The 70,929-nt window shown below is 49.5% G+C and overlaps 1 protein-coding gene across 2 annotated transcripts; it reads right to left on the bottom strand.

Moving 5' to 3' along the window:
- Positions 1 to 11,891: 11,891 nt before the first annotated feature.
- Positions 11,892 to 42,300, bottom strand: LOC119712299 (corticotropin-releasing factor receptor 1). Of its 2 annotated transcripts, none has more exons than XM_038163329.1 (13): positions 42,124 to 42,300; positions 33,987 to 34,071; positions 24,339 to 24,458; positions 23,114 to 23,199; positions 22,040 to 22,143; positions 21,573 to 21,693; positions 20,968 to 21,121; positions 20,648 to 20,708; positions 19,225 to 19,297; positions 18,071 to 18,156; positions 16,546 to 16,681; positions 16,313 to 16,354; positions 11,892 to 15,657 (listed from the first exon to the last, which is right to left on the bottom strand). In XM_038163329.1, exons 1-13 carry the CDS (start codon positions 42,163 to 42,165, stop codon positions 15,517 to 15,519), a joined length of 1,251 nt encoding a protein of 416 aa, XP_038019257.1. In that variant the 5' UTR covers positions 42,166 to 42,300; the 3' UTR covers positions 11,892 to 15,516. The 2 variants fall into 2 exon arrangements, with proteins under 2 accessions (XP_038019257.1, XP_038019256.1); XM_038163328.1 differs by having other exon boundaries at positions 22,040 to 22,146.
- Positions 42,301 to 70,929: the final 28,629 nt, after the last annotated feature.

The following is a 70,929-nucleotide window of genomic DNA, read 5'->3' on the forward strand; positions in this document are numbered from 1 at the left end:
CAGGCTGCAATTCTGGGGAACAAGCCACAAAGAAGGCAAAATCCCAGTCCTTCAAGCCGCGCTTTCCCGCAACTGGAAGAGGTGTGCCTGTGTACCCTGTAAGTCCTGAAGGTGATAACGATCCACCCCCCACCTTTTGGTGAGAGTCAGTTCTGTTCCTCCTAATTTCATAACAGTAAACCCCGTCTGCGGATGGCTAGACGATTCCCTCTCTTGCGGATGGCAAGAAGGCATCCCTCCCCCGACTGGTGGGAGTCATTTCTGCTGCCTGCTGATAAAAAGTACCCCCGCGGCACTCCGCAAAATTTCCTCCAGCATTACTCTCTCTGGAGCCAAAAGTTTCAAGGCCTTGTTTTCTTTCCCTGTTGCTAAATGATAAAGATGTCCATTAATCTCCCTGAGTTGTTCCTGGGAATATGCTTCCCCCGTGTTCTTAATTTTGACTGTTCTCACCAAAAGCTGAATCAATGCGAGGTCGGTCCGGAGATGGTCCTGGTCCCTGTCCAGCAGTTTTCCAGGCGAGGAATTCCAGATGCGCATTTCTGGTTTTCTTCCTCTCCGGGCTGCTCCCGAGGCAATTTGTCTTGGTGGAGGTCACAATATTTTGTGTGGGCCTCCCTGGTCCTCTCTGGAGCTTCGGAGTGTGCCTTCCTCCCATATTGGGGTTGGAGGTCGTCTGATGGTTTTATATCTTTGCTTCAGTCGTGCCCACCCAGGGATGCCAGATGTGGGGTTTCACCCCCGGATTGGGATGACCCCGAAAGATGGAAAAGTCCCTCCTCCAACCCGTGCCTTCGAAGAAAGACTCAGTAGTCTTCTGTTGTCTCTTCTCAAGGTTGTTTATTGTTGGTTATCTACAAGATTCTTCTCCCTGAACTGCTGTGGCCCGTTCAGCAGCTCAGACAAAGGCACTCTGCCTTCCCAGGAGGCTGGTGCTATCTTTTATATCATATATTACATACTACATGTTTATGCTTTTTCTCCAATACCTACTATCTATATTGAATGGTGACTTTCTACTCTAAACCAATCTGTGAGTGCCAACATCACCAAAGACATGGAGGCTAGGAAGGAGAAAGAAAGAGGACAGGACACACCCAAGTCCCTCCATCTTAGAACCCCTGACCCCCATGTACAAAACTTGGACCCCTGCGTACAAGGCTTAAAACCCTACAGCACTCAGAAATCCTACCCTTTACTTCGTGACTACTTCTACTACAATATCTAAACTTGTGTGTGTGTGGCTTGTAATTCTTCATACAGAGTTAGTAATTTGCTCCATGGGCTAAGATTGAAACCCCAAGAGTGTCTTTGGCTGCATGCCAGGGTCTCAGAGCCCCCTGCCAGCGGCTCTGGCCATCCAGGACACCCAGAGGGATGTTCTGGATTCCGACAGGAGGGAAGTGAAAAATCCTGTTTATTGAATAGACACAGTGCCCGCAGGAGACATGGAAAAAATATTGAATAGTGTTGAACCTCCTCGCTGCAGAGAACGCTGGTGGATTCAGAGTTCTTTCTTTAGCTGGCTTCCCCCGAGGTCTGGAGCTGGAATGTGGTGTCCCGCAGTGCCCTGCCAGTCTGCAGAGTCAGGCTTGTGTTGGGGTTTTTCACTAATGAGACAGGACTGCTAGGATATGTTCCTTGAGCTTTATTGCTGTGAGAAACAACTGCTCACTTACAAAATTTAAAGGGTTTATTAAACCCTAACAAAAATACAACAAAAGGACTAAATAAGGAAAAACAGGCCTGGAAGCTGTCACAGCTGCCTACCATGTGGCCGGCTCAACTTCAAGATGGATGCTTGGCCTTTTATGCTCCTGTGGGTTGCATCAGCCAACCCTGGCCCCTCCTAAAGTCTTTCAGTCAACTCTTCTTTGCCGTCTATCGGTGGAATCTGCTTTCTTGGAAGTTGATTGGAGGTCAGGTGTTGCTATGTCGCACCCCCTAAGCACCAAGCTTTTCCATTCCCAACTGCCCCATGGAAGGGACATGTGCCCACTTTCTTTCTACCTGACCTGGACAACCCAGGCTGTCTGGTGGGAACAATTCAGGTGGGGAAAAGGGAACTATGGGGACAACAGAGGACATGTAAACTGCAATAACATAACTATACATCAATAAAGCTTCTCTTAATATTCACACAATAGTTATCTCTTAATTGCGAGAGCCAATCATCTCATTGTCTATCTATAACAGCTGCAACATCAGCCTCATTACATTGTTGAGACGATTGGAAGATGGCAAAAGCTCATGTTCTGCCAGCAGCAGCCAAAGATTTCTTTGTTACAGAGCATTAAAAAACTTTCTAGCCAACGACATATTGCTAAAGCGCACAGACAATTGTTTTAGCCAATCACTAAAAGCACACATATACTTGCTTCACACAGCGGTTGCTGGTCTGCTTTCTATTAACAATACACAATACTTCATTATTAAGCTTAAAACCTTCTACTATCTTGCTAAGCATATTTTTCTGCAGTCTTAAGGTCTATCTTAGCCAAGCCTAAAACTCAAGCTATTATTTCATGTCCTTGCTTGTACACTATTGTAACTTTTCTACTTTCAGACCTTGCAGCTGCAGCTAGCTCTAAGTTTTCTGTTCTTTCTGTTTCTAAGGCCTGCTTTTACAGGTTTCTGGAATTATTCTTACCTTTACTATTTCCCACAAGGCTCCCACCTATGGGCTGGTTTTCGGACCGGAGCTAAGCTGAACAGTTCCAGAAGAAGCCACAGAAGTCATCAGAGGATTACAGTATGAAGTCCTGGAAAATGTCTTGCCTCAGCTAAGAAGAAGAAGCTAGCTTAAAGCAAAGTAACTCCCTCTCTGCAGCAAGGCCGAGGAGAGTATGAGAGCTCGAACACAAACTGTGCCAGCTCCCTCCCGCTTCCAGACCTAGCTTAAAGTTACAGGACCCATTTCTGGGCATAAAGCAGATGGTAGGGGAATACAGTATTGTCATAAAATCATCTCAAGACAACAAACCTCCCAGGGGCAGCTGATCCTGGTGCCCCGGCAGGACCCTCGGAAGCAGCAAGATGGAAGGGCGGGAATCAACAAATATCCCGGGGTGGTGGATGAGATGTATCAGAACCTCTGCAGCTGTAGCTGGAACTGTGAGGGGAGTGTCCCAGGGCGTGCAGGGCTACAGTGCAGCAGAAAGCCTGCAGCAGTGGCAAAGCAACGGAAGGGCTGGGCAGTGGCAGCCCGGCTCCCGAACATGGCAGAGGGGTTCCCTAGAACGGGAAAGGGGCTCAGGGATCCCGGGGTTTCCCCTGAGACACTCCAGCAGATCGTGATCCTGTGTTTGGTGAGGTGACACGGCCGCTGCTCATGGTAGAAGAAAGGCAGCAGGAGACAGAATCTCGCAATGGTAACGACTTCTCCTCCCCACAGCGACCGCAGGCTCTCTCCCCTCTGAATGCCGAGGGCACAGGATGCCCAGCGGCTGTGCCTAGCCCCTTTCTCCCCAGCCCAATTCTCGGTAACTTTGCCCTTCCGAGAGAAACTCTTCAGCTCCCACAGTAAAGCCAGCTGCACTGCTGCCCCTTCTCCGTAGTTACTTCTTTTGTCTCTCTTAAGTACCAATCGTTATTGTTTCTTAGCAACAAAAATGGGAGAAAATTCCCTGAGAAAACAAAAGGATGAAATCCTAAACTCCAGCCCATGGTGTCCCTTCCCATGACAGGGGTAATGGAACTGGGTGGTCCCTTCCAACCCAGTACCATTCTGGGATTCTATGACTTCTTCCTCCACCATTTGAATCCCAGGTATGTTTTTCACTTGTGCAGCTGGGTACCTCCAGACTGTGGCTTCTGTGGCCAAATTTGCCAAATCAGTGTGACACTGCACCATCTTCTTGCAGCAAAAACTGGGAAAGTGGTGTTGTCTCTTCATGCCCCGAACATTGCAATGAGGACAGCCACTGACTCTGCACCCCCTGTGCCCTGAGAGCGCTGCCCGCACCCCTTCTGCAGTTGCAGCCCTGTGCTGCCTGTGGGGGATTGCTGAGGTGATAAAGGCTGCTGCAGCTGCTTCCTGAGCCATTAAGATTCCTCTCACACTGCGCAATCGCCCTCTCCAAGTGTGGGGAGAGCCCAGCGGGGCTTTTCTCCACCGCTGCTTCGCAGCTCTGCCCGCAGTGGTGCAGAGCTGCTGGCTTAGGCTCTGCTGGGGGAAGGTTCTGTTATAGGTAAAAACCAGATTAGGCCGAATCTATAATTTGCGAAAGCCAAATTAAAAGTTAACAAAAAGAAATAGATTTTATTTCGCATGTCAGATCACAATATATGCCTGCCACGAATCAAAGGAACAGGGCCGAGCCCGGGACTGGACTCTGGGTGAACGCAGTTCTGACCCCCTTCTGCATCAGATCTGGTGAGTTCACAAAGTCCATTCTTGTGAGTCCAGGTTTTATACTATTTTTCTTGCCCGGAGCCAAGTTTCTTTTGTTCCTTTCTCTGCGAATATTCATGCGGTCCTCATCTGCTGTCCGGTGTTAAAAGAATCCTATATTTCAAGCAGACAGAGCAGGGTCTGGAGAGCCACTCAAATATTCATGTAGTTCCTTGTCCTCCATCCCTGCAGAATCCGGTGTCCTTCTTGGACAAAGCTACCTTGGAATACACAACACGCGTCTGTCCGGGAACAGATACATGTAAAATAAGGGTTACGGGAACTGGGGATTCACATGATTCACATGCTAGTCGGGAACTGGGGATTCCCATGATTCACATGCTAGTCGGATTACTGGAACTGCGCTGCCTTCTGTTATCTATGGTCTTTATTGGCCAATGATGGCTTGGGCGCTCCAAGACTGGCTCAGAATTTCCGTAGGACCTATTCCCCCTTCACTTGCTAATTCGGATTTCTATTCAGTGAACACCTGTGGATGCTACATTCTGATGAGGTAACCGGTTTCCCAACTCCTGTGAAAGATTTCTAAAGGTCTGGGAACTTTTTTTGTATTGAACTCTAAAGTGTGATTGAACATATATTTATATATATATATATATTTCCCGAGGTACAAATATATTTATTCAAGGACAAATTTTAATACATTTATTACAGTTGCAAAGAACAATGTGTGTTTCATTTCCAGTGGTACAGATTGTTAAAAATAGGTTAGAAACTGTTGTAAAATAGTTGATAATTGTTAAGCAGGTACTGTTAGTTTGTTGTTATATTGTAAAAGGGGTTAAAAGGGTAGTTATAAGAAATCTGGTACTCCAGGTACCATAACACACCTCAGTAAAGTGCACCACCCCCCAGGCAAAACGAGCCAGCCTGGACAGAACTGTAAGGGCCAATCAAGTGCCCTAAACCTTCATGCAAATGAAGGATCCAAAAAGAAACCAATCCAAAAGGACATAAAACAGGATAAAAAGGGGCTTCTGACCCAGGGAAGCTGTGCCACTCCATCTGGGACATCTGGGACATCTGGGACATCGCTGCTGAAGAAGCCCCAGTGCCGGCGCTGCAGCAGCCTCGACAGGAATGTTCCTGCTCGGCCCGCAGGCCCCCTTGCTTTAGGCCTTTCGTTTTCTTGTAATAAATGCTGAAATCACTTTACTACCGGGAGCTTGCTCTCGTTTTTAACACAGATGATTATCTGCCTCCTGCTCATGGTTTGTTATAAGACATCCCAACCTTTATTGTGCCACATGCCCTGGGAAGAGATTTGTCCAGTCCCTCCATCTATGCACCTTTGCCTCCAGAAGATTTTAGCCTACCTGTTAAACAGGCTCTCCAATTAACTGAAAAATTTTACCTCTAAATCCAGTTTTTGCCTCCTTCCCAGACATATTTTACTTTCTAAAAGACTATGGTCCTGAACAGTGTCAAGGTCAAAGTTAAGGGTATTTCAAGGACTGCTCTGCTTTGATGGGCTGTAACAAGAGACGGCCCCTGAGTGCCTTGCCCCTTGTTAGTGCAGTGCCATGGTTAGGGAAACGGGTTTAAACTCATCCCAAACCCTGCAAGGGTGACTGAACTGCTTGAGGCTGGATTTTGATGCCAGGACACCCAGCTGCATCCTGCCCCTGCTCTGCTGCCCTCGCTGTGCCACTGCCACTGTAGTTCGTCACACGAGCAAGTTGAGAAGCATTAATTACCCTCCAGCAAGGAGCAGAAGGCCACAGAGCCTGCAGGGGAAGGCACCTGCATGTCCTTCCTGCTTAGCACTGGGCTGTGACACCCTTTGGGAAGAGGAGCTGTGATTGAGGCCGTGAGAAATTCCAGCTCAGTTTCCATGTGCCAAAGGCAGGGAGCAGGGGAGTCTGAGGGATGGGTGTTAGCAAGTGGCTGTGAAGTGCAGGGAGCGTGGGGCCAGCCATGAGAAATAGGAAAAACAGTCCATGCAGCACCTGAGCAGCCCCTTAGCAGGGTCAGTGCATTCTCCAGCTCCTGCTTGCTCCTTCCAGGCAGGAATAACCACTTCCTCCCCTCTTGCCAGGCATACTGTGTCCCTAGGGTGGACCCATAGTCTTTAGTCATACCCAGGGTGGCCCAGGAGAAGGGCAAGACCCCCCCAGATGAATAATGGCAGACCTCTTCACCATGGGTGATCTGGACATACAGTCAGACACCTCTGCCACCTGAACACACCTCCCCACCATACAAGAGGCTTAATCTGCCTCAGAAAGAATCAGATGAATCTTGAAGGGGCTATTCCTGTTGAGGTTTAGAAGCAGATATGGCTGTGATACGCAGAAAGACTCTAAAACTCAAACTGAGTTATAAAGTAGGTATGTATTTTTGGCTGGATGCATGCGGGATACCTCCACAAAGGCGTGCCCATCTACTTGGTGTCAGCGTTCTTTTTTATCCTCTAAAATGTTACATACACATTAGGTTTTGCAGTACATTTATGCATATTCATTTCCTGGCTCCACCTTGTCCAGCTTTGTTTGCTAATTTTCTTATCAGTCCCTTGTGCCTGCATATTTGTCTCTGGTGGTTGTCTTGGGGGTTGCAGGGGGATGAAGTAAGTAGTCTTCATGAGAGTTGACCTTCTCACCCCGTCTTCTTGCGCATGCTTACTGATCCTTTGGTCACAGTCCAAACTGTGAAGATGGTTGGATCTGGTTCGGGGGTCCAGAGGAGCCTTGTTACCATGGTAACTTTGTCCTGTTTTGATGAACATCATTCTTCCCTTATCACACATCCTATATTCTTCCATGTTGCTCTCGCACATATACCCTGTCCCCAGCATATACCCTGTTTTCCCTTAACAGGCAGTTAGCACAGTAAAATGCAGCAAATATTAAACAATGTTTTATCTAAATATCTATTTCTAATCAATACCCCTCTAATTCCTAACCCCATGTCTCAGCTGAGTGCCACTCTGTGTCCACCACTGCTCACCCGGTGCTGCAGCTCGGGCACTGGGAGAGCCCTGTGGCTGCCAACTGAACGTTCCTGGGAGCAGCAGGATGCTTGCAGGAACAGCTGCTCTTTGCAGGGATGGACAGCTCTGCGTGGAGCACGGTGTCACTGTAGAGCAATTACCTCCCGTTTATATCTGTTAGGTGTGTGATTAGTGTCCCATTAATGCAATTATCACCGTGACATTAGCAAAAGTATGTGATTGGCACTGAGGCAGCTGCAGTTCAGCTGCTGAGCACCACATGGCGCCTGTTTCGGGGGGTTTATCTGAGCTCCGTGAAAGGAGACAGCTCGTAGCCCCCTCCCCAAGCACTGGACAGGCTGATTTCTATATGAAGCCCTGGCTATGCACCCCCACCTGCTCCTTGCTTATTTTAGCTGCAATAGAAAGCAATTTCCCACCTTCCGTTCTTGCTTCAAACTCCCAGAGCTGTTTCAGGGAGCTGACGAGGGGTGTCCCAGCTGCTTCCCAGAGCTGCAGGATGCAGAGCTGGGGTTTATCCTTTTAGGAGGTCAGAGGACCAAATCTGACCTTGGCTGGACACAGGTCCTTTTCTAAGCCTTGTATTCTCCTTGTGACTGTCCATGTGGTCACTGCCAGGGAGATGAGGGTGGACAGGGAAAGGAATCACATGTCTGCCCGCTCCCAGCCATACCCTGGCCCCATCCCACCTTGGCAAGGTATCAGCTCATGCCACAGTTTGGCTTTCAGAGTCTTGACAAACTCCTCCCCACAGCACCAACCCCATTGGTGTGATAGATGAGTAATGCGATGGTTGACTCTCACAATTAACAGACAAATATCACGTATATATGTCAAGAAAAGTTTTATAAGTTTAGAGTTACGTTTTACCCCCTTGCGTTGTTATCAAGGGACAGCCTCGGCTTGGGACATCTGGGAGGGTCTCTCATTACTATGGCAACACCTGGCCTCCAATGAAGATTTAAGGAAGTGATCTCCACCACTGGACAGTGAAGGAGTCAATGGTCAGAACTTTGCAAGGGGTTTGCAAGGCGAAACCTCAGTTGTGTGGTTGAGCACACGGTGGGAAAAATCCTTGGCTCCCAGCACCATAATTTTTTGTCTATTCAGTCTTCTGTTGTATTTTTAATAAGGTTTAATAAACCTTTCTAAATTTCTGAAAGTGAGTAGCACTTTCTCACAGCTGGCCTTTCAGGATGTCAGGGAAGGAGAAGGGCTGTGTGGGATGGGGACAGGCTGTGAAGGGTCCATTTCCATCCAGCTCCACCAGAGATGTCACCTTCCCAAACACCAGTGTGAAATCCCCAGCCCTTTTCTGGAAAGACCAACAAGCCACTAGCCTCTTCTGACCAGTGCATTCATGGGTGAGGGCTGAGCAGAGGAAGCTGTCGAACATCGAAGCTCCCTGCCAGCCCTCACTCCAGTGAGGATGTTTGGTTTTGGGAGAGCTTCTGACAATCCTGATTAACAACCTTTTCATTCATTCATGCTGGTGATAAGCCATGGGAGCTCTGGGCCTTTGCAGCCCTATAATCAAGACGGTTTGAAAGAAGCAATTTTCTTTTCCTGCAGCCTGGTTAATTCTCTTTTAATTGCTTTCCATTTTGCATAGATTTCCCTTGTTTGCCATGGCACTGGCTCCACACTTCCTCTTCTCCAGCAGTGCTTGACTCATGCCTTGTTTTGCCAGGTTGGGATTTGTGATGATTTGGGCTATGCCAGGGCCTTCAAAGCTCCCCACACAATTTAGGTGTACCATGCCTGAGTTGCAACTTCTATAGGAGAAAATCTCCGAGGACTGGGCTAGGTTTTGTTCCTTGCTATCACATTATGTGTGGGGCACTGCTTTTGGAAAAGAAATGGAAAAGCATGGGAATTACACACGGGTGGGAAATTTAGCGGTAGGGAATGCATCTCCTTTGGAAAAAAACAAACACAACCAAGCAGATTTAATTATTTAAGACTAAAGTTTTACCCTGGGGGTCAAAATAGATTAATGAAGCCTTTGTAAACTGATCTGAATTAAAATATGTGGTGTTTATCCCTTTTAAGATTGGGTTTGTGTGCAAGGGCTAACAACAAGGAGAAAAGGAGTTAGAACCCTCCTGACCAAAGAAACAAGGAAACTGATGAAAGTTTTGCTGAGGAGCTGGGAACCAGCATCCAGGTGTACTCAGTTATGTTGGAAGCACCCGATCCTGGGTGGAAGCAGTGGGACTGCTCCTGAAGTGGGTGAGATGCACTTTGATCCAGTTTGTGATTTATGTGTCAAACTTCAATTCTGGCAGTGGAAAGCCATTCCCTCTTTTCCTGGTACTCCAGGCCCTTGTCCAAAGTCCCTCTCCAGCTCTCTTGGAGCCCCTTTGGGCACCTGAAGGGGCTCTAAAGTCTCCCTAGAGCCTTCTCCAGATGAACAACCCTAGCTCTTCTTGCGTGTCTCCAGAGTAGAGGAGTATCTCTATGGCCTGCTCTGGAATCACTGCAGAAGGTTCCATGTCTTTTCTTTTTTGGGGTCTCCAGAGCTGGACACAGCACTCCCTGGATGGAAAGCACTGCCTGCATGCAAATGGAGCAGGACATTCCTCAGAGGAAAAAAGTCTACTTTATGTGCTTATTTATTATTATTCAATGTGCAGCCTCTAAACACACCTTAACCACATTAATGCATTAAAATATAGCTCCCTTTAGCTACCCAAATAATTTAAATCAGAAACATGAGCATTTCTATTACTCTGGCTTGGGTGGATGGAGTCTCACTCAAACTCCAGTCAGGATGCAATTATTCTTGCCTATAATCCAAGGCTTTTCCTGAAGATCTCATCCTGTTTTCCTTTTGAATTAGCTGGCAGAGTCACACTGCTTTTTCCTGACTTGTACTAAGATCCTGCTTCTGTGCTTGTGTGTTTCATTCTTAGGCTGCAGTTTCCCCTGTTTGTGTTTCTCCTGGTCTCTGGCTCCTGCTGTGCCAATAATTGTTCCTCTGCTATTGGGATTACTGGAAGTGCTTAAACCTGGGCTACCCTTTTTTTGCCCCATGTTTCACATCCCCAGAGGATTCTTCAGAGCCACCAGCTCCTTGGGACTCTCCAGCCATCCCACCGCAGGAAGAGCCTCATCCACCCTCCAAGACCTCACCTCACACGCCCAGAACTGCAAGCACGGGTCAGGAGACCCTACTGGTTGCAGCATCCCTGGATCATCTGCTCTTCCAAAGGCTGGTTTCTTCCCAATCAAAGCTGACATCCTTGTGGAAGGAGAGAGATGTTAATAGTTCCTGGCAGTCAGAGAGGATCCTTTGGGACTGAGCCAGAGGCTCTGACACCTCATGTTTGGAGGTCAGCCACACTCAGCACACAAACCCCAAAGACTTTTTTCTGGCTGGACTTTGACAGCTATGTCACCAACACCATGTGCTGAGAAGGGCAGGTAGGCACAAGTCCTTGGTGATTTGCCTCTGTGAAAAATGGGGAGGCAGAAAATGAAGCAGCCAAGGGCCAGGAGAGGACATGGACATCTGGATCTCAAGCATCTGCATTGGGCCCACTGGGTACTGGCCCTGTAGGCACAGTGCTGAGTGAAGGAAATTGTGACCTTCTCCTGCTGCACCCAAAATTAGGGTCTGGCAGGGCATCTGAATACATCAGCCAGCTGGCTGCAAGTGGAAGCTCAGAGCAGACAGCAGTCATGTTTGGTGGGGTTGGCTGGGTCAGGGCGGGGTGCTGGGGACATTTCCTTGGGGCAGAAGGAGGCTCTGGGCTGCTGAAGAGGGTCCCAAGCCTGCTTCACACTGATGTCTCCTGAAACAGGTCTCAGACCTGGATGGAGGATGCTGTGGGGCTAGAGGATGCTCTGCAGCAGAGATGCCTGTCAGGATGGTGCTCAGCCAGCAGAGCTCAATATTTCCCAAAATCCATAGCAAATCTGTGCCTCAGTTTCCACACTAAGCAGGAGGCTCAGCAACAGAGCAGCAGCCTAAAGGTAACTTTCCCATGCAAAAATTTGCCTGACAGGGAGGAGGGCAGGGCCGGGGATCTCAGCCATGGTGCTTGCAGAGGCTCTCCTGGGAACAGGTAGTTGAGGACTGCAGCTATTTCCAAGCAAACCTGGAAAACCTGGATAGCCCTTAGTGCACATCCCTCTGGATGAGGGCACCAGATGGGAGGATGGACTCAGCTGTGGGTGAGCACATGAATTCCTGGTTGTGGATTAACCCATCCCTGCTCTGTGCAGGTGCCAATTTAGCAGCTGTGAGATCACACACCTCTGCTGCCTTCAGTATGGCCCAGAGGCTCTTCAAGGATTCTCTCCGTGGCTGAGCAGATGAGCTCTCCCATGGAATCACTTGTGTCTCTGATCCTTAGTTTTCCTCCAAATGGGAAAAATATGTCCCTTTGAAATTTTCATGAAAGTGGCAGAGCTGCCTGTCTCCTACCACCACGTGTGTCTGAGAGCCATTTAACTGCAACTGTGGTGACAAATATCAGCATGAGGCTCGCGCTGGAGAGAGCAGTGAAGGAGAGGGCATTGGAATTAAAGGATGAAATATTTATTTGGGAGTTCAGCAGTGCTCAAAGGACAACATATCACAGATGAGAGGCATCTTGAGGCGGACAGTGATGAAAGGCACAACTGAACCCACTGAAACTGCCATGAGATTTCCTCTCCCTCTCAACCTCCTACCCTTTCCAGAGTCCTTACCTGCCTGGGAAGGTACAGCAGGGTTCAACATCCAGGAATGGTCCAAAGCTGTGGACCACCAGACAGATATGTGTTGTTTGAGGAAGGGGAATGACAGCCTCACCTTGCTTTAAATACCAGCCATAAACCCTGTGATTTATGTGCCATGGAACTGGGAGGTCCTGGCTCTGGCAGTGGGGATATTTGCACAGGGCAGCCTAGTTGGAAGATGGAATGAAGGCACAGATCCTCCACAGGGAATCAGGATCATGAGCTTCCCTCTTTTTCCATTCAGGCTCTGGAGGGCAGGATTTCTCCATTGCTGGCCCTTGGTTTGCTGGGGATATATCTCAGGGCACCCAAACTTTGATCCCAGGTGGTGGGGCTGAGGGTGGGAAGTGACTCCAGGACTGGCGACAACCTCCATGGTTGGTTTAATGTGTCAACCAAATAAACAAGCTAAAGAAAAACCCATCTCACTGTGCTGGAGAAGGTCCTGTGCATTATCCCAATGGGATATCCCATAGCACTATGAGATCCCATCCCTGGAGTCCCATTTTGCTTTTCCCAGCCCTAAAGGTACCAGGATAACATAAAGGGTTAACACAGGAACATCCCAAGAGGCTTCAGCCTTGTCAAGAGCACTGGATTGGCAGGTCAGTAATCTCAGAGTCACTTGATAAGTTTAAATACAATCATGTAATCAGCAGGAACGCGTAATTATTATTTATGTGCATGGTGCTTACTAAATTACAGTGCTCTCCAAGGCTCTGTGTGATCAATGAATTAATTGTGCATCAGAAGACCTTGACCAGAAATCTGCTTGTGTCTGAATTTCACTTGTAAACATTGATGTATGAAATGAAAGTCGAGTTTAATTGGCCCTCCTCCTGCTGTGAAGCATGTTACATTTTTATTCTGTATTAGCTCACCTGGCAAGGGGGAAAACGTGGAGGACTTTCTCCAGCCCTGATTGTCTGAAAAACCTGTGAGGGATTCTCTTGGATGAGATGGTGTAGATACCTTTGTGGAGAGCCACCTCCATGCTCTTGGGCACATGGAGTTGGGGTAGAAAGGAGGCAGAAGAGCCTCTGGACAAGTGGGATGCTGAGCCCACTGCAGTGTGAGGATGACCCATGGAAACTGGGGAGGGGCCATGCCAGGGTTGTCTTTTCCAAAAGATAAACATGCTCCAAAAGTCCTTGGAAGAGGAATTGAAGTATTTTTAATCAAACAAGACTGAGAATACACACTCCAGCTATGGAAAGCAAAGTCACATCAGTTGGAGCAGACCACCAAGAGGAGAAGGGAGAAACAGTGATGTGAACACAGATGCTTCTGTTTGGGTTTCTTTCTTTGGTTTTTCAATTTCCAGCTTCTTTCCACCAGAAGACCCCACTTTAGAAAAATCCAAGTTGAACATGTAGCACATCATTTTTTTGGCAACATCACTTGCAGGGATGAGGAAAAAAAGCTCTCTGGGACATTTCCCCTTCTCCATTGTCAGCAGATCATTATTAGCTCCTGCTGAAGTACCCAACAGAGAAACCAAGACACAGAAGACGCAAGTCTACTCCTTGTAGGGCATCAGCAGAAAGTGTCCATAGGGCTGGAAGCTGCCACTTTTCCCATTGCATAACTCCAGGGGTCTTTTTCACATCCGTATTTTGAAGAAGGGGCAGTTTTGGGGACTGTTGGCAGTGGCTGAACTTGAACAAAGACTGAAACGTGCCCTATGTGTATGGTCCTTGTTGTGGTCACTGTGTCATACTGGGAACTGTTGCTGTTCCCAGCAGATTATTGGAGTCAATGAGATATTTCCAGTTTTGCTGCACTGTAGACATGCAGGTAGAAAATGAAAATGGGAGGGAAGTGTAAGGAATTTGCTCTAAACTACTGAATTTCACAAATGTTTGAAGAAAGAACCCAGAGGATTTTCCCTATGCTTCTCTTCAAATAAAAAGATGCAAGATTTTATTCCTTTCTGGTGGTATATCCTGAGGAAATCACAAAATTCTGCAATTTCAAAGATGCTTAAATCTCTCCATGACAAAAAATATTTATGCCTGTTCTTTATAGTGGGAAAACTGAGGCACAGAAGTGGGAAGGGGCTCACACCACACCCTGTATGGCCCAGTAGCAAAATCCCTGGGATGCAGAGGGCAGACAGCCCATAAACCTGCTGTAATCTGTCTCCTGCCTGGGCATCCCCAGACCTTTTATGGGACAAAGAAAAGGTGGCTCCAAAGAGGTCAAGGCAAATCCACTCCTCTGCTCAGCTGCTTTTGGTGACCACATGGAAGAGGGCAATGAGAGAGGGGGAACTGGGGACAATCTGGAGTCCCCAGAATGGAGAGGAAGATAGGAAGGGAGGGAAGGGAGGAAAGGAGGCTGCTGCTCCTCCAAGGCACTTAACCCCAATGTGGGGATGGTTTGGTCCCATCCCCTGCTCAAGAGCAAGGAGCAGCTTTGGCACTGGGCCCACCTGCCCAGGTCAAAACAGGGCACGGACGAGGAGGCAGAGCCAGGGCTTGTCCCTGCAGTACCTGCCTTTGGGGACCTCAGCCAGTGCTCCACTGCAGAGCTCCCTCACCTTTCCACCCTCTGAGCATGGACATGGAGTGACCCTGAGGTCCAGGGCTTTGCAGAGACCTGTGGATCCATCTGGGCTGAACCAGAGAATTTAACTAATTCCTGTGCTTCCCTCCAGATCAAGCCAACTCTGTGTGGCTGTTCAGAGCCCCTGGGACCCATCCCCATGGGAGGGGGAGTTACCTCGCCTCTCCCACTCTACTGCTTTACCCCACCTTTGGTGTCAAGATGAGAAATGACCTAGTCAGACCAAGCAGCAGTTACAGGACACCAGGATACACTGCAAGAGACAGGGGAAGGACTCAACCCCAGTGCTACAAAAACACAGCCACATGAAGCAACGTCTACAATCACTCTGGGGCTCTCCATCCATCCCCTTCCAACACATAGGACTTTGGCTCCTCTAGAGGGTTCCCCCCCCCCACCAGCAACATTCTAGCATGTGCTCACTGGAAGGCTGACCCAGCTTCCCAGGGAATTAGCCCCATAAGCTAACCCAGCACTGTCCTGGTTTCCTGTCACCTCAAAGCAGACAAACCCGATAAATCATGCCCAACCCTGAGACATCATGCCCAGGATGGAGCTGGCAGAAAGCTGCTGCAACGTCTCCAGGTCCTTCTGGCTTTCTGCCATGCCAGCAGGTCACACAGCTGCCAGGGAGATGACAAAGCAGCATCTCAGCTGTCCTGTCCTCCAGGCCTGCCCAGCACATGGGGCTGGAGCTGTGCAGGTGTCCCATGACCAAGTGAGTTCATGCTCTCCTCGCGGGGCTGGGGCCGCTGGCAGGACGTGGTCCTGTGCCGTGCCCCCCTCGCAGGGGCTCCCCACAGTGGGGACATTGGCTCCCGGTGCAGCTCCCAGTGGAGCTCTCGCTCCTGGCTCAGACAGCCGTGGACTGCTTGATGCTGTGGAAGCTGACACGGGTGGGGGAGGTGGGGATGGACATGGCCCTTGCCACGCGGGCACGGATGGAGTGCTTGTCCTGCCACCGGTGCCACCGCTTCCGTACGGCCGATCGCACCTGGGCAAGATCAATGAGGGACATTTGGTCATCACACAGAGGCTGTCCAGAGGCACCAGCCATCCTTCTCCTCAGTCCTCCAGCCAAAAATGGATTAATGATATGTGATATGCTAACAAAACAGGTTCATGCAGGGTAAACTTTCCTGAGTCAGCAAAGGTGTGGGAGCATTTGGAGGAGGCAGAGGAAAGAGCTGCCCAAATATCTCGCCCCAGGATTCACTTCTACTCTCAGCTCCTTTGCTTTCTGCTGTTTGTGTTTGGGGCAGAGCCTGAGAGATATCCTCATCCATGTGCAGTCCACGTGTGTATGGAGCTCACCCTGGGGAAGGATTTCCCTGGAATGGGGAGGGCCCTTGGCTCTGCTGCACCAAATCACACAGGTGCACCATGAGAGCCTCTGTTCTTGGGGCTGGATTTTCTTCCTCCAGAGGAGGAGACAGACAGCAGCCATTCCTGTCTGGGTAAAATCTGGGGCTGCAGATGTAACTGGGGCTGGAGGTGAAGCACCAATTCCAATCACCAAAGACCTTCAGATGGGGAACTAGGGACCAGCACTCTCCAAGTCCTGTGCAGCAGTAGAGCCTCATGCTGAACTTGTCTGCTTCAAGGAAGGGTGTAGACCCCCACAAAAAACCCCAGCCCATTGTGCTCACCTCACTGTTCAGGAAGCAGTAGAAGACAGAGACGAAGAAGCCCTGGAAGGAGACAAGCAGCAGAATCACAGCAAAGAGGTACCCCCAAGCCAGGAGCTTTGGAACAGCTCTGGGGTTTGGGGATGTCTGGTTTTGGGAGGGGGCAGAAGTGGGATGAGGCACCAGCCAGGATGGGCTCCTCCACATCCCTTGGTGAGAGGATTGGGATAGGAGCCAGTGTGGAGGACCGTTACCTGGAAAGACTCCAGAAAGGAGTTGAAGTAGATGAAGACTATCCTGGAGATCTCATCCTCCCCAGGGTTGACAAAGAACAGCATGTAGGTGATCCCCAGCAAGGGCAGCAGCACCAGTGTGGCCTTGACTGCTTTCCTAGGGAGAAAACAAGGACCAAAGCTGCTACAGTGCAGCCCTGGGCACAAGGACTCTGCCCATCCCACTCCCAGCACCGGCATGGCTTGGACTGGTCTGCTGGGACTTGAAAACCAGTGACTAGGGGAAGATGGAGCCAAGTTGGGCTGTTTTCCAGTGCAGTTCCCAAGGGACTGGGCTGGTTTGAGCACTGGGCCCCTGCTCTGCTTCTCCACCCAGAAAAGGGCAGCGGAGAGCAGAGGCCTGACCTTGAGCTGGCACAGAATGATTGCTTGGCTGATCTACAGCTCAATTAAAAAGGAATTAAGGAGGGTATAATAATTCACACCCTTCAACATAAGTTTGTGAAAACCTTATCTCAGGTAATTAATTTGATATCATGATGAGATTACAAGTACACTTTGTGAAAAGTATAGTGCTGATACAGAGAGTGTGGGAAGGATTGCGGCTTGGCACCTCATTCCTTTGGATCAGGAGACAAGAACAAGGCCAAGTCATCATTTTTTGCTTAAAAATCCAGTTAATGGACAGATTCCAACAGTAGACGGTCATCCCTGGAGGGTCTGAGCTGGGCAGGGAGGGGGTCTGCAACCTGTTTTGCATCTCTGATTTAAGAGGTGAGAACAGTCCCGGACTCAAATGGGCTGATGATATGGAGGAGCTGGAGGGAACCAAGGACAAGAGCTGGAAAACTACAGTACAGTACATTCACTGGTGCAGCTTTCCCAATAACAGAACCAGAATTTTTCCTTTCTCAGCTGAAAAAGCCACCCTCCACCTCAAAACAGCTTCTCTTCATCTGGCACACAGTGAGATTCCCCAGTTCCTGCCCACAAAATGATCCAGACAGGGGCAATGATGAAGCCCAAAGTGTCTTCTATTCTCGGTACTCTGGAGAGCTGCTGTGGCCATGCACCTCTCACTGCAAAATATTCCCCAATGGGTAAGGAGGGGTTAAATCTTCCTGCCTTGTGCTGTGGGAGTACTGTCTTCTTCTTTACAAGGAGGTGTTGGGATGGCATTGATTCATCAGCTTCCTCAGCTTTTGCTTTTCTGTCAAGCAGTGATTTAATTCTCACCTCCATGCCAGGATTTGCAGCTCCCAGCCTGGACAGCTCATCAGGTCCCACCAGAACAGGCTTTTTCAAAGAGACTCAAATCCCAAGAGTTCACTTCAAAGGCAAAAACAGCCATCCACACTCTACATCACAAGGCTATCCCTGGCCAGATTCAATGACCATGTGCCTCCAAAGGGCATTTGAGGTGCTCTCAGGTGTATCTCCATGCTCCCATCCCCTTGCTACCTCGCTAATGGGACTGTTCCCATCCCCACCAACCATGAGAGAATCCAGTTCCTAGGCTGGCTTCCAGGGTCGCTCATGCTCTTACCTGTACTGGATTGTCTCTGACGTGGTTGAAGCTCGGAGCTTCGTCATGAGGATTCGGACAATGTTGAATAGAAAGATGAAGTTGATCTGGGAGGAACAGGGTCACTGGTTAGTGTCTGCTCCCTCAGTATTTCCTCCCATTTCCTCTGCAATGGGGGGGAAGGGGGGGAAGGGGGAGCCAGGGGAAATGGGAATGTTTCCTCTTGAACCTGATCTACTGCCTTCCATGCACCATGACAGGATGTCTGCTTTTTTAAAAAACACTTGAATAATAAGATTTAGGAGCTTGGTCAGGGGATCAGGGCAGCAGGACATGCCAGGAGATTGCCAAGGAAGGACAAGTGCTAGAGGAATGGCTGAAAGTGAAAAAGCAGAGGGAGAGGAAGAACCTAAGGTAGAGACTGGCAGCCGTCAAATCCAGGGTCTGCCTGGTTGCTCTCTTGGCTGCTGAATCGCTAATGAGGGAATAGGAAGGAGTCTTTGGAGCTGAGCACAATTGACAGGAATTAGTAGTGGCCTGGCTGCCTGATGGGTTAGGAAATGGGAAGTAGGATCAATTATTCCATCATGCTGGTGATTTTTACTCAAGTTTTCTCAGCATTGGGCAAGGAGGAAGGAATAATTTTGGGACTTTGTGCATGGCTTTCCCCCTGCAAACACAGGTTGGACCCCCAGCTTGTGACCTGCCACCTCTGCTCTTCTTTGTCCCTCCCCAAAAGACAAAGCCCCATCCATGTGACCCTTGCATGAAGCACAGCTACTCAGGTGGGGACCAGGAACAGAGAGGTGCAATCAGTATAGGGTAATGGAGTCAAGGATCCCAGGCTACTGCAGATGCTTGGCAGAACCCACAGCATCCACCCACACCCAAACAGTGCCATGGCAGGCATGGTGGGACCTACTGATGCACGTTGGAGTCTGCTGATGGGACACCCCGGTCAGAGTGAGGTTTCCAGGCTCCTTCTGCAGCCCACCCCAAGCCCAGAATTGCAAGGGCAAGGAGCAGTTTGGGTGAGGGACAGCGCTGCTGTGGGGCAGCAGAACCAGCCCCAGCAGAGTGGAGCTAAAGGAGGGGGCAATACCCTGTACAGAAGCAGCTGTGACCCACCTGCACACAGAAGGACTCTAGCACACAAAAGGTCACTTTGCTCTTACCAGAAGCACCAGGATCATGGGGCCTTGGTAAATGTAGTCAGTATAAACACCTGCTCGCTTCCCAAACCAGCACCTGCAAGGCAAGGACAAGCCTGACATGGGAGTGACCTGGATAGACTCCTGTCCTTGCACAGTCTCTGTAAGTCACTGTCTGTGAGGTGAAAGCACTAAAACTGCAGCTGCTGCAGCCACTGTGAAATAGCTTCCCTGGGAACTCAGTAAAAGGAGGTGCGTGTGAGCTTGTGGGAGTGTTTATGGGCCCCATATGAATGTGGGAGCTGCTTATTGCAGGACAAGCAGGGACACGCTCCTCACAAAGGAGGTGACAGTCCCAACTCCGTTCTGCGTGGGGGCTGCCTCACCTCACATCCTGGGGGCAGTTTTGGGCACAACAATGTAAGAAAGATCTGAAGCCAATAGAGAGCATCCAAAGGAGGGGCATGAAGATGGGGAGCAGTCTGGAGGGGCCACATGAGAAGCAACTGAGGACACTTGGAAATTTCAGCTGGGGCAGAGGTGACTGAGTTTAGACTTCATCAGGGGCTGCGGCTCCTCCCCAGGGGCAGTCCCCATCTCTGCTCCCTGTGACAGGGGCAGAACCCAAGGAAATGGCCTAAGGTTGTGTCACAGGGGAGTTTGGGATGGATATCAGGAAAAGTTCTTCCCCCAGAGGGTGCTTGGGCAGTGAACAGGCTCCCCAAGAAATGGTTAGAGCCCCGAGGCTGCCAGAGCTCCAGGATCTTCTGGGCAATGCTTTCAGGGATGCACAGGGTGGGATTGTTGGGGTGTCTGTCCAGAGCCAGGACTCAGACTCTGTGTTCCTTGTGGGCTCCCTCCAGCTCAGGATATTCCATGGTATTCCATAACCTCACACACAGGTCTGGGTCAGCTCTGTCCTCAGCAAACCCTGCAGGAGCTCATTCAGGTGTATCCCTGTCCTGGGAGCACCTTGTCAGGGTTGTTCAATCAGTGCCTGTGTCAGTAGCACGGGACTTCTGTAGTCAGCAGGGAAAACTACCCCTGGAAAACAGAACAAGCTGCCATTCATCTCAACAGGCTCCTTTCAACTTCCCACTCTGCGATGAACTCTCAGGTACCTGTTAAGACCTTCATCAGCAGGAGTCTGTGAAAATGGCTCAGGTGGGGGTAATTTAGATCTCTGCTGGTTAAATCCCAGCTCCCTTTAGTAAACCTGTTGTAGGAAATCTGGTATAATATCTTTTTCCCCTTAAAAATCACATTTGCCTTTTGAGGAGAAACCAGCAGGGGCAGGGCTTGTGCTGCAGAGAGGTGAAAGGTGGGATAAAAGAAAGAATGGAAGAATATTATCCTTTTTTTCCTCCCTGACAGAATTCCTGACACAACTGATCCCTGAGGATTTGGGATAGAAAGAAGAATGGAGGATAAGAGCAATCAGGCTCACTTCTCATTGTCGTAGTAGAGCTTCCCAATGGCCCAGGCAACGATGATGGGAAAGGGGATACCTGCAGGGGAACACACAGGTGAGTCTCAGAGGTGCAAGGTCACCACAAAACCACACCGTAACAGGGGTTTTCTCACACACAAACCACCACACACAAACCACCCAGTGCGATGAGGTGTCCATGCAAATCCCATCCTCCTGCTCCTGGCACCCTTTTTGCAGCTCTTTGTGTGCAAGAAGAACTGGAGCAGAGGCTGGAGGGGGCATCACCCATCACTAAACCCTGGGGACAGCTGGGTGAGGGGAAGCCTGGCACTCACACCAGCCAATGCAGATGAACATCCACTTGCGGAGCTTGTCCGTGGAGTACGTGAGCACGATGGCTGTGTGCAGGTAGCAACCCTCGCCGAACATCCAGAAGAAGTTGGTGACATGGAAGTAATTGTAGGCAGCAGTGACCAAGCGGCACCAAACCTGTCAGGAGAAGTGGAGCCTGTTGAGATCTGTGTCACAGTGGTGCAATCGATGCATGGAGCAGCACAGACCCTTGCAAAGCAATCAAACCCATGTTTCCCATACACGTGGGGTGCCTGCCAGCCACCATCCAGCCCTATTTGTTCTCTGAAGTTGCTTTTGTAGCCACATCTTAGTGACTTCAAACTGAAAGAGAGTAGGTTTAGAGAAGAAATTCTTCCCTGGCAAGGTGGTGAGGCCCTGGAACAGGTTGCCTAGAGAAGCTGTGGCTGCTTCATCCCTGGAAGTGTCCAAGGCCAGGTTGGATGGGGCTTGGAGCAACCTGGGATAGTGAAGGTGTCCCATGGCAGGGGGGTTGGAACTAAATGATCCTTAAGGTCCCTTCAGACCCAAACCACTTTGGGTTTTTCTGATCTCAGGACTGGGCTCAGCCTGGAACAGCTGCACCTACCACATTGCTCTCGTGCACCTCTGGGTTCATGGTGAGCTGCACCACGAACCACGTGGCATTGCGTAGGATGAAGGCTGTGATCAGGTTCCAGTGGATGATGTTTCTCAGGCACCGGATGCTCCTGGAGAGGGGTGGAACAAGGCACCGTCAGAGCAGGGGAACTGGGGACAGTGCTGTTTGTAGAGCTGAGTGTGTCTGTTGGGACCCCAAGGGTGACATGCTGGGACCATGCTCTGGGTGAGGGGGGCAGGAAGAAGACCAGGAGGTCGAAGGTACCAAGGAGGACCCCCTGCCTCCACAACTAGATGCTTTAAAAAGCAGCAAAAGAAAAACAACCCTGAGATAGGCAGGATCCCTCCAGCCTGGAGGGCAATGGCTTTGGCAGAGCAGATAGCAAAGCACAGGAGCTGGGTCCATCCCTGCCTGAGGTGACCTTGCAGGAACATGGCAGCAGGTTTGTCACTCACCGCAGGCGCATGAAGAGGACAAAGGCCACGAGGAGGGCCCCCAGCGAAACACAGTGGCCCAGGTAGTTGATGATGACAGCGATGTGGTAGTGCAGCTTGCTCTTCTTCTGGGAGTGGGGGAGATGGGCAGAAGGTCAACAGCAGCCCAGGTACTAGCACAAAGCCACCTCCTCCACCACCATCACCTTTGGCAGCTGCACCTCAAATTCTGGGCCCTTTTTCAGGAAGCAATTGGATCTCACCCTGGGACAGGACAGTGGGAATGGAAGGAGATGGGGCTAATGTGGGAAGGAGAGGCATCAGCCTGGTTTCACATCTCACTTGTACCAGAGCAGCTCACAGGACAGCTCAATGCTGCGACATCCCAATCCCTTCTCTGGGGAAACCCTGCTGGAACTCAGTTGAGCTCACTGGAATCTTGTATCTCAGTTCATCCCCCATTGCCCTGGGGGCAACTGAGAGGCTAGGATGAATTTGGGCAGAGAAAAGTGTGAGTGATAATTGAACTAATTGATCACTCCTGCTGTTAGGCACTCATCCAATTGGTAAATACGCAATTAAGTGAGTGAAAAAAACATTCCTGGCAAGAGATATCAGCATGTTAAATATCACAGTTGATATCAACTGCAAATGAAAAAATCATATCTCTTCTCTGCTTCAGTGGGTGGCTTGACCTACTCACAGGCTTGATCCCCATTTTTGTATCTTTTTCAGCTTCCTAAATATCTCCTTTATTTCATTGCCAGCAGGGAAGGATGGGGTTTTCACTGAGTGTCAGGAGGGAGCTGCAGGAAAGTGACAGGGCTGATCTGTATCCAGAGGCCCTGGGGATCTCACCCTGCCAATCCTCTTGGATTTTTAATGGGGATGGAAACAGGCATGGCTTTATTTCTGATGGGGAATAAAAATGCAATCAAGAAGGGGCCATAATTGCCACATGCAACTTTATCACTGGAATGCTGCTGCATGCTCAGCTCCTATGGGGCATTCCTGGCCTGGATGCTGTTGCCTTCAAAACTCCATCATCTGTCTCTCGCCCTCCTGCCAAGAGCCCAGGGACTCCCAAGCTCCTACCTCTTCACTGAGGATCTCCTGGCACTGGGAGTAGTTGACACGTGCTGCCCAGCTCCCATTCGCAAGGCATTCCCTGTACCCATTATCTGAAAGAGAGGATGCCCATCCAAGGGTTAACAGAGCACGGGGATAGGCACAGGCATGTGACCTGACTGTCACTAATGCAGGGCGTAGGCATCAGGCCAGGCCTGGCATCTTCTGCTTTGAAGGCAGCTCAGCTACTGCCATGGTCACAGTTACAGAACCAAAATCCTTAGAATATTTCAGACCCTCTCAAGAGCTTTGGGTCAGCACCAGCTCTGCCCTTGGCACTGGGGGACCCCAACGTGTCCTCACCACACGCAGGGATGCAGTGGAAGCAGCACCAGTCCTCTTCTCTTTCACTCTGCTGTTTGCTTGGATGATCATGTGCCAGCCCAGGCTCTCTGCTGAGATGGCATCATGAAGTTTCATTTTTCTCCCTGAATTAGGAGTTTTTTGCCTCCCAGCAAGGACAGTAGGTGTCAAGGCTGACTGGGAAGGAATGGCCCAGGCACCCCAGAGAGTCTGTCATTGGTGTCAGCAGTGGGGCGATGCCAGCACTGGGGTGAGACTGGGCTACCATTAACAGGAGGCTGTGAGCCTCGTCAGGATGATGGGGTGGGAAGGGCTCAGAGACAGGCTCAAGTTGGGATTAATGCAGAGAGGCTCCTACAGTGGCACAGGAGGCACCAAAAAGCCGGAGCTGTGTGTCTGTGCCATCCTCCATGGCTGCAAGAATGTGCAGGATGTTTTTTGTGAGAAGCAAGGTATTTCTTTCATCAAAAGCAGCACTTGGGTGATCAGAAACTCAACCTTATGCTAGGAACGACTTTGGGCACTTTTCATATTGCTACATCCTCTTCTCCCAGCATGTCCCTGGCAGTGACAGTGCAACCACCTGTGCCAGGAGGGGAGGACGTTCAAAGTCACCCAGTCTTTGCTCAGCTGGAAGCTTCAGGCCCCTGTACCACGTTTAAGGGCAGGGCAGGAAAACTCCTCTCCCTGTGTCCCCAAGATGGGGACATCAGCGCTCTCCTCCGTGCAGGACCTGCTTATAAAGCTGCTTCTCTGAAACGACCCTCCCTGAAATCTGGGGCCTGAGGCACTGTTTTCTTTATGGTTGATGAGCTTTGTTCCCAGAGGTGTATTGTCACTCGTCCAGAACCCTCGCCCGCCGTATCCCCAGCAGTGCTGCCCCTCTTACTGGTGGTGTTGTACCGCACGCCATAGAAGTACTCGGGGCAGGGCCGAGCCACCAGCTGTCCCACCGCGCTCCGGGGCCAGCATGTGCCGATCAGGTCCACTGAGGCGTTGCACTGGAGACCTGCAGGGACAAAGTGCACAGGGTTAGCAGAGGTCTGTGGGCCACTATGGGCCACTTCCAGGCTGTTGAAAGGTCAGGATTTGCCTGGAGAGCTGGGGGTGCTGCATCAGTTGATGGGTCACCACAAGCTCAGCCCCCAGAGAACTCTCGTGGCAGACACCAAATGGGGCCTGTGCAAGACTTGCAAGGGCTGGTTGAATCATCACGGCCATGACTTGTAGCAGTGGGAACGAAGTGACACAGACACCCCCAACGCATGCAAAGGAGATTGTCTTATTGTAAAAATCGGCCCCTTTTTATACCTTTAATCTCCACCCGACATAACTGAAACCAAACCGAGGCCTAACAGAGCTTAACAGAAAGAGGCCACCCATTGGCTGGCTCAGCTGCAGTGCTGCTGTCCACACATCCTATCACCCAATCAGCTTCCCGCTCACACTGTCCATGCATCCTATCACCCAATCAGCTTCCTGCTCATACACTGTCCATGCATCCTATCACCCAATCAGCTTCCCGCTCACACTGTCCATGCATCCTATCACCCAATCAGCTTCCTGCTCACACTGTCCACGCGTTCCTTCAGCCAATCAGCTTCCTGCTCATACACTGTTCATGCGTTCCTCCATCCGATCACAGCCCCACTTCCAGCTGTCACTCAGCTGACTCTGTCCTCACTCACAACAGCCTCTTGCCTCTCAACCTGTCTGGCCTGCAGCTGTGCCTTTCCCACAGGGATTCTGGCGAGCCTGAGCCTTAGCAACTTAATAACTGTAACCTCATATCCTACAATAACTATTTCTCTGGTCCTGTCTAAAACTACTGGCTAAGCCAGTAAACTGCTAAAGAACTGGCTAAGCCAGTTCTGGCACAAACTTAATTTTAGTCCTGGCTTCCAAGTCCCCTGGCTCTGGTTTCCTAGCCCCGCTCCTTCCTTCAGCCATGATGCTGGCGTCCAGCCCCACAACAGGCAATATGACAGACTTGCTCCTCCTCAGTGGTGTGTCCAGTCTGGTTCTAAGTCTCTCCAAACATCTCACACCTCCTGGCTGCAAAATCTCCTTCCCAGCCATTCCTGTTGGTCTCTTCCAGTCCTTCCCGCGTAGAAAACTCCAAAGCTGATGCTATTTCAGATTTCAAGGATTTGTGTGCTTTTCCCAGCTACACGAGTGTGCTAACGTAGGCATTAGGTAGGCCAGATTGTGAGCTTTTTAATGTATAATTAGGACAACATGTACCGTAGTTAAATATGTCCCTGTTTCATCTCACAGTGAGGTCAGAAGCACAATGGCTACAATATCCATGTACTACAATCTAAGATAAGCAGGAAATGGATGAGCAGGAGATGCTGGAAGAGGCAGAGTTCAGTCCAAAACACTCCTGGATGCCAGAGATGTTTGTGCTCCTTGCACAGAGACAGAAATTGCCATTTCCTAATACAAGACACCCCAATTCACAACTCCTTGGGTGCAAAAACACAGCATTTCTCCTCGCCCTGGATTTGTGGTTGTTATTTGAATGCCTTTCCCAAAAATTCCTATGGATGGAGCTGGCAAAAGAGTGATCAAAGGAAAAAAAGCAAAACACTGTTGATGATGATGACGATGATGAAGGTTTTTATGGAGGAATATTTGTTTTCATCAATTATCTGAAAAATTGGCTCCTTGTTATTTTGCGATGTTCTCTGAGAAAATTTTCAGGGCTTTCAGTGTCTTGAAATATTTTAGCCATGGAGAACAGCTTCTAAGCATGTGAGCTGGGGAAGCATCAGAGCATGGTGAGTGTTACCTTCTGCCTCCCATAGCTTGTAGGGAGAAATTAATTTTAACAATGACCTTTGTTTTAAGCTTTGCTAATGTGTAGGGTTGCTGTGGCAACGTTCCCTTTACGTTAACTGTTTTAAGCCTGTATTTTGTAGGAAACAAGGAGCCTTTTATCACATGTGTGTCTGTGCCTTTCTGCATCCGTTTGAATTTATTGAGCTCCTTTGTTGTTTAGACCCAAATTTGACAGAGAAATAGAGGGTCACAGTTAAAAATTTTATGATAACATTCATCCTTGTAAGGAAAAAACAACCAGTAATTACTTGAACTAAGGACAAAGTTAAATTCAAGTGCTCTCCCTGTTAGCCACTGAGGTGAGAAGCTGCGTGAATGGAACAGGAAAAGCTTCACTTGGAACAATGCAGCACAGGAAAATGGGGCTTGCACAGTAATGGCCACGGCAGCTCATGCAGCTATCACAACCCCTTGCGGGGACTGGTAGGGCTGGGCACAAACTCCATTTTCTTTGCATAGTCTTTTGCCTCAGTTTCCCTCCTGCATTTCAGGGTCTGTTCTGGGGGACAGACAGAGATTACTTAGGGAAGCGTGAGCGAGTACAGGAAGAGTGAGTAATTAAAAGTCAGCAGGGCTAGAGAGCAACAATGATACTCTTCACCAGTAAAACAAACCCACAGCAATGCCATTAATAACCAACCCAAGAGAGACTCATGGAAATGATGTAGCCAGACAGAGGTACATCATCCTGTGATACGTCTGCTCGAGGCTGGATTGAATATCTCCACCTTTCTCCAAGGCACTCCTGTTGGAGCATGACAGGATCCCACCAGACACCAAACCCAGCGAGTCCCACCAGTCCCACCACAGGGAAGGTGCACCAGTGTCACCAGGAGCTCAGCCCTGCTCGTCCCATGGGTCAGGGTGGTGCTGTGGGGTGACATTGGGGTCTGGGGCTGTAGTCAGATAAGGAGATGCTCAGCCAGGTTGTCGGATGCTCGTGGACCTCTCCCTGTGCTTCACTCCTGTGCTGCCACTGGCAGCATTTGGAGCTCTGTCCCACCAGGTTTTCATCTAGTGGGTGGCCGTAATATTTTCCCCAGGCTTACACTGAGAAAGGCTTGATGAAGAAAGCATCAGAAAGCAGATGCTGCTCTTTCTGCTCTCTCCAGCATACAGAAAAGAGAAAAAACTGCTCCTGATGGGGAAGTGATAAGTAAAACGGTGAACACAAAGAGTGCCATGAGGGCTGGAGCATCCCCTTTGCCCAGCATAACTCCTTGCTCCAGCTCCCCACAAGTGGCACCTGGCTCCCAGCATTTAGAGCACTGTTTAGCATGGAAATGATATGTATCAGTAAGAAATGCTTCCCTGCCTGCTCGATGGCCCATCGGTGTTTGCAGAGGGACTATTCTCCAGGTTCTGCACATGAGTGCTCCAGCTTCTCAGCTCCATTGGCAGCACAGGTTTGCTCTTTGCAGATTTACAGCATGAAAGGTCAGTGAATTTCCTACCTGCACTCAATTCCCCTAATTTGGCTTCTTTCTACACAGAAACATGGTGTTTGGAGGAGGAAGGAGCAGGCCCTACTTTAAGACAGGGAATGTGGCACAGGGGAAGTCACTCCAATCCCTTCTCACCCTATTGCCTTTGCGTCGTGCTGTTCTGAAGCAATATGAAGCTTCTTCTGAAGAAAAAAGTGTCTGTCCAGGGACTTTGACTGAGACAACTATATCACAATAACTGTCTCAGGATAACTGTAGCAATATCCCATCTGTTTCAAGAAAACATGCTTCTCCAGCCTGCTCTCACCACTCGCAGAGACCTTCAAGATGGCTCTGAGCTCAAGCCACAGAACCATGTGACACCTGGCAGAGTAAAGCTCTCCACTCCCAGCTAATCTGTCAAAAGATTTTGACCAAATGGAGGATGGAGCATATTTATCCTGGTCCAGCAGTACCAGACGTGTGGCCACAGTGCTCTTGAGCTGGTGCCAGGAGGTCTGAAGTATTATCATATCATCAAACCATTGCTGGGATGCTCTGAAGAGGCGTAAAGCAAAGCACCTAACTGTGCTGGTAAACACATCCTGCTTTACACTGGGCAGAACTGTGCACCAGCACAACGCCCCAGTTTGCTGCTATGCACAGACACTCTGCGGGGTGGAAGAGTGAAGCCTCTGTCCCCTTCTACAATGCAAAGGGGCCAGTAGAAAGGATGGAAAGTTGAACTGCAGGCTCATTCCCGTGGCTGGGAGTGATGGGGTTATTTATCTAAGGTGTCTCAAGAGCCTAACAGCTGAAAGTTGTTAACCCATATCATTACCTGTCCTGAGCTCTTCTTCAACCATAGTTATCTCTGTCCAGCCCTGATGTCCTTTGTGACTGCATTGCTGCTGCTCCCTCGAGCTTCTGGCTTCTTGAGAGTGTCCCCTGTGTCTCTGCTGCAATATTTGCATTTGGCAATCAGGGCTTCATCTCCACATCTAATCACAACACAACTCACTGTGATGTCTGATGCATCAACTGCGAAACTGCACAAAAATCTCTTTGTCCCTCCTAGGCAGCTCCACCAGAGTGGTGAAGAAGAAAGACCCATTTCACACCTTATTGCCCCAAAACAGGGGCCACCTTTGGGGGACGCTTTTACTTCCAGGTGCTGAAGTGCCAGGGAGGGGTGGCTGGGTCGAGCTGCAGAGTCACTCAGACGTTAAATGCTTGAGTAGCACCTTGAGGCATTGAGGGAAATGGCACTGGGGGAGAATTTATATTAACATGGGGTAGAAACGGGGGTGGTGGAGCTGTTTGCCTTCACTGTGAGCAGGGGTCGGTGCTCAAGATGGCTGGGAGCAGCTGTGGCTGCCTCAAAGTAGATCCTTGCTTACACTCTACCTCCAGCACTGCTTGCAGTGGCATTGGCGGCTTCTATTTACCTTTGTAAGACTCCAGTCCTTAAAAAATCCCCATCAATCCTCCCAAGCATTCAAGTTCCATGATCCTCAATGTAAAATAATTACCCAGGCTAATTAAGCATTATGATAGCTATGGGCTGTTGTAATGAATTTTTGACTTGTTGCTATTCACCGTCACTGACTATCCCCTCGGGTCTTTGCTGCTGCTCTGGAGAAGAAAAATAAAAGGCACCAATCCTAGCTTGTGCTGTTGGTATCTGATGCTTCTGCTCAGTGTTGTCACTTATGATGATCCATGTACAGATTTTCAGCATATATGTGTGTATATATATATATATATATATATATATATATATATATGTATGTATGTATGTATGTATGTATGTATATAATGTATATAATGTAGTGGGTTGTGTTTGGGGCTTATCTTGTTCTCCTGACATGAACCACAGAGTGTTTGGAGTTGCTTTATAACTAAGTGTGGCAGGAAGTTCTTTAGTCCCTGGGGTTGGCTGGGATCCGGTGGTGGGTGAGTGAAACATCAAAATCCTTCCCTGGCAGTTTTCCCAGGAGAGCCTTCTAGTTTGGCTACAACTGAACAGTCTCTGGCAGTAACTTCATTGCATCCAGTCCAAAGTACAGCTTAACTGCTGTAGCTGCTACTCACACTGGAACGTGCCCGGACACAGTTTCCTACTGGAAAACCTCTTCATCTTCCCTCCTCCACTACAATAAAATCTATGAATATCAGTGAGTTGCTGCTGACATCCCTGTTTCCCAGATGATGGAGCAGAATGGCCTTACCAACACTAGTATATATTTAAATCCTCTAGGATTTTTGATATAAATGAGAGCTTTGTTTCCCAAAACTACCCACTACCATGTGTCTCCCTCAAGTCCCTGCCTATTCTGCATCTTTAACCCTTGCTCAGCTCCTTATTAATATTTCTGCCTTGGTGGAAGAGATGCCAGTGAGACTGAAAAGAGTCGCTGATGTTAATTTGACCTTTATGAATTTAAATTCCAGACTCACCCCAGGGGAGTCAGTGAGTGAATGAAAGAGCAGTGGCACGTGGGCTGCTGGGGCAGTGTCAGCGCTTTGGGAGCTGAGCTGGAGTGGGTGGAAAGGCTCTTGGTCAAATTGTCACCCGCTGTGAAAGGTGTTACCAAACTTATCTGATAGTGCCTTTGAAGGGTATGTTCTCATCACTCACTGCTTCTTAGCCTAAGGATTTTGCTGTATCTGGAGCAATTAGATTTGCCTTATTTAATGCAAAGCTACACTCCCTTTCCGCCTTGAAAAAAACCTTCTGTTAAAAACCCACAAACATTTTTTTTCTGCTTAGCTTTGGTGTCATTTTTCTTTGTTTTAGGTGAACTGGCACTGGCATGAAACATTTCTTTCCTGACAAGGAATTTTCTGTGCTCCCCTCTCTCTCCTGAGCACACACACAGGCTTGAGGATAAGAACTCATCATGATAACAAGCTTAAAGGAATGGATCGTGCAGCCAGGACCAGAGGGGGATGTGAGCAATTGGGTGGCAACTCCTTGGGCTGATCCAGGCTTGAGAGCTACGAATGGCAAAACAACCCTTTGAGAGTGTTCCAAGCTCGCTCTGCTTGAGTGCTTTCTGCTGAGCTGGTTTGGAAAAGCCTCATTATTAATTAGTAAGAGGCTTTCCCATCTTCTCAGATTCTCCTTTCCCTCCCCAGGGAAGCAGTCCTGCAGCTGCAGGAAATGCTTTGCCCCGGTGGATGAAATGACCTTGTCCCTCCCTGATGGACTTTGTGACAGGGCAAGAAGCAGCTGCACACAGACCATGGGGAGTTGAAATCATCAGCCAGAGAAATCCATGGTCTGAGTCAGTCCATGGGCTGGGAGCCTTTGGGACAGCACCTATCCACACCAGACAAGGGATGCTGATCCTCATTGCGTTCCTTTTCAAGCCCAGTCTGAGACTTTCATGGCTTGCAGATGTTTGGGGGTGCAGCTGACCTGACTTCCTGAATGCACCATGTTGACCTCAAGTCCAGCCTGATATTCCCTCTTCACTGCTACTCTGGGAGGCAGCTTTCTGATGGAGCATTCAGCTGAGCCCCTGTGTCCCAGTCCCAGCCAAAATCGGGGGCTCACTGACAGGAATTTTTGATGGATACCTAGACTATCAAGTTGGAGCATCACAATGAGCCTGAATTCCCAGGGATATCAGTGCATAGGGGGCTTGAAGGAAGATGGGGGAAACCATGGTGATAAGATGTCAGCGCAAGGGGGCCCCCAGCCAGGTAATAATTAGCATAGACTCCATGCATTTACAGAAGGCTGATCAATTATTCTTTATTAAGAAACCCATTGCTTTTTATACCCTAGTTCATTACAGGTGGACCTAATTGGTTCTTCAATCCAAACACCACCACCATTGGCTAATTAAGAAACCACCCTTTGGTAAACAAATCCCCTTAACACATTCCACATATTAACAATACCAGGTGCTTCAAGTTAAGATTTGTTTCTCATTCTTTTCTCTGATCTTCTCACAGCCTTTCCCAGAACGATGCCTGGGAAAGGTCTGTTTCTCTCTGTGGCCAGAGAGCTGCTGCCACAATAAGAGGGCAGGACAGGAGAGCTCTGTGAGGCTCAGGTGCTCCATGTCCTGGGATGAGAGTTTGTACCCCCTGAGCCTGGACAGCATCACCCCTGTGTGCCTCCACCTTCCACACCACTGCTGTGGCAGAGACTTTTCCAGCTCAGTGCACATGCCTAGAGAGTGCTGGCACCCTGGTGACATCACTGTCCAGCTAGATATTGTCTTTAAAACTGAGAGATTAAGGGACTGGTGACCCAGGAGAGGAGGAGAGCCCATGGTGGGCTGTGTTTTGGAGGAGGGATGCTGCACACAGGCATGAGGCAGTACCTGTCCATGCATCCAGTAGATCCCCTGATGAGCCACGCGCTGGGGGACCGCTGAGCTCGTGTTATCAGCATGTGTCATTTCCCATGGGTTGTGAAGACATTAACAAATTAAGTCTCAGGGCCCTGCTGCAATTCTCATTAGCATCATCCTAACAACTCTTCATGTTAAATAGCTCAAATCAAAGTTTCCAGTTTAGTAAATATCCCTCCATAGGAATTGCTGTCTCCATCAGGCAGGGCTTAAATGGACCCCAAGGACCAGGATTGGTGCTGAATTCCATTTCCCAAGCAGACGTAAGACAATTAGTTTCACTTCTGCCTCTTGTTCTAAGTCTCTTCCTCCAGCTGGAAGTGGCTCTCACATGTGCCAGAACCATCCAAATGAGTTGCTCAGGAATTGCAGGTTGCATGTATAGAAACAATGGACAATTTGCAAATCTGAAGCCTCCCGTTCTCCCCTCTGCCAGTGAGATGGACACTGAGGTGTATTAAATCCTGCTTGTAATCATGTGGATAAATCCCCACTGAGCAAAGCCCAATCCTTGCAGAAAGCAGCACTCAGTGCTTGAGGATGGTGGTGATTCCAGGGCAATCAATCAGCAAACCACAGCAGAAATTCTCCCCCCTTTCTGACCTCTCCCTCGGGCTTGGGAGGTTCCAGCAGTGGGTGGAAAAGGCCATGAGCTGGGCATGAGGATTCTCTGGGACCTGCCTGCTGCCCTGGGTCAGGATTTATCACAGCTTAACTTGGCCAAGGACAGGCCCTCGCTGAGCAGTGATGAAACCTTCAGGGACCAAAGCACATGAGTGATGACCAAGTTTCTTGTCTGACCAGACATCCAAGCATTGCCATTCCACAGGCAGCTTTTGTTGTCCCCTGGCTTTCTGCCTCCACCTCATGGGCTTGGGAAGCTTCTTGCAGGGAAAGGTAGCCTGGATTTGGCCAGACACTGGATCAGCTGGTGCCAAGATGGGATTTGTTAAAAAGGAGCTGTTAATGCTGCTATTTATGGGTGGTGGGCAGCCATCCCTCAGCTCTGGGTCCCCACGGCCATTCCTCAGTGCCCAGTCCCGTGGCCATCCATCACCCTGACAGAGAGTTCCTTGGTGCCTGCTCTGATTCTCATTCAGTCATGGAAAATCAACACGGCAGCATCCCAGAGCTGGGGAGAACTTTTCTCCTTGTCCCTGTGAGCTCCACTCCTTCTCACACTTCTCCTCCCCCAAAACCTGTCACTGCACCAGACCTGTCACTGCTGAGGTGACACCCAAGTCACATTCTGAATATAGACTAAAAGCCAGTTTTGGCACAAGCTCTGACCTGATTGGATCAAACCCACGTACAGTGTTGAGGAGGGCTGTCCATGACCCTGCTGCTCCCACCCATCAGGGCTGAGCCAGCCCTGGCCGTAGCCATGTCCCCAGAAGCTCTTTGTGACTGGTGGCCTCCCAAAGTGCTCAATGGCACCTGTGTAGGAGTGCTGGGAGGCAAAAGTTGGCTGAGCCCAGCGCCGTGGTGGCCGCACTGCACGGGTGACGTGGTCTCCACAAACAGTCAAAACCTCCAGTCATCATCGCTGGGCAGGGGGATGGTAGAGTAGGGTGGACATAGGGGCTGAAGTCCTGGTGTCCCTGGGCATGGCACAGAACACGCAGCCAGCCCTGATGTCTCTTTTGCCATCTCTGCCTCTGCCCAACAGACATTTATTTTCTCTGTTTTCATCTCCTGAGATCTGCATCTTCTACCTGCCACCACTGTCACCCTGCAAGGAGGCTGCAGCAGCACCACCAGAGGGCTGTGATGCAAGTCCCAGCTCCTCAAAAAGGATCCATGCAGCAGCAGATGAGCCCAGAGACACCCCTGACACCCTCTTGCAAGCACTGGATCCCCAGGGGTGGCTCAGATGGGCTGGGGCTGGGGGACACTCACCAGTGTGGTTGGTGACAGGCGGCAGGCTCTCGCAGTACTGCTCCTGGATGGAGGCTGCAACCGGGCTGTCCCAGAGGAGAAACGCCTGGATGGGGAGAGAGCAGACAGGGGTGGGGTTGTATGTGCAATATGCTGCTTCTCCTCCCCCAGATGCCTCCTTGGGTCAGATCTGAGCTTGCCCATGTCTGGGTGGGTACCACCCCCAAAGCTTGCACAATGGACATGTACCATTTACAGCGTGGCTTCCTAGGGAAACTGTGCTTATCTGAGCTGAAGGCTGGGGGACTGCTCTCTGTTTCCCACCCAGTGATCCTCTCCTGCCTTGACTATCCCCCTCAGCAAACCCTTCTGCAGCTCCTGCTGAATCATGGAACCTCTGCTATTTATCATTTTAATAAACCCTTTTGGGTTTACCATCTTTCAATCCTGAGAGCAGACAGGGGAAACATGATGAGCCTGACACCACACTTGGATTTTCAATCCCTTACTGAAATCACAGCCTTGTAAGCTGTCAGTGGGAAGATGTTCATACACATCCTTAAGGAGATCTGATCCACAGAAAACCAGCTCTGGCTAAAGTCTTTTTTTTTTTCAGGAGAATTGTCAGCAAACACCAACGTTCCCATTGAGTCGGAAAGCACTGACCACGATCTACCCAGCTCTGCTAAAACTCTGCACAAGGAGCTATTTGGGAAAAATGATTATTGAATTATTGTGCCTTTGCAGGAGTTTGGGGAAACTAAAAGTTTCCCCAGAAAGAGAAAGGCAATTGCCAGGATGAAGGGATTGCAGAGATGGCAGAGGGACGGTGCTGTTGGTCTCACAGCTCACCACGGTGCCTGATGAGGGGAGGAGGGGATCTGATATTTTGCAGGAAAGGGTGACACAGGCTCATCCCCTCTCCTCCACCAGCACTAATGGTGGATGAGGCTCAACTCCACTTCTTTCACCTTCAGCGACTGACCAAACCCCCTGGAGATGTCACTGCTTAAATGACAGAGCTGCGCCCCAAAAGACATCACATACAGATCCCTTGGGAAACAGCCCTGACCCTGAAGGCAGGAAGGGCTGCACCTCCCCTGCTTGCAGGCAAGCTCCCAGTTCCTTGGGGACAACAACCTCTGCCTTCCCCATCAGCCAGGCTGATTCCTAGTGCCTGACCCCCCTTCCTGAGTGCTATTTACCTCCCAAACCGCTCTGAACACGGAGAAGACATTCCTCCTCTTGTCCTTGAGCCATAGAAACACTGTCTGCCCTTGCTGGCATACCCAGCCATCCTCATGCCTTACCAAGGCATTAACAGGATTTATTCAGACACAGAGACAAGCTCAGCACCCACTTGCTCTTTTCCAAACAACTGTTTACTGCCTAGGGAAGCTGGTTTTGACAGCAAGAGAGATGTCAGGCAGACGTATAAATGGAGCAGAGAATAGCTGCCTTGTGTGACTGCTCCAATTGGCACAGAGGATCCGGCAGCTCAACGCTGCCCTGTGCGAGAGCTGTTTGGAGCCCCTGGGTGCTGGTCCTACAGGAGCCCAGCAGCTCCTGAATCTCCTTTCTGAAAGCTGAGACCACCCAAACTCCAGACAGGGAGGAATCAAGGTGTAGGGAGTCTACTCCCCTCTGTGTTGATGCCCACAGCTGGTGCCCATCACACCTGGTGGCTCTTGGCATTGGCAGATGGGACAGAAGGGTTCTGCCCAAAAGATGTCTGGGATGGTTTGTCTATCTGAATAGGCTTTCAAGTGTTAATTGGATGTGTTTCTCCTAATCCCAGCCTGCTCCAGCCTGGTAGTGCCCATTCTCCTTCCAGACACAGGGAGAGGTCTTGGCACTGAGCAGCACGTGGACCAAGCGACAACCAGAGAGGGGTGTGGATGGAGCAGTCACTGGCTCTTTGCAGGCTTTGTAAATGAGCTGAAACAGCTACAAAAGGAAGAAAAAAAAAAAGGAAAAAAAGGATCCCCAAAACAGAACTAATATTAAGAGATTTTTTACCAGACTCTGAGTCTTGTCTTACTGCAGTGTGGCCAAAGCTCTTGATAGAAGCAGAGTTTTGTCCCACTCCTGTCAGCATTTTGAGGGGAATAAGCAGGGGTGGTGCCAGCTGCAGGGGGATTTGCCCCAGTGAAAAAAATTCTTATTGCTGGTCACTGTCTTACCTGTTTTGCTCTTTGTGGGTTAGTGCAATGCCTCCCCACGCTTTTACAGAGAGAACAGGTCAAAGCTCCGTCCTTGAGGAGCTTCTCGTGCCAGAGCATCGCTGCTCTGTAAGATGCCACATGGTGCCCAGCAGGGCCCAGCCTGGCCGGGCTGAAGCCAAGCTCACCTCAAGAGCCCCAACACAGCAGTGGATCGTGCTCGGGCCAGAGAGGGGCCGTGTTCCTCCTGACCCTGCCTTCACACAGCTATGGCAGATCCCGCTCTGTAGGCAGGAACACCTCTATGACCTCTCTCAGACTGCCAAAATCCTGGAGAGCCTCAGCTGAGCTCTCAGCTGTCCGGGAAGGAAGACAATCTGCTCCTCTGGAAGCAGCCGCTTTGCACAATGCTCCCAGTTAGCCAGGGGAGCTGCTCCCACAGGGATGCACGATGGTTCTGCCAGGAGCTGCACGGGCCCCGTGGGTGCCTGCACTGGCAGCAGCTTCTTCTCCATCAGGAGCCACCATTGTCTCCCCTGCTGTTGCCTCAGCATCCGCCCAACTCCCTTCCAGGCTCTGTAACATCCTTGTTTTTATACACAGACATGGTTCTGGTTTAGTCATGGACCTCACGGAGCACCAGCTCCTTCCTTTCATCCCCACATTTTCTGTAGCAGGACCAGGCCCCCCAGTCCTCACTGCACAGCTCAGACACAAAACCCTGACACTGCACCATGTTTCCTGCATCCCGCACAGAGAAAACCTCTGTTGTGGTCGGTGTCCCACCACCCACCGTGCCAGGGCTGTCCCAGAGGGGAAACTGAGGCACTGAGGACCATCTGCCTCAGGTCACTCAAGCTGTGGGGCACCATGTGGGACAGATTTCTCCAATCTGGACACACCAACCATGTCCTGATGCTGCCAGGGCTCCAAAAAAACCCAGCTGTTCCTGTGCCTGTGAAGATGGCAGGTCCCCTGGGCCAGGAGATGCAGCATCGTGGACTAGCACAGTGTTAGCTCATCAGCACTGGGAGGCTGGCTGCTGCTGTGGGGGGTGAGCAGCACAATCACACACACGTGGCGTCAGTCTCTGTGACCTGCCACTGACCTGGCAGAAAAATTCAATTAATAACAATTAGGAATTAATGTCCCCTTGCGGTGCTTTTTGCTCTCCAAAGCAATCCACTGACACTAATTAATACATTCACATCCAACTGCATCCCCTGCACTGTGCTACCCAGAGACAAGCATGTGTGTCCCCCCCGCTACAATGCTGCCTCAGAAAAGACGGAATCTGCATGGCAGGAAGGCCTGACAGCTCTGAGCACGAGATAGATGCCTTGTAGCCTAATTAGCAATCTAGGAGGTCCAGTGCCAAGGGGCTGTAATTGGAGAGCAGAGCGATTAGTGGGATTGAAGCCTGGGATGAAGCCGTGGGAGGCAGGGGCTTTGCACAGAGCTGGGGAGGGCAGTGCAGCAGTGGACAGTGGAGGCCACTGTGACCTTCCTGGGAGGGGGGACAACACCATCCACTCTGGAGTTGTCCTTGCTTGTAGGGACTTCTCTGACCCATCAGTTCTGCTCCCTGGCTTGGCTGGGCTTGCTGCCCACTACAACACTTGGTGTGGAAGAGGAAAGACCTCCTGGAACACATGGGCAGGGAAAGGCTGAGCAGCTGCTGCCCTGGAGCTTTGCTGAGGTTCCCTGGGGCATTAAGCTGGGATTGAGCCTGTTCTTGGCTCTGAGCCTGCAGCAAAAGGTGCCAGACTTTGGGTGTTAAATACAGTGAGTGTTAAAAGAGCTGGATGCCAACTTCAGATGGCAGAGCAGCAGCAGTGGTGCGTGGAGGGAGCGGCACGTCCTGCCAGGACTGCAGCTGGAGGCTGGAGGTGGCCTGCAACAGCCTGAAAGACTGAAAGAGCTGCCCCTCAAATGTGCTTGGAGGTGCCTCCAACCCCCGTGTCTCCTGCCTTCACTGCAGGGGATCTCTTTGCCTTTGTCTCCTCTGGCTTCCAGGCACTGTTCTCTGCAGCTGGGGAGCTTCTTACCTGCTCCACCTTGAGGGATTTTGCTTTGAACAGTTTCCAAATGAAACCTCTAGGCAGCATCTGGTCCATGAAGGACCCTCATTACACCTCTGCCTTAGACCTGGCAGTAACCTGCTTTGCCAGCCATGACCTCAGGGTTCCTCCAAGCCCCTTTGCTGCCCTACCAAAACCCCATTGCTCCTTCATTTCTCTTCCAAAGCCCCATCCCAAGCCCTGCCACCATCGAGACATCAAGGCAAAGCTGAGGCAATGGAACAAGGCTCAAAGCAAGACTCGTGCAGGGATTTTCCATGGCTGGTGTTACTCAGGGGGAGAGCAGGCATTGAGAACATCTCCATCCTCCATCTGGCATTAAAATCTGCAAGTTTATTAATTTATCTATATTAGAGGGCCAGTCTCTGTGGTGTGCAAACAGGAGCTTTGGTGAGAGTGTTTATTCTGTTTCGAGTCTCCCTCCAAGAGTGCTGGATGCAGATCCTAACAAAAGAATATCAATCAGGGCTAAATGAATGCCCTGTAAAAACTGATTTATGAGCAATTAAAGGTTTTCCTGGATTAATCTCAGGTATCCCTCGCTTGCCATAAATAATTCTGATTTTATTTATCTGTCAAGAGAGACATGAATTTTTGGGGGCAGGTGAAAAAATGACTAATGGCATTTGGGTGTTGGAAGCTAAAGGCATCATCAAGCTGGGGAAGGGCACACAATCCATGCAGCTCCAATGGGATCTGGATTTGCAGGGGCAAAGGCTGCTGAGGAAGATTGGAGTGATGGACATAAGCCTGGGGAATTTTATTAAACTGTCCTGCAGATTGTACATGTGGAACTCCTGTGCATTGACAGATATTTTCAGTTTGGGATTGGACATTTTTCCCTCCAGCTCTGTCCCAAAACCCTCATCTTGACTGCTCCAAACCCCCTCCTTCACCCATCACCTTTTTAGGGCTGAACATCCACAATTAAATTCCACCCCCCTTTTCTTTTTTTCTGGTTTAGTCACATTCACAGCTTGGCCACACCAAAGTTGCATCTGCCACTGCTTTTCCGGGGTGGATAGTGCAGATTTCAGGGTGGAAGAGGGACTGTGATCTGCAAAATCCCAACACACTTTGCCCTTGGCCATTGGAATGGAGGTGACTGCTCCTAGGAGGTTGACTGTAGATAAAGCAGAGAAGGAGGGTCTCTTCATAGCTCAGAATACAGTTAGGGAAAAAATGAAAAACAACAGATGGGCCCTGGGTATGTTATTCCATCTTCAGAAAGAGCCACCCTCTCCGGAGTGACAGCTCTGAGGTGTTGGACAATGGCTCCTGGGCTCCGCTTTGTGAGGGAACGCCGTGATTTGGGGGTTGATTTGTGCTTTCTTTGGGTTCAAAAACTGTTCTCACAGACAAAGCCATGGATGCAGTCTCTCTAAACACTGCAGACTCAATTGCAGCTTGAGCTTGTCACTCACAGGGAACCTCTAGGCTAACCCTGTGCAGGATTTTGGGTGAGCAGAACTGGATTTCAGGGCAGGGTTGAGCTGGTGGTGCAGGATATTCTGATTGTACTCCTATACATCCTATGGTGACAGTGCAGCTATTCTGGGAACAGGCTGTGCCTTTTCCATTCACTTCTTTGGTGGAGATGCGAAACCACAGGGATGATTTCATACACACTGAATCAACTCCAGCTTTTAAGGAAAGCGAGGACTGGAAGAGATCCCCAGGGTCAGCACGTCCTGCAACTGCAGCTCTGCATCTTATGCAAGGATTCAAGCAAGAAAGGGGCAGGGGCTGCTTTTTGGGCTTATTGCTGCTGGAGGTGGTCAAGTGAGAGGAGAGGGGAAACTATCCCACCCTCATCATCAATCCCTGATTTTTCAAAAAATGCTTTTGCAGTTTTATAAGCCCCAGAAATGTAATTTGCTCCTGACAGAGCTGCAGGTAGACTGGTTTATTTTTAATCACTTTTTTAGTTTGTTTTTATGACTTGCAGGGTGCCAGGGAACACTTGGCAGCAAGTTTGGCTGGCTGTCTCCTAGTTTGTCTGTCCGACCTCCTGAGGGATGTCTATTCAGTGAAGCAACATGGGCAAACCGATGCTAAAGTGGAGGTGCAAGCCAGGTGCATGGGGAACACCTAAACTGTGCCAACCCAGTATCTGCAGGGGAGGTTTGTCCCTGCTGAGCTCTGGGTTGGAGCTGGGCTGCTGCAGGTCTCTGCACTCACAGGCAGGATGCTGCTGCATCCAGGTACACCTGTTTGCAGGGATGCACTCACAGCTGGAGTTTCATGGTCCTTTAGCCCATAGTGTCCCTGGGAGAGGACTGGGACTGTTCTGGAAAAGCATCTGAGTTTTGAGTGCATGTATTTATAAGGAAAGATAGACAGCTTGACTGCAAAGGGTGGGGGGTGGTTGTAGATTGGCTGTTTCTTTTTGAAGCCAGCTGGGAGAGGCTTCTCTTTGTCCGGTCCCAGCCCCAGCACAGGGGTGGTTTTGTCTCAAACTCTGGAAGATTTGTAAGGACTTGTTGCTCCACCTTCACAAGGAGAATATCCTTGGGGAACACCTGGGGATGGCAAGAGAGTCCCCTGAGCCTAAGGAGCTTTGGCAGAGGATAGGAGCTATGTCTTAGCACCTTTGGGCTTCTTTTGGACCACCTTTTGCTCACCAAGGTTATTAGGAGCTGCCACGCTCACATGGCTGTCCCCACCAGAACGTGACCATACTGCACTGGGTCTGTGCTGTCTACACAGACTGGCCAAGAAGGACCTGGGCTGAGGGAAAAGATCCTGCCCTGTCTCACCTTTATTTCTTACATCAGAGCCAAACAAAACCTGAACCAGGGAATGTAACAGCAAAAGAGCTCCTATAAATCCTATCAATCAGGCTTAGTGGGTTGCAGCAGTAAGAGAGAGCAGCTGCTCAGAAGAAGAGTTTTTAGAAGCAACACCAAATAGGCAGAGGGTTTCCTGGTGCACATCAGTTCTTATCATTTAGGTGAGAACTTTCCTGGCCCAGAGGTGCAGCTGATGTGTGAGGTGCACAGTGGGGTGCACATCCCGCAGGGAACGAGCCATAGCAGTGCCAATGGGGAGGGCTCTCCCTCCACTTTACCTGCTGTTTTAACTCTGCAGTCCCAGCTGGGTCATTGAGACACCGTTCTGCAGCCAGCCAGGCAGATTTGCTATTTTACTCCTCCTTGACACAGAGGTTTTACCAAAAACCTGATCACTTTTGTTTAACTGCCACTATAGGCTGGTTCAAATAAAATTCAAGATTTCACTGGAAACCCCTTCATCTCGTTTGTCCAGGGTTTGGGATTTAAACAAGCTTTGGGCTGTGAACGTTTCCTTCCTTGATGAGCCCTCAAGGAGGAGGAATACTGCTTCTGACAAAGCATTTGCATATTGTGCAGAGCTGCAAAATTAGCAGTGGCTACAGTTCCACAGTGAGCAAATTAGAGAGAAAGTCTTGTGCTTTGCAGGTGCAGGGCGGTAAAGGAGAGGGTTCCTTAGAAAATTAATTATGGGAGGTACAACTGACCTCTGCATTTGCATTGTCCACATCCATCACACCCCCAGAGTGGCCACCCCCTCCCAGCAGCCTGGGAAACTGGTGGCAGCTGGTTTCACTGGGAGGTGCAAGGCTGGGAGTTACTGGGAGCCTGGGCTGAGCTCAGGAGGACCTGGCTGCAATTCCCCACCCCCTTTAAACGATCCTTTCAGTCACTCTAGCCCCCCTTCCGGATAGTTTTTGAGCATCACGAGCTTTTGCCAAGCCCCAGTGCCTCGACTGGAGGAATCCTCCCGAGGGTCCTTTGTGTTGCGGTTTCTCTTTTTACTTTTCCCTTCAAAGAAATTGAAAAGTCACTGCGGGGAATGCGGGCGATGCACAGCGCAGGGGTGATGGGGAGGGGGCAGAAGGGCCCTTATGGGAGAAGAGGACTTAAAGCATCTTACCTGCAGGAGGAGGAGGAGGGCAGGACGTAGGCTGGGCACCATCCTCAGCTGCCCCTGCGCCCAGCTCCCCGGGGCATGGCTGGCGGCGTCCCCGCTCCTGCTGGGCTGCTTCTGCCGTCGGGGAGAGAATCCTCTGGGCTTGCAGCGAAGGAGCCTGGCGGGTTCCCGCGGGGCTACGCGGAGGCTGCGGGTCCTTCTGCGTCCCGGTCCTGCCTTTTATAACCTCCCCGGAGCCGGTCGTCCGGCTGCCCACCTTCCAGCTCGCCTGGCGATGGGCTACATCCCTCCTCACCAGCCTCCCACTCCCCCTTCTCTCCCTCCTCCTCTCCCTCCTCCCCTTTTCCTTTCTCCACCTCCCTGGTGCCTTCCAACTCTATTTGATTTTTCCCCCTTTCTCCTTCCTTCCCTCAGCATCTTCAGCAGCAGAAACTTCCCAGCGGCCCAGGGCCCGCCCTCCCGGCTCTCTTTGGAGGGGCTTTCTCCTCTCCACCCCTCTCGCTCCCATCGTGCAGACGCTGTGGGGTCTCTCCTGCGGAACCTGGGGGCTTCCCTTTGTGTCTGCATAGGGTTTGGGGCTGCAGTTTGCCGGGGATGAGGGGTGAGCGGGTGTTAACGCATTTGGCGATTTCGCTCCAGGGCTGTGTCAGAGGAACTGGGACAAGTTTCCCAGTGTCCCCCCAGGTTTGCCCCGTCAGCCTTTGCAACCCCTTTGCAAAACGGATGGTGAACACGAAGGGAGGGCAGAGCTCCTTTTCTCTTCCGCAGGGATGGGGTGGAAGGGGTTTCAGCCCTGCCTTGTGAGGGAGATGCTCCCGAGGGAAGGACGGGGATGGGGGGCAGGTGGATGCAGGTCTTTCACACAGCGGGGCTGTGCGGGGGTGTTTGATCATAAGGGCAGACCCGGAGGAGCTGCAGGTGCTGCTGGCACCGCGCTTTGTCCCGTAGGCTGGGAGGGGCAGAGGCGATGGGGCAGGAGTAGGGGGGGCTGGAACTGATAGATAAGGGGGAGGACAAGTGTCCTGGGGAGGGTGGAGGGCAGTGGTGTGGGAGAGCCTGGATGATGCTCCTAAGGTCTTGGATAATGACATTTCCCTTCTCCCCTAGCATAACCCTCAGGCTTTGAAGGGTCTCCTGTCATACCTCTGTGTCTCAGCTCCTGCAGTCCCCTGACAGCCTCCCCTCGTCTCCTGGGGAGGGATTCCAGGGGGTTGCCATGGTCAAGATTGGGTCCTAAACTGGATGAATTTCTGGCTGGGTTAAACCTGCTCCCCATGCCAGGGCAGTGTGAGAGCATGCCTTCTGTGGTCACTGAGGATAGGGGGGTGCCTATCCTGGGAGCGAGCCAAGCTCCATCAGCCTGAGGTGAGCCGGAGTAGACAGCCAGACAACACTTTGCTGTGCTTCCTTCTTTCCTTGAGGAAATAAGGATCAATGAGGTGTACTGCTGGGAGAAGGGATGCTGGAAAACATTGCCATGGGACCACCATCCTGGGGTGTGAAATTCCCCGTATTGATCATATTTCACTTAGCTGATGATGGTTCATCCACCACCAGCCTCCCAGGGGGTGCTGGATCACGCTCCCAACTGCAGCCTCTGCCTCTGGGAATGGCTGCAGACCACAGCAGGTTGCAGATGGATCAATAGGAGGGCAGTGTCCCTTGATGAATTCACGGCCACAGCCTCCATCCATCTTCACTGAGCTGCTCTTTGTCTCTGGAGCACCTGAGAGGGCAGGAGGGGATCAAGATCCTCCCTGAGCTGCAGGACCAAGGCACAAGGACTGGCCAGGGCTGTGCCCCAGCATGTGGGGGCACCCAGTGACCCATCCCAGCCCCCAAAGGGTAAATGTTCCCGGCCCAGTAACTAAGGGGAATAAACAACACAGACATAAATCTTCTGGCATTAGCTGGGTTAAATTAATTGTGTCACTGCTTTGGCAAAGAAATCTGAAAATATAAAAAGCTCTGGTAAATTCAGGAAACTTTTTGTTTCTGAGGTCTCTTAACATCCCTCCCATGACAAGTATGGGATGAGACAGACTCCCTCCCATACAGAGCCACCCTTGAGTTACCTCTCACTTCAATAAGCCCATGGAAAATGCAGAAATTTCTAAAAATGGCTCGAGAAAGCTTGCTCCCAATAACCTTGAGCATCCTGGATTCAGCTGAGTGCATCATAGGATCATGGAATGGTTTGAATTGGAAGATCATGTAGTCCCAACCCCCTGCCGTGGGACACCTTCTACCATCGCAGGTCTAGGGCACAGCTCCTGGTCACAAAACACACTCGGGTTTTGGGGCCTGCTCAGGGCTTTGTGCACCCAGGAGACAGAAGGGACCTTGCAATGGGAAGCACCAGAGACCTCATTCCCACACCAAGACCAAGGATTGTCTTTCACCATCTCAGCCTGCCCATGGCCACCAAGTGGGACATGTGGGATGTCCACGCTCTGCTCAGGTGCCCTAAGTGTGAGGTGATGCAGGGAAGGCAGAAGTGAACACTAAGTATTTTTAGTTAAGGAATTGGTTGCCAGGGGCATGAAGATAATTTCTTCCCCATATATCAGGGAAAAGGCTGCAGTTCTGTTTGAAGCACCTAATTGAGGGGATTTATAGTAAAATGCAACTTGTCAGATGTGGCAAAGGAAAAATAGAACAGTCCCTGAGACATGGAAATCAGTCCATTTGTCATGGTTAATCTCAAAGTTCTCGGTGCGACGCAGAGACAAACGTGGGACATGGGTGTTAGGGATGGAGACAGTGAAGAGAAATATCAGATCTCCAGGAAGGAGGGAGGGGAAAGGTTTAGTCTGACTTATCTGCCTTTGGTAAATTATTACTGTTTAATGTAACTGCATGTGGTTTGATGGTCCTGTGTCTGAGCAGCTCCATGACAGCTGCACTTTGGGGCTGTTTGTGGGACTTACACCACTGCCCTGCTCCTACCCTGTCCCTGCAGCCAACCCTCCCCTGGCTTGGGAAAACTCCATGTGTTCCTCCTGCACTACAGGGATGAGACTGGTCCATGCACTGAAAGGGTGCAGGGAAATGCATCCCTGCTTCTCACATGGAGCACTGGTAGCAGGGCTTTGCTTCCAGCTGGGACATCTGTAGGAGAAAATAATCCTCAGTGTCCTGGACATTTAGGTCAGGTTGGTGGAAGGGTGAGGTTTGGCTTTTCAGCTGAAATCCCAGCTGAGATCAGCAGTGTGCCTCGATTTCCTCACCTGTGTGTTGGGACTGTTTCTTTCCCAGGAGGTCAAGCGGAGCTGGGAATGCTCGAGGTGCTGCTCGGGGGAGGACAGGCTGTCAGCACGTGGGGCTGTGTTAGCAACTGCAGGCTGAGAAAAAATCCAACCCAACACATTAAGTTTCTCCCAGGAGACTTGCTTTTTGCCCTGCTTTTAAAATTAGTTTCCAGGTTTTCTGTCCTGTGTCCTTTTCCCTCCTCCTATCCCTCCTCCTAGACCTGCAGTGAGGGGAGCACGCTCTCAAACTCAGCCTGACAAAAGAAAGTGCTGCTGGGACCAAGTTTCCCTCATTCCCACACACCACATAGTATAATCATGCCTCAAATGCGGATATCCCTGTTGTATTTGACCACTCTGTATCACCTGCTTCACCCCTGCAAGTCTCACAGCTGCACTGAGACGAAGAGCAGGAAAGCTGAGGCCACAGCCCCGCTGAAAACATTGCAGGGAAGGAAATCAAAGATTGTTACCAACCTCATTTAGTGACTATTACCTTAGAGCTGTGCTGGCAGATTTTCTTGGTCTTGAAGGCCTTACAAAGTGCTTGGGTGGCCTCTGGAAACTTCAGACCCCTGTTTGTCCCACCAAACTCTGCTGGAGGTGCAGAAGTTGTCCATGCAGGAGGACAAACTAGCATCCTGCTGGGAGAAAGAAAACTCAGGCACATGGAGCTGGGTTCACTGACTCATTGCTCCATGCAGCAAGTGACTGATTCCTTCATTTACACGGATAATTACCTCCTGCCATTTCTTCTTCCCACACTGTGTGCATTGATAGGAGATCCCACATTTACAAAAACATGGCAACTGCAAACTCAAACAAGCAAACTCAAGGAAACCCACAAAGATCTGGGATCTAACTCAATTTCTCATTTGCTTCCCAAGTTTCTCAAAAGTGTTTGCCATGTTTTTCAAATTGCTTTTGGGAGGATGTGTCAATTTTGAATAGAACAGAAACACAAAAGCTTTTGTTCTTCAGCTAATTAAACCTCAAGGCAGAATGCTAAACTGATCATAATAAAAGTCACAATTATTATTTTTCTCATTCAAAGCAAAGTCAACTGACATTTCCCAATCAGCAGTTGGCATTTCCCATCAAACAGATCACAGTGGTTTGTGGTTGGGAAAAACTCCATGGTTTTATTCTGGAAACTGATCCCACCAAAGCACCAGCGGAAAGTGGCTCTGTCTTCACACACTGTGTGACAGAGAGATGCACAGCCTGTCACCTTTGAGCCTCTCTGTGGCTGTGTCTGGCAGCACAGGGACCCATCATGATTCTGCTGCATTGGCTGTTGTTGTACAGATGTACATGAGTTCCATGGATGTACAAGGATGTACAGAGGCTCTTGCATGGATCATGGAATCATAAGATTGGAAAATACCTCCCAGACCATGGAGTCCAACCTGTGCCCCATCCTCACCTTGTTACCAAGCCCAGAGCACTGAGTGCCGTGTCCTAGTGTTCCTTGGACACCTCCAGGGATAGGGACGCCAAGGGCAGTCCCTTGCAATGGTTAATAGCTCTTTCTATGAGGAAACTCCTCCTGATGTCAAACCTGAACCTCCCCTAGCAGAGCTCGAGGCCATTTTCTCTTATCCTGTCTCTTGCTCCCTGGGAGAAGAGCCCAACCCCACCAGCTGCCTCCTCCTCTCAGATTTGTGGAGAGCCAGAGGGTCCCCCCTGAGCCTCCTTTGCCCAGGCTGAGCCCTCCCTCTGTCCCACAGAGGAATGGGCATCTCCAGAGTGTTGCACTCACACCTTTTGGCATAACCCCCCGGCATCATGGACATAGACATGGCACAGGTGGCGGGAACGCCCTGCAGAGATTGTGGCAGGGATTGTGACGTCCTCAGAAATAGCTAGTGGTAAAAATACCTCCTCACTCCTCAGGTCTGCACATGCCCATCAAGGCAGGAAAGATTCTGGATGTCTTTCAAATCCGGTTATTTATTCCCTGTATGTTTGATGAAATATTAATCTCCTCATCTCCAAAAGGCAATCAAATAAAACTGAGAAGAGATGACGCACAGGGCCTCAACACAGACAACAAAAAGCAGCAAAATAAAAATGAAATAAAATTCCAAATGCAATGTAGAATTCTATAAAAGACATTTCTGTGCTGGCACAAAGGGCAGAGACAAAGTGACCTGATGTCATCGGGACTTGGCAGGCCAAGCAGGACCATGCAGGGAAGGGGATGAAGAGGACTTGGATCAGGCAGTTGCTCAGGTTGGTCTGAAGCTTTTCTGTGAGAGCTGTTGGTGGGATTTCTTTGAAGGTTTCTTCTCTTGTGCATTAATTAGAGGGTGGGTTGGTGCCGTGCATTAATTAGAGGGTGAGTTGGTGCCAAGGCACCAGCCAGCTTGAGCCATTGTGCTGGGAATGGAGGGAAGGCAGACGGTGGATGTGTTGGAGGTGGTGGTGGCTGGCACTGGGAGCAGCCATCCAGTGTGATGGAGACTGGCAGCCTGGTGGGAACGGAACTCCAGAGGGGAAGTCTCCCTGCAGAGCTCCTACAAGGCCCCAGTTCCATAACTTTTCATGGTGATGCAGCCTCAAACTGGACTCAGCCACTGTCTGAGGTGAGACGCTGCTCCGTCTTCCTGAAATGGCCCTTGGAAAACATTCACTGCTGCTGTGGATGGTGCTGGTGCTAAAGGGATTGCACGTGCAGCCAAAAAGAGTCTGGCAAAGTCTTGTTCAGTTTGTGACCCCTCAGCCCACTTTCTTTATATGTTTGGGTCATATCTTCTCTGTACAATAATCTCACAGATTATCTCCTGACATTTGATGAGGCCAAAAAACTTTCCACCATCTCTGTTCCTCTGGCTGTTACCAGTGTGCAGGTGACATGGGAAGTGGTGTGAGCGTCTTGTTTAACAGTTGTGGTCATAAAATAATTGGGTCACATAGGTAAAAATCCTTTCTCAAAAGTTTTTCTCCAGGCATATGTTAACTATGATCCTGTAGGTGCTCAGTGCTTCAGCTGGGGACAAAGGCCAGTCATTTATTTAGGATGTCTTTGGTTTTGCCCTCTTGTTCTATAAAGTCCCTCAGTCTATGAAAAGCTGAGAGATTATTTATATATATATATATATATATATATATATATATATACACACAATGCTTTATCCCACAGAGTTTTAGGTTTTATCAGTTTGCTAACTGTATTCCTCATGAATATTTTACTCCATCATTGCTCAGTCAGGATTTTTCCTTCTTTAGGAATAATTAACCACTAAGGGCCAGCCAAGGGGCTGCAGTTTTTTACAGGGGAAAGGGGAAATCACAAACTGCTCTGCTGAAAGGGATCTATTTCACCTTCCCTTATATGTTCTTGGATGTGTTGTGGTGGCACTGTGTGTGAATGGGAAGTTGGTGCATGGCAGCTCGTGGTCCCTGCAGGCACAGGAAGCATTGCTGTGGCTCTGCAGGGGTCACTGCTGTGGAGCAGCCAGGAACAGCTGTCCTCAGAGCAGGGCAGCTCCCTTTGGGGATGTAGAAGAAAAAATGAGAAAAGAAGAGGGGAGGGGAGGGGAGGGGAGGGGAGGGGAGGAGAGGAGAGGAATCCTGCTTTTCCTCCTTTCCTATCTCACTGAACAGCAGCACCTCTCTCTTGCCAGTCTCTCCTCCTTGCTGCCTGACTTCTCCAATTCCCCTGTGCAGGTCCCAAGCTGTCTGGGATGGGAGCCAGAGGCATCTCCCACATCCAGGCTTCTGTCTGACCTCAGGCTAGCAGGGAATTCCTGCTGGCAGAAATGATTTTCACTAGACTCCAAGCATGCTGATGCAGGGCTGCAGGAAGGCCTGATTTCCCAGTTATTCAGGGCCAGCTCCAGACTGTGTGAGGTCACTAGTCCTGCCATGCCTGGGATGTGCACTGAGCAAAGACAGTCCTCACCATATCCCAGCCACCTGGCATTAGCTGTGCTGAACTGGGAGATGGAACACCATCCCAGAACCTCCCAGCACTGCAATTCCATCTGACAGCAGAGCCCTCTGAGCTGCACTGACAGATGTCTGCTGCAGCTCATTCTTCCCTCCCATCCTTCTCCCCTGATTTTTCCCGCCTGCTGCACAGCTGACAGGCTCCAGGGTTTTAGGACCCTGGCACAGAACTGGGATATGCAGCTTCAGCCTCAGCATCTAATTCAATCCCACTATCAATCTTGCTGCTTGTGCTTTGCCAATTATCCAGAAAGACAGCTCAGAAAGCAGCCACACAAAAAATGGCAGGTTACACCTTCTGTGCAGGAAGGGAATGGGAAGCAGCTGGAGCCACCTCTGTTCCTGTGCCAGAGGAAGGCACACTGGCAGCACTTTTACCTGGGAGCAGAGGAAAGCCTCAGTCAGCTCTGCCAGGCTCAGCCTGTCAGCCCAGCCCAGGAGCTTTCCAACACAAACAGATCCACTCCAGAGCAGGGACATGGCCTCACGGGTCTTTTCCTACTTGGATTTTATTGCTACACAGGATGACTCAACAGAGCTAAAGCCTCCATATTCCAATTAACTCGAGAATAAGCATCTAAATTAATTAATTTGACAAGGTTTGGCTCCAGCTTGGCACATCAGTGCTCTGGTCTGCCCAGAGCTGCCTCTGGCTGGAGGGTGTGCTCAGCAAAGGCACTGAGCAGAATTTGTCCATCTAAGGCTGAGTGAGCTGCTTGCCTTCGAAAGCTTTGCTATGAGAGGTGTCCTTTGCCCATGAATTCCCCCCACACAGGAAGGAACTGGCTCTATTTGCTTTCTTGGCATGGAGGTTTACTCTGGGTTTACTCTGAGTCCCAGAATACTGGTCTGTGTTCATGCTCCAGCTCCTGACCCTGCAGGAATGGTCACTGTCCATTCACACAGGAAAGTCAGGAAATAAAGGCCCAAAGTGAGACCCAAAGACACCCAGCTTAAGAGGACAAAAACCCCAAAGTGCATTTTTTATTCTTTTAATAAATCACATGGAAATTTAGGCTTTTTAATAACTGGGGCCTTCTAATAAGTGGGAGTGATGCATTGAGCATCAGGTGAGAGGCTCCCCTGAAGATAAAGGTGCCAAAACAGGTTGAGTGAGGCACAGAAATGCCCTTTGAGAAGTTCTGGCCCAGAAGATGTTTTCCTTGGCACTTCCAAGGGCAGATCACAGGAGCTATGGCTGCTTTATGGGAAGCTGTCACTTCTGCCACTCTCAAAACCTCCCAAATATTTCCTTCCAGGAAGCCACGGGGAGCAACTCACTTCTTATAGAGTGCCTGGAGCATTCCAGAGGCTTGTCAGCTGATAAAAGGCCTTTAATCTAAAATCAGTTGTGTGGCCCAGGCAGGGGAGCGGGTCGGGAGGCAGCTCAGGCTGGGAGTGCAGCAGCTACACGGGACACTCACCAGGGTCTCCAGGAAGGTTATTTGTGGTTCTCCTCCACTCCTGGGGTTACTAGTGCTGGCTCATCTTTCCGACAGCTAATCCCAGCCCAGATAGTGCCAGCTCTGATAACATCACCAACTCAGCACCTTGTACAGGTTCAGGATTGAGTGAATTGGGGCTTTGCCAAGAGGTCTCTTTTCCCCTCCACGGACAAGGTCAGGTCAGAGTGTCCTCTACAAGGTTCATTTTGCTCTTCTGCACCAGAAGGATGCAAGGATGAGCACAAAAGTCACTCTGGGCTCCTGGGGTTTAAATGGGAGCCTAGTCTACCCTCTGAGTGATGCTCTAAGGTCCTGGTGTCCTTAGATGCTGGGTAAAGGATCTAAAATATGCCTTAGCAAAGGCAAATTTCTTGAAAGAGGAGGGCTGTGTCCTTCTCCTTGGGTGAATTTTGTCAGAATGGCTTCCACCTGGGCTGAATCCTCAGCTCCTCCATGTGCAAGGAGGTCAGGACAAAATGAGTCTCCAATCTGTCAGTGTCTCCGGGCATGGAGCAGGTGTTTATTATCTGGTGGTACAAGTACAGGGAATGTGTGTCCTGCACTCCCAGCACACGGAGCAGCAAGGGCAGAGGAGCGATGATTTATGTCGTGCTGCCAACATGCTGAGCCAGCGCTGGATCCCGCTGCGTGGCGGCCCTTCCCAGGGCACTGAACTGCCTCCCCTGCTGGATCCTGTGTGTGCTCCAGGGGCAGCAGCTCCAGAGAACATCCTGCTCCCTGATGAATGGAGGTAGGTCAGGGAGCTGCTTCTCTGAAACACCTCCATCCCTCCTCACACGGGGGAGAGGACAAATTCCAAAGTTATTTGCAAGGCTCGGCAATCTAATCACACAATCACAGAATGGTTTTGGGTTGGAAGGGACCTTCAGGAGTCATCTCATCCAACCCCCATGCTCAGAGGATAAACCATGACGCCCTGTTAGCCAGGGATCAGGAGCACTTGGCTTCAGTGGTAGGAAGAAGGGTTCCATGCATCTCGACTGTGATCAGCCCTTCTTCCCCATGGAGCCATCAAATCCGAGTGCTGCTCTGGTCCCCTCAAGTTGCTTTTATTTCATGGGAATCTCCATAAGCACTCGACTGTGCCTAAGTTTTACTCTGCCATGAGCTTTCTCGGGCTGCAGCTCCTGTCATGGATCGGGAAGGGAAACCCCGCTGACGCAGACCAGTGTTTGACTGTGAGATTCTGGGCAATGGCTCAACCAGTTTCCATCCCTAAATCCATGTCTGGAAGCTGAAATCCTGTTTCCCAATAGCAGGGCAAGCCCAGAGCCTGGATCTCCCCCATGCCACGCCCAGGGGAGTCTCTGCTGTGCTTATGCTGCTGTGCTGAAGGTGAGGGGGGAGCCTAAGCCACCAAAGCAATCTTGGGGAAAGGAGGTTGTGTGATTAACCTCATGATGCCAGCCAAAGGACCTGGAGCAGCCCCAGACAGCCTAATAGCTGCTCTGTGGGTATTACCCAGCCCATCCATCTTCCATGTAATCACCAGGCTATAGGGATGAGACAGACTGATCCATGGATATCTGCTGCCATTTAACCAGCCTGGAACAGGGAATATTTACCACAAAATTATTTGGGGGCTGGAAAACACCATTCAACGGGAAATGAAATGGGTTCACAGTGGAAAGGCCTAAAGGCATCCTGGTACTGAGCATGGGAGAGGTTTCTAAAGACACTGATGTATTTCATACAGTGAAATGACATACTTTGCCTTTTCATTTCAGTTCATTTTGTTTTAACTTTTATATTGTTTTGTGGGGAAAGGTTGCAATTTTTCACTATGGAGGTGTCCTCACTGGTACTGGTCACCTTAAACTCCTTCCCACCCCAAACAAGGCATCTGTTAAATCAGATAAATCAAACCCTCAGAGAGCTGTAGACAGAAGAAGGAAGAAAGTTATCAGATACAGGGGGGAAAAAATCTGCTCAAGGAATGGACCAAAAGCAGAGAGTGAAGGACTGGCTGGTCTGTGAGAAAATTCTGCTGTGAATGTCAGAATTATTTTCTGGATAACACATACAACAATTTCCTAAAACCTTCCTGAAAAATGAGATCTAGTTGAGCTGATGGAAGGGAATTATCCAGAGATACTCTGCTAATGTATTGTGACAAGGTCCCTGCTGCAATGTGTTAAGTTCCCACTTAAAAGCAGCGGACAGAGAGAGCGTGAATGAGTGAAAGCTGGAGCGAGATTCCTGTGCTCAGCTGTGACACCAGGACACCTCAGACAGGGGCAAAAGCCAGCCAGAGACACTGGCACTGATCCATGGCAGGAGATAGCCTGGCTGTGCCAACAAATACTTTGGATTATCATTGGCTCTGAAATTGGGGGTGGGTGGTAGTGTTGGGTTTCCAGCTTTGCTGCTTCAATGAGCACTGGAGATTAAGAAAACCAGCCAGGGATCAAACCCTGGTCTGGGAGATGCTGGGGAGCTACAGCACATCACAGGACTCTTCAGTATTACCTGGAGGTCAATAAATCTCAGTCAGATCCTACCAGCAAAAAAGGTTGGTTCGAAAGAAGTAACTCGATGCCTTTGTCGCTCTCTGTCCGTATCTCAGTATGTAGGAACTCATTTCTCCATTTCTGCTGTTTCAATACCAGCTTTTCCCTGGGGGATTCTGGAGTTGATACCAGCAGGAGAAAAGAGGCTCACCCATGTGAACTGGGCAACAGCAGCTTTTGTTCCACGGTGATTTGCAGAGGTTTTCTGATTGTGAGGGTCTGCAGGACCATGGAGTGTTTGCAGGGGAGATGCAACCAGCAGGTCATTGGGACCAACAGACCAAGGCGGGGTATCCTTCATCCACCTGGACTGGCTGGATTTGGATGAAATTAAGACATGGACAGCACACCAGATGGCCCAAGGAATCACAGAATCAATTATGTTGGAAGAGACCACAGTGGGTCATCTGGTCCACCTCAAGCAAACTCAGAGCATGTGGCACAGGATTGGCACAGAGGGTTCTGGAATGTCCCTGGTGAGGGAGACTCCCTGGGTGACTTGCTCTAGCCTGTGGTCACCCACACAGCAAAGTTCTTCCTCAAGTTCAGGGTCAATGACTTTAGTTCAGTGGCTGAAGGCAGTTCTGCTGCAGACAAAGAGTATCTGAAATGCAGAGTCTGAGCCACCTCCTCAAAGCAGAGCTGGACAAAGCTGAATGTGTCCCCTCCTCCACCCCTGCATTGCAGAGCAGGTGAGGATGGGACAGGTGCCTAACAGGTACCTCCATCAAAATCCACAGCTGACTTTTCCAGTGTCCACTGCACACAGTGGCTGTTGGATGTCTCACTGCAAACCAGCCAACACCACTGGATGCCAAACACTGCCCTGATGGTGATGGGGAGAGCTTCCACTCACAGGGCTGTCCCCCAGGCTGGGCTGGGACAGAGGTACTTCTCCCTTGCAAACAGAGTGGAGACCTGTGAGGTGGGGGTCTGTAGTGACACAGAGTCCAGGCAGGTGTGAAGGAGAGCTGCTTTATTCCAAAAACTCAGTCTTTTTAAACCATTAGCCAGTTATCAGCTACATGCTTTTAAATCATAACAAACGTAATTCAACCAGCCACCATACACCACGATGTGAACACATGATGGCTGTGTAACATGTTTTTCCACCCCTAATTCAGCTGAATCGCTTTCCCATAGTCCTTTTTTACTTAGCTGAAGTAACAAGCCTGAACCATGATTTTACAAGGCCTTACTTATCAGTAACAGAGATCCCTTTGCCTCAGCCAGGCTGCTGAGGGAATTGCCAGAGGCAAAGATCAAATCCAAATGATCAGATGAGAGCAGTGCCAGAGGAACAGACGGAGTGCCAGGTCCAAACCAGAGCAGAGCCCTGGAGCTGGGACCAGCTGTGACAACTGCTCTGCTCCACAGGAAGCTGCCTGCGGGACCTTTGCTGCATTACAAAGTATATTTCTGCCCCTAATTGACTTAACAAAAGCACTCCCAGCAAGAGACAGGAGGTGGTCCCAGGAGGAGGCTCACAAGTGCCATCACTCGTGCCCTGGCCACTGACTGCAGAGTTTTCAGCCAAGCAACTCCTGATGGCCAAACCTGTGTGTCCAGGCAGCTCCCACATGCTTCCTTTCCAATGCTCTCCCTTGTCAGCTGAGTGACAGAGATGACCAAATTTCTGTCCCTGTGAGTTCTTCCCTTTACCTGCCCTTGTTCACCCTCCTGTACCCTCTTCCTGCTCTCAGCTCCCTGGTCATCTGCCATGGATCTGGGTTGATGCCAACACTTCTTTCTTTCCTTGACTCTCCCAGCTGACGTTGGACATCCAAAGCCTCGCAGATGCCTTTTGGAGAATGGATAAATACTCATTCTATGTCTTCCAGACAGACACTTTGCAATGATTCTACAGCCTCAGTGGAATCAGCACAGTTTTCTGCAGATTTCCAAGCTGAGTGCCAGTCAAATACAGGAGTGTTCTGCCTTCTGATTCCTCCAAAGTATCACACTGAAGTCAGAACTGTGACTCCTTCTCATGGGAATCTATTAAGTCCTAATATTATGAGCAATGTTCATTTAATAATGTTTCTGCTTACTCAATATGCCATGAGTGTGTGAAGGGTGACGATTCAGCACAACTCCTAGGTTAGTGCCCCAGAAATTTAGAAGTATATTGGATTTTCTTTTTTCTGCATGTGCCCTGTGCTGTGAGAGCAGCACTGCATGAGGGTGCTGCAAGGGCGGGGGGGTGTGTGGGGGGGAATAGGCTTTAGCAGAGAAATTGTAATTGAAATTAAATTGCATTTGATGTACGATGCTTAGCAATTCCAGAGTGAATGTGAGACAGGTAAAGTGTAGTGCTCATGTCAAATGCCTTGTTCAATCACTTCTCCACATTATTAAAGTAATTTGGAAGCATCATTCCTTGCCATTGGCATCTTCTTGCCTGATCCAGGAAATGTGAACTCTGAGTATGTCATTCATGGCCCAAAAAGCTGAGAGGGTGAGAAGTGCTTTGCTCTCTGAAGTGTGTGGCACATCCAGGGTCGCTCTGTACAGACGGTGGAATGACAGGCTGGAGAGCAGCTCTGGGAAAGGGACCTGGGGCTCCTGGTCAATGGCAAGGTCATTGAGTCAGAAGTGCCCTGGAGCCAGGAGGGAAATCCATGTCCTGGGAGGCATGAGGGAGGCCAGGCCAGGCAGGGGATTAGCCTGCTCTGTTTTGGGCTGTGGGGGCCCCACCTTGAGTGCTAGGGGAAGTTTTGGGCACAACAATGTAAGAAAGATCTAAAACTGCTGGAGAGGGTCTGTCTTGGTTTGAAAAGCCAGGTGTCTGCTAAGGAAGGCAGAAGCCTCCCCTGAAATGGAAAATGCAAACCCCTTCCCTCTGAATTATTATAATTTTGAAATTAAAGATCTCTCAGTCAAAGATATGGGAATAGGAATAGCAGTTCTTTACTAGGAAAAATAAAAATACAAATGAAATAGTGTAAGTGTCCTAGGGTGACGTTATGATTCTTGTATCCCCATTTGTGTGTTCTGTTTATGCTGGATATTATGTTCTGTGCCTTCAAGACTGGCTCTGAAGAGTGAAAGTTTTGTTTTGGGTTTTGTTTTCAGCCTGCTCCCCCACGGCTGGTGGGACACAGAGACAGGGAGTACATAGTGCGGCTTTTGCTTTTTGCTGGGCTTTTTGCTTTGCTCTTGCTCTGGCTTCTGCTTGCTCCTGCTTCGCTCTTGCTTTTGCTTTTGCTTCTGCCCATTAGCTAGTTTAGCTAAGCAGTCCAATTTTTTTTTCCCTGGACTGTTTTTTTTTTTTTCCTCTTTTTTTTCTTTTTTTTTTTTCCTTCCCTTTTTGGAACTACTCGAACCTGCTCTGGACTGGGACCTGGAAACACCGAGAGCTTGCACCTCGTGGCTTGCAGCAGCCATCTCCAGCGCCGGAGGGACTGACAACAGAGCAACCACCCCCCAAGAGAGACTTTCTGAATTTGTCATCCTTTTCAGAGTGGTGAAGGAGTGTTATCATCTGGTATTGTTCATTCTGTGTGCTGGGGGGTGCTGTGCCTGTTAAATAAACAGGTTCTTTCCACTTCTCTCCGAGGAATCCTTCCCGAACCGGTTGGAGGGAGGGGCTGTGTGGGTTTGCTTTCTGGAGGGGCCTCCTTTTGCAGGTTTTCTCCCAAATTTGCCCTAAACCAGCACAGTAAGCAACAACAGAAAACTACTGCCAGAGTCATAACAGGCCCTGACCCCCTGTGTGTCAGGGTGGTGGCAGCAGTGCCATTCCATGGTGGCTCAGCCCTCCTGCAGGGCCAGCTGTGGTTCTGCTGGAGCAGGGATCCTGCACAAGGCTGGAGTTTTCCTCTGAAGCTCCAGGGCTGCTGGAGATGGGCCTACTCTTCCTCTGGGAATGCAAGGGCAAAGCTGCTCCTCTGGGAATGCAGGGGGCAAAGGCTGCTGTGCTGTTCCCAGGCTCAGATTGTATCCAGGTAGGAATGCTTGGCTCCTGCCCTGGGCAGAGCATCTCCCCATGGGATGATGGAATTGGATCAGCCATGCAGGGACACTCACTGGCCATGAACAGAAGATAATTGATAATTAATGGCCCATTAGCAGAAGATATCTCCCTGAGAGAGGATTGGTTGTGGGAGAGATGAAGAAAAACTGCCCAATTAACAAAAGATAACTGCCCCACCTCTGACAGATGGCAATAGAATACACACATTATCCTTCAATCCAGGACAGGGTCCAAAAGAGGGACAGGAGGATGGGGAAGGCTCTGGAGGGGCCACACGAGGAGCAGCTGAGGACACTTGGAATGTTCAGCTGGAGCAGAGGGGGCTGAGGGCAGAGCTCAGCGGGGCTGCAGCTCCTCCCCAAGGGCAGCTCTGATCTCTGCTCTGGGACAGGGACAGGACCCAGGGAGTGGTTGGAGCTGGGCCAGGGGATTTGGGATGGAGATCAGGGAAAGGCTCTTCCCCCAGAGGTGCTGGCACTGCCCAGGCTCCCCAGGGAATGGTCCCGGCCCCGAGGCTGCCAGAGCTCCAGGAGGGTTTGGACAGCGCTGCCAGGGATGCCCAGGGTAGGAGTGTTGGTGTGCAGGGCCCGGGGCTGGACTGAATGATCCTTGGGGAACCCTTTCCACTCAGGACATTCCATGATTCTAAGTTTAAGCCAATTTCTTGCTGTGAGTGTGGAGCTTTGCCTGAATTGAAAGCCTTGCTCTGTGCACTGGTGGGCCAATCTCTACAAAAATCATCACCAAAAAGAAAAGGGGATGAATTTAAAATAGATTTGGAAAGACTGGGCTAGCAAGAATTTTACCTTTAAGTACAGATGCAGCTGAAGCCATCACTACTGTAATCTCTTTCCCCCATGGGTGGATCTGCTGCAGATGAAGAGACCTCAGGAGGATATCCCCTGAGTAGGCTGCATGGTACCAACAATACCATCACACGGCAGCAGCTGTGGCTGGACTCCAGACCTCCAAACTCATCTTCCTGGGGGCTTTAGCCAGCCCTGGCTGTTGTCAGTGTCCTTCTGTATCCAACTGCGACCTTCTAAATTGTTGATGTGCAGCTGGAGAAGCAGAGGAGACCAACCTGGGAACCTAATGGAACAGTTTAACAGAGGCTCTCCATGTTCATTTGTGCAGATACACCCTGCAAGCCCCCAAATCTGTCTCTGGTGGCCCACTGGGTTGTGATGCCACAGTTACCTTGCATGGTGGCAATGCCTAATTAAACATCTGCCTCCTCCTCACCCTGTTCATCACCCTCAGTCCCTTATGAGGCTCTTGGTTGTGCTATACAATTTCTGGGTCGGCTTAGTCAAGCTGGCCAGGCTGGATGGGGTTCTAAGCACTCTGGTCTACTGGAAGGTGTCCTTGCCCTTGGCAGGAGGCTGGAACTGAATAATCTTTAAGGTCCCTTCCAACTCAAACCATTCTAGGATCCAACTGAACCTTTGAGTTTCTCCTTTCTCTCATTTTATTTGATGCACTTCTACCAGCACGAATGCAGGAAAGATGTCCCTAAAGATTCTGTCTCACTGTTTTCCAGGACCAGGTGCAGGTCCCACTGAAGGAAGTTTTCTGAATGCAGAGCAACAGCATTTCTGTGTCTGTTTATTATTCAAAGGAGGTTCCTCAGATGCTTAAGGGTTTTCACCACACTGAACTTGCAGTAATGCAACACCAAAACAATCATTTTGAATCCTGAGAGAATGACTCTTAAATAATTTAGTCAGTCAGAAAAGCGATTCCAGGATGTTTATGAGATGGATGAAGGGTTTTTAATTAGTCAGCAAGACTTCATTTAAACACGTGGAACTCCAGAAGGGGTATATCAACTCCTTTGTGGAGTTTTATGCTGTTTCCAGCATGTATTTGATGAACTGGCTTTCATCAGAAACAGAATGCAGCTTTTTTTAACCATGATAAGAGTCCTCAGGATGAGGAGAAGCTGCTGGGAGGTCCTGAGTGTGCAGCAGGCAGTGTCGGGGAAGGGGTGCTGGAGGAGAATGAGGTTTTCCTTGGAACAGCAGGAAACTGCTGCTGTCTGGCAGCCTGCCCAGGCAGGGACTGCAGGAATTTCTCTGCCATTGGAGATGCTACTTCAGAAATGGGATGGGGAAACACCCTGGGGAGCAGCCACACCCTCAGCTGCAGTAGCTGGAACAAGCTAAATCAGCATTTCAGAAGGCTCTGTCCAGAGAGGGCTTCAATGTCCAGGTACTTCCAACCTGGCTGCTTTTACTTTTCATTAAGGATGGAAAAAGTAAAGTTCTGCCGGAGTTACATCACCCTGGGGAAGGCGAATTCCTTTGCTGCCTTCAGCCCTGCCGACACCCCCCCTTGTGAGTCATCCCCCAGTGCCACTTGCTCAGTGCCTTCTCCCACTCAGGCTGAGTCACTCCCAGCTAGTGGGGTCCCCCCAGGATGGCACCAGCAGCAGGAGATAACTGGAATCTGTGTTATTGGAGTGTAAATCTGGGAATCACCCCATGTTTCCGGGAGGAGGGAGCTAAAGGAAGGAGCTGGGCTTTGAGTGTTTGGAGCAGGTGCACCATCTACATCTAGTTCCCCGTTCCTGGACTGTTGCATGCAGGTTCATGGAGTAATATGTGACTGCTGCTCGCCTGGAGGATGCAGTCCCACTGGATGCAGTCCCACTGGAACCTGTAGACAGGACTGCAGAGTCACTACTCGGTTTTCTCATCACTGAGCTCTTGAGCCTGATCATTGCTGCTGGACACGGGCTGTTTGCTGGAACAGCACCCGGCTTTGCTCTGGAAACAGCAGAAGGATAGCTAGTCTGTGTTGCATGGATTAGTCATGCTCAATGCAGAAAAACCTTGTGCCTCATTTCCAATGCAAAGCTGCCATGGTTCAGATCCTCACCACTGCTTGTCTGCATTCAAGAGCACTTGAGTACCTTGTATTTTCTCTGCAAGGAGACACTTATTCACTGTGATCAAATCACTTCTCAAGCTGCCTTCTAGCATTCTCAAGCTGCTGTGGCATTTTCTGTAACTCTCCAATCACACCTGGTCTCTGCTTTCAGTCCCCTCTGAATTTCCACCTTCTTTTCAAGACCACAAATGCTGGCAGCACCTGAGTTGTCCATGTAGGCAGGGCCAGGGCAGCACATGTTCATTAGCTGGGCATTTCTGGTTCCATTGCCTCCAGCCCTTTTGGCAAGGCTGGTGTTTGGTGCTCATGTAGGTTCATTTTCTGAGCTGTCAGATTCCTCCCACAGGTAAGTCTGGCTTGTCCTTAACTGGTTTAGGAAAGATGAAGGCAAGGAAGAGACATAATGAGATAGATTAGAACAGGCTTGTTGTTTAGGAGACTTGTAATCACTGGCCTGTCTTCTCTTCTTTGATATTCCCTAAATTATTGAGCTTTGCATATGACTTGGTTGCATGTGATTTTCCATCTGCTTCAACAGTGGTGATGAATCAGCAGAGAGGCATCTTCTAGTGGAAGGTGTCCATGGCAGAGGGCTGGAACCAGATGGTCTCTTTTAGGCCCCTTCTAACCCATTCTGGGATTTCATGATTCCATGATGTGGTTGTGGTTCTGCAGCTCTCCCCAGAAACATCCCTCCTAAAGATGGTTCCTTTTGGCAACTCTTTATTCATCTGCTTCATCAGCACTTGCAGCCTGGCTTTGCCAGGACAGGTGATGTCTTTTCTCAGTCCAGCTGGGCTGACAAAGCCATTTTTGGTTCAGTGTTGATCTTTTAACTGGTGCTAAGCCAAAGATCTTTCAGAAATCAAAATCTACCAACTGTAAATTGAGTCTGAAAATCCTCTTGACCAGAGACAGCCTCAGTCAATGCATGGCACAACATTCTCCAGTTCCCAATTTGCTAAATCCCAAGATCAATTTTCCCATTATATTGCCCTTGACAGACACCTGTTAGTGACTGTGGTCTGTGGCAGCCTGCTTTTCTTCTCTGCACACAGCTGCACTAGTTTCTGCAGTACCCCAAAAGAAGGATTTCCCACTCATTAGTATTTAATCTCAGTGTGCTGGACAACACTCTGACCATCTTTTTGAAGACTCAGGAATAAAAATGATGTAAAATTACTGATTTGAAATTATATGAATACAGATTTTTTTCCCATCTGAAGTTGCCTAACAACCTCCTTAGTTACTAATGGACCAAAGAGTAGTTTATTTCTCTGATGCCATACAACCATATTTTTCTGCTCCTTCACTAGTACAAAATGTAAATATTACTTGATTTTTTTTTCTAGACTGCCAGCATCTGTTTCTCAGAGATTTACAGCAGAATGAAACCTCATGAAAGGATGAGTCTGGAAATAACCCAGTTAGTGTTCTCAGGGAAAAATATGACCGGTGTTTTTGTGAGAGAGGAAGCTGTTTCTCAAAATACTTTGGAAAAAAGCAAAGGCAACCTCTGACTCTTGTTCTGCAAATTATACAGTTACACAGAGTACATTAAAGCCCCAAACAATCATTTATAGCACACAGTGTGAGAAACTGAAGCCTCTAGAAAAAGCTAAATGAAAAGGAAGATGGACAATAATGGACTAAGTGTCCCACTATTCCCTCAGTTCTGCTGGGGGACACTGCACATTTCAGACACCCACCAGCTGCTCTCTGTCCCTCCCCAGTGAGTAAATGAGTGTTGGAAGGGCAGAGCCTTCCTCATATCTAAGGCTGCCAAAGAAATTCCTGTGCCCTGGATAGCGAGACTTGCCTTGTGGTCAGAGACGGGACGGAGTTGAGCTGCAGGCCATGGCACGCACCTGCAGGAGCACATCGGAGCACCAAGAAGCACATGGCAGCACAGAGAGGCTTGTCTCTGCCTGACCTTGTGGGGAGGAGGTGCCACGTGGCAGGGCCCTGCAGAGAGGAGCCTGCCAGAAGCTGACAGATGGGTGAACAGCCGTGACCACCCCACAGAAGGATATTAAGAAAGCGTGTTGCTGATGTGGCGATGGGTGATAGGTCGCTCAGTGAGAACTACTGTATAAGGAAATAGTGTGTCTTGAAGAAGTGCATAAAACCAGTTTGTTTCTTTGAAGAAACGATTCTGATTCCTTGCTGGTCTGAGTCCGTGCCTCAGTTGTTACATTGCCTCATCCCTGATAGACTTCAACCTGAGAAGGTCTTTGAAATAGGAGGCTGAGTTTCTGCAGATGCCTCAGAGGTTTCGCGCTGCCTCCACTGCTGACTGCAGTCACGTTCAGGAGTTGAGGCTGTGAGTACAGCCATGCTCCTGATGCTCCTGGATGCCTCAGTGTCTCTTGGTGGAGGTGCTTTGCTGAGGGCCAGCAGAGCCATGCCAGTGGGAGCTGGGGCTCCTGTGCTGTAGTGGAGACTGTGCTGATTAACTTGGAAAAAAACCATTGTTTTCTTTCTATTGACAGCAAACAGAATCTTCCCCACCGCTGCATCTGAGCCAACTCTTCTGTTGCAAGCCCTTACACAGAATCTCAGTGCCCAGAAGGAGGGGTGAAGGATTTGTGGAGTGATATGGGAGCTGGGGGGAGCAAGGCTCTTGCACTGAGTGTGGGTTCAGGTCCATGGAGTGAGCGCTGAGCATTCCCCAGGCTCTGAGGAGAACAGCAGGGCAGGTACCCTGTCCTTTCCCAACAAACACACACACAGACCCAGCAATAAACAAGCTCCAAAATAAAATGGAATTTTGCCCCAGAAAAACCTGCATTATGAAGTTTAGGAGTAGGATGACTCAGGTGTCCCAATCCACCTCTGCAAGTTTAGACTGATTTCCAGCTTTGACAGAAAACACCTTTCTACATCCTTTCAGCTCCCTGCAGCCATAGTCATGGGAAGCAAAATGCTCTTCAGAAACCCTGGGAGCTCTGAGCCTCCAAGGCCTCCGTGCCATTGCTGTTTGTGCAGCTGCTCGGAGGGGTCACGTGGCAGCACTGGGAACAGGCATTAAACCCAAATCTATGTGGCTTCTTTCCATGGCTCTCCATGGTCCCATCCAAACCCAGCTGGGGATGGTGCTGGAAATCCGGTATGGATTGAAGCAGGGCAGGTGAGTGGGTTATAGTTTGTGTTTGAAACTTAGTTTGAAATCTTTACTTATCCTATCTTAGAAAATCAAGAAGCAACTTGAAAAGACATCTGGAGCTGATTAGAATTTCTAAAATATTGTGACTTGAATCACCTCAAGTTGTAGGAGAGGGTGGAGAGGGGAAGGATGAATCTTGATTTCCCAGAGTGGTGGGAGAAGCGGTTTAAGAAAACCAGAATGACACAAAAAGGTGGTTGTATGTTCATGAGGTGCCAAACTCAGCCAATCTCTGTGTGAGTTGCACACATACATAATTCTCATTACATATTCCACCAACAGCTTCCACTCTGCTCCCAGACAGCCACCCACCAGCCACTGATGTTCCTCGCATGACAGCCATGGAGTTCAGCAGCTCAGGAGTCACGGAACACAAACCAAAAAGGGAACCGTGCCATCACGTGTCTTCACCTGGGGCCAGAGGACCACTGCCCAGTGAAGGCACAGGTCTGGAGCCAGGGCAGCAGGGTAATTCCCCACACCACATTTTGGGACTGAATCATAAACTCACACAATGGTTTGGGTTGTAAGGGACCTTAAAGATCATCCAGTGCCACAAGCTGCCATGGGCAGGGACATCTTCCACTCGACCAGGCTGCTTCAAGCCCTGTCCAGCCTGGCCTTGGGAGGGTGCTGATGGAGAATTCAGTAACAGAAAATAGAAGTATTTCAGCACTGATAGTTTTGGGTCAGGAATTCTTCCTTTGTACCTCATGGCTTCAGTAGAGGCTGACTGAAATTGACACATTGAGTTCAGTTGCCTGAACACACATGGCTATTGCTGTCTGAGGTGCTACAAGCTGTCCATGAGATCCTTGGGGCTGGAAAACAGGATATAGGACCAGTGGGAATACTGCACCCTTCTAAAGATACAGCCAAAGGCTGAGGAGCTCCTGTTGCATGCAACACGGAGAGAGACACCTCCAACTAGGCAACCACGAGAAGCCCCATGGCTGGTGAGCTGTCCCACTCCTCCTGTTCCATTCACTGCCTTCCTGCAGCTGAGGCTTGGACACCGGCCTCATGGCAGGGGTTGGAACAGGATGGTCTTTAGGGTCCCATCCAACCCACACCATCACATGGTTCCGTGAGCTGACACTCCTCGTGCCATCTGTGGATGCTGAACCTGCTTTGGTCACAGCCTCTCGGGTGGGATTCCAGCAGAACTCACCAGGAGTTCATTGGAGAAACAAGGGAGCAGTCACCCTGCTGTCTCAGGCAGCTGAGACAAGGATGACTCAGCCCTCCCAGTTCCCAGGTGCCTGAATTTGTGACATGAACAAATGCTGCAAAACACACTGGGATGCAGGTCCTGCTCTGAGAGCACTTACTGATTTTATTCCACTACACTGATGGATCTGCTGTTGGGTCTGGCTGTGAATCCCATGGGAGCAGCTGGGCAGTGGTGGGTTATGAACAGAGGGATCTACAGTCTTCCAGTGTGAAACCAACTCAACTTACCCCTTCCAAGAGTGGCATGAACAAAAGAGAAGTCTCCCTTTCCTTCCAGCTCCTGTAGGGCTCTTCCTGTGGACTCAAATGAACATAAAATCCAATTTGGCCTCTGAATTTTGCTTTATTCCATTGTAACAGGAGAAAAAAAATTTTGGGTTGAAGTTCAGGTTGGACCAGATTGGCACAACTTGCCTCCACGTCTTGGTTTGGAGCAGAGTCTCAGGCTAGACATTTAGTTAAGGATGGACCAGCACTTGGATCTTTGGCATTCAATATCCCAGGCTGGGAATGTCGGCCAGCTTTGTGACAAAGCCCAGGCATGACTACCTTTTCTCCTCAGTTCTAAAACTGGTATTTTCCATTAACATCCCCCAAATTAACAACAAATTAACAACAACTGGAACAACTAATTATTTTTATGCTCATGTTGGCTTCCAGCACTGATTTAAACTTGGGTGAAAGACCAGAGGGTTTATGTGACCTCTTGTTTATTGAGATCTGAGCAAGAGCCCTTTGTGTCTTGGAGTGGGTGGAAAAAAATAATGCAAGGGCAATAAATATTTGTTCTTTGCCTGCAAAGGAATTTCCCTGTAAGTTTCACCAGTCTCCTGAAATACCCTGACATGTTATTTTCTCTTTTCTCCTGTTGATTCTTGAAGCTGTCACTGTGACAGACAGAGGAAAGTGCTCTGCAAACCCCCCTCTCAACAGGGAAAGCTTTCAGCTGCTTTTAGCTCTTTGTTTAATTTGTGTTTTCATACCTTCACTGTATTTTCTGTACCAACTCTTCAGTTCAGGAAGGGGATCATTTGTTTCCAGCCTGACTAACTCACAGACTATCTGATTTTCTCATTATTGTGCGTTTCATAATTCCTCCCTCATATAACTCTGGAAGCAAGTTTTTGATGTGAGAATTAGGTGCTGAAGGCTAATAATGGGCTGGTTAAAAATTAACTGTTTTGCTTTGTAAGGAAAATAAATAAATTAATAAAGATTAACAGCTGTGCTACTGAAACACAAAATACCAGTGGCTGTCTCAAAGCTGGTTGGTGAGAGAGATGTTTCTGTGAGCCACTGGAGTGGTCTGTGGAGATAATTCCTCAGATGGATCTGCTCCATAGGTCTGGCTTCTCTCAATGGGCAGAGTATATTTCCTGTACATTAATTAACCATCTGAAATGGGCTGAATATATTTATAAACCTATTCCAGATGCCTGAATTTCAGTTCAGGCTTCACTCACAGACTGATTATTTTTTTAAATCTTTGGGCACAGAAGAGCTGCTTGATTCCTCTAAGTCTGGTTGCCAGATATGACAAAGAGTTTTGGAGATGATTCAGATCCTGGATGCTTCTCTTCATTCCAGGAGAAATCTCCACCAGAATGACAGAGGTGGGATGTGACACAAGGAACAGGGAATGGAGCAGGGATGAGCTGGGTGCTGGGGCTTGACAGCACAACGTGGGACAGATTTCTTGTTGAGGGATTTCTCCTTGTGCAGGACCTGAATAAATTCATGAATAGGATGAATGAATATCAGAGGTGTTTTGGATGCCCTGGTTCACAGCTTGTGTGTGGACTTGATACAATGTCTGCTACAAAAGAAAGCCACAGTGTGGGGATAAGACAGAGCCTGAAATTTAATTTTTTACTATCCCAAAATATTACAGTGTTGGCTACTGTGTTGCGGGGACTGAAGGTGTGTCAAGGTGGATGTGGCAGGACCAGGAGCTCATCTCTTGGTGGGGTCTTTCCTTCCTGTCTATAAGGTGCTCATGGACATTCCTGTGGGATCCAAACCTCTAACTGAGGATTTACTTTAGCATTTCTCTTTCCTTCACAGTCAAACTCAATATGCCTTACTTCTACAAGCACAATAAGGGGAAATTCTAAGGGACTGGAAAAAAAAAAACAGTAACTTTGGAAATGTCAGAGTATTTTAGCAGGTTTTGATTGAGTCAGACACCTCTGCACTGTCAAAATGGAAATGATTCTTTTGTGTTCATTGCGAAACCATGAAATGCCATTTCACCTCTGCTCAAGTGAGTAAAAAGTACAAGATGGCAGGTACAGAAGGGGAACTGAGAGAAGGAAATTGCTTATTCCTTGTGATCTGGAATCCCATGGAGTATGTGGGGAAATGCAATGTGAGGTTGAATGTGTGGTGTAACTATAGCAGCCCTTTTGGCTCCTGCATCTCTACTGCATCCCTGCTCTGTTGAGACTCCCCTGCTCTGCTGCCTCCAGCTTGGGGATCCCAGCTGAGGACCTGGAGCTGCTGGAGAGGGTCCAGAGGAGGTACCAGGACCATCAGAGGGATGGAGCAGCTCTGCTGGGAGGAAAGGCTGGAGAGCTGGGATTGTTCAGCTGGAGAAGAGACCAGAGGTCATTGTGGCCTTCCAGTGCTTGAAGAGAGCCTGCAAAAAAGATGGAGAGAGACAATTTACAGGGCACGGAGAGACAGGACAGGGGGAAAAGGCTTCCCACTACAAGAAGACAGGTTTAGATGGGATACTGGGAAGGAATTCTTCCCTGTAGGAAGGCCCTGGCACAGGGTGCCCAGAGCAGCTGGGGCTGCCCCTGGATCCCTGGCAGTGCCCAAGGCCAGGTTGGACACTGGGGCTTGGAGCAGCCTGGGACAGTGGAAGGTGTCCCTGCCATGGCAGGGGTGGCACTGGATGATATTTAAGGTCCCTTCTAAACCGGACCCTTCTGTGATTCAAAGGAACAAACCAAGCCCCCCTGGCAGCCAGAAGGAAGTTGATTGATACAACATCCCCATTAAAAATGGCTCAGTCCTTTTCCAGGTAGGTGAGAAAGAGTTGATCTCCCTCTGCCACTGAGGGTTGTAGGAAGGAAGAGACAAAACTTTTCAGTATCAGGCAAAGAAGCTTATTTCCAGAGGCTCTCTCCCAAGAACTCAATTCACAGGTGCCAAACCACTTCCTCTGTAACCTCAGCTGGAGATAATTAGAGAGCATTTAAAGCAGAGCTTCCAACTTCCCCCAGCTCACCTAGGTGCTCCCACCCAGGATGGCAATTCTGCAATTTCCATAGGTAGATTTTTGCTGGGAGATTTAATGAAGTCACGGCAGAGAAACCGCAGGGCATTAGTTACAGGGCTAAGGAAACAAATCTCACAGCATAATCCTGAGGTGCCTTTAATGTTCTAATTAAACCTATATATAGAAACTGCAGGCAGGAAAAATGGTGTGAAAAGTTTCTCATCTGCTGAGTATTTTTCCATCCCTTCCCCCCCCACTCCCCCCACCTCAACCCCACCTCCCTTAACCCAGAGAGGGGCTGAAAAAGATCCTTCACATTGATTTTGATGGAGAAAGACAGAGAAATGCCAGGCAGATAGAGATCAGCAACATTTGCATTCCCTAGGCCCTTCTGAAAAACACAGCCCTGCCAAGTCTGCTGATAAGGCTGCTGATAAGGCTGACTTCTGGCCTGATGAGGCCAGGCCAGGCAAAGCCACAAGAAGGGGTTGAGCCTTAGGAGCCTCAGATTTTTCTCCTCTAATTGCAAGGTAGGGCTGGAGATGGGACAATAAATGTGAGAAGCTAGGAAATCACAGAGACTGTCTGAGAGAATTAGTGTTCAGCAGAGGATGGCAGTGGGACAGGAGAACCTCACTGCCTTCCCATTTAGGAAGGGTCACAGGAGACAGAAGACAAAATCCTGCTGTCTTTTGCCACTTAGCAAAGACATCAAAATGATGGATGATGAATCAGAGATTGAGAGAATTGCTTAGGTTGGAAGAAACCTCTAAGATTATCTAGTCCAAGCACTGCCCCAGCACTGCCAAGGCCACCACTGACCCATGTCCCCAAGTGCCACATCCACAGGACTTTTAAATACCTCCAGGGAGGGTGAGGCAGTGACTCCCCCGTTGCCCGGGACATCCTGTTCTAGGACCTGACAACCCTTTCAGTGAAGACATTTTTTCTAATGCTCAATCTAAATGTCCCCAGGTGTGACTAGAGGCCATTTTATGTTATCCTAGTCAGGACATGAATTCGGGACACAAAAGACCCCTTGAAGCAGAAGAGGGTGTTGAGTGAGAGCTGCTGAGATAGCAAGGCCATCCCAGGATCCCAGTGGCTGCAAGGACGTGGTGTTGCTCAAGCTCTTACACTTTTAAGTCTTTCACAAATGGTCCTTCTCCCTAAATTTACCATCTGTGTTTTGAGCTTTCCTTCACCATGCATTGGACACAGAAGTTCTCATGGAAACAGCACAGGAACATACAGGGAGGTGGCACTTCAGGCTTATGCAACATAGGGAGGCTGGATTGAATTTAAAGTGCAAATTCTGAAGAAAGGAATCCCAGTGTTAACAGAAACCTCTTTCAATCATATCAAACATTACCCCAAACTAGGTTTTTGTCACTTGGAAGAAATGCATCTGCTTTGGCAGAGCTCTCACTCTTAGTCACAACCCAGTTGGGGTCCAGCTTCCTGTGGGAGCTCCCTGGGTTATCCATGCAGTGACAGACACTTCAGTGTGATCCCATTCCATCACACCAGGACTGTCTGAGACCTCTTCTCCTTTCTTTCATTTCCCTTCACAAGGTCTACTTGGAGCTAACAGCCAGGGGTATCTTTATCCCTCTGTTATCCCTCAGGCAGCAGAGGGAAGGGTCGAGCCTGCTGATGCGGAGGCGAGCTGAGATGTTCATTACCACCCTCTCCATGCCAAAGGAGCCCCTCCCACAGCAGGAATTAGTCTATAATTAGCTTAGAGAGTAAAGCACTTTTAATTAAGGATTAAAATTCAGCAGGCCATCTGCCTCATTTTATTTGTAAGCAACAGGCATCTTCTGCTGGCACCACCATTTTTCCTCGTTCTTCTCTCTAAACCTCTCATTTGGGCTGAGACTAGGGCTGAGCATGGGTGGTGGAGCCAGGACATCACATCCACAAGACAATGCACTGCCATTTGTTGGTTGTTACACTGCAAAGCCTCTCTCAGAGACAGCCATGGGAGCTGGGACGGCATCTTGCTTTCCTTCCAGCCTTCCAAGCATTGTGACAGCTGCAAGGATCCCACCCAGGGAGTCTCAGCAGACAATTGCCCTTAGGTCCCAAATAAGCCCTTTGCTTTGCTCTGCAAACATTTAGGGAGCTTAGAAAAGCCAGAAGCACAATTCCTGACACTTTCTGCCTTGCACAGTTTTGGGAGGTAGTTAGATGGGATATTGGGATTAAATTCTTCCCTATAAAGGTGGCAAGGCCCTGGCACAGGCTGCCCAGAGAAGCTTTGGTTCTCTCCTCCCTGGAAGTGCCCAAGGCCAGGTGGGAGAGCGCTTGGACTTTAAGGTCCCTTCCCACCCAAACCATTGTGGGATCCTATAATTCTAAAATTAGGACAGGTCTTATAAACCACAGCCATGGGATTGTTTGGGAAGCCTGAGGAAAACAAACACAATTCTCAGTGTCGAAGAAACTTTCAGAGAACTTTGATGTTTGAAGTTAAAACTGAATTATACTTGTTTTTACTCCTTTTTTGTTTTCTAGCTGCACATGGATCAAGCCCCAGCCTTTCTGCAGTGAGACATGGGCTGGTGCTGCACATATTGTCAAGGAACCCAAGGGTCTCAAGGGCTCCTTGCTACCTGGAGCTTTCCCAATTACAGTCATAAAACCTGAGAAAGGCAGGAGGCACACCTGAAGCTGCTCCCTCTATTCTGGAGATGCTCTTAGGAAAGCTTTTTGTGGAGCAGCTGACTCCTACCCATGTCTTTTATTCCAAATGACTTCCCATATACACATGTTAGCTGATGAAACTGCTGCTGCAGCTCTTTCTACTCCCCCCCAGGATTATTGTTTTTCTTTATTGTCATTGTTACTAAGGGCACAACATGATTTATTTTCTGTAAAACAAGCCATGTTATAGTCAAGGAAAATCAAAAGGGCTGGGTTAGGAAGAGACATTAAAATACATTTTGTGTGAAAATAAAAGATCATAAGCAGTTTCTTGGCAGACCTAATGTCTTTCAGGGTTGTTCTTTGGGAATAGCAATTCCAGGCAGGGACTCTGGAAAAAAGTAGAGTGCATTGATAGAATTAGAAACTGTATCAGAATGGATATGCATGAGCTCGCCAGATTAATATTTAATGAACAGTGAA

Source organism: Motacilla alba, chromosome 27, assembly GCF_015832195.1.
Source record: "Motacilla alba alba isolate MOTALB_02 chromosome 27, Motacilla_alba_V1.0_pri, whole genome shotgun sequence".
In the NCBI taxonomy this organism is placed as follows: Eukaryota; Metazoa; Chordata; class Aves; order Passeriformes; family Motacillidae; genus Motacilla; species Motacilla alba.

Bases quoted from the DNA above. Each gene is read 5' to 3' on its own strand.
- LOC119712299 (XM_038163328.1), bottom strand. From the start codon at position 42,165: ATGGTGCCCAGCCTACGTCCTGCCCTCCTCCTCCTCCTGCAG. The intron at 23,200-24,338 runs GTAAGAGGGGCA...CCTCTCTTTCAG, and splicing joins CGTGCGGTACAACACCACCA to ATAATGGGTACAGGGAATGC. The intron at 16,355-16,545 runs GTAACGGTCCTC...GTCTCCTTCCAG, and splicing joins CCTTTCTGGAGTCTTTCCAG to GGCTTCTTCGTCTCTGTCTT.